The 72,089-nt window shown below is 35.7% G+C and overlaps 3 protein-coding genes across 3 annotated transcripts; all 3 read left to right on the top strand.

Moving 5' to 3' along the window:
* Positions 1-19,961: 19,961 nt before the first annotated feature.
* LOC117636141 (coiled-coil domain-containing protein R3HCC1L-like) lies at positions 19,962-25,694 on the top strand. Its single transcript, XM_034370621.1, has 6 exons — positions 19,962-20,275; positions 21,536-21,628; positions 21,737-21,979; positions 22,319-22,480; positions 23,578-23,667; positions 25,241-25,694. Exons 2-6 carry the CDS (start codon positions 21,541-21,543, stop codon positions 25,435-25,437), a joined length of 780 nt encoding a protein of 259 aa, XP_034226512.1. The 5' UTR covers positions 19,962-20,275; positions 21,536-21,540; the 3' UTR covers positions 25,438-25,694.
* Positions 25,695-27,241: 1,547 nt separating this feature from the next.
* On the top strand, positions 27,242-31,247 carry LOC117634474 (phosphatidylinositol 4-phosphate 5-kinase 5-like). The gene is made up of 8 exons (XM_034368607.1): positions 27,242-28,725; positions 29,011-29,178; positions 29,346-29,511; positions 29,609-29,728; positions 29,853-30,046; positions 30,162-30,292; positions 30,391-30,463; positions 30,627-31,247. Exons 1-8 carry the CDS (start codon positions 27,530-27,532, stop codon positions 30,916-30,918), a joined length of 2,340 nt encoding a protein of 779 aa, XP_034224498.1. The 5' UTR covers positions 27,242-27,529; the 3' UTR covers positions 30,919-31,247.
* Positions 31,248-38,234: 6,987 nt separating this feature from the next.
* LOC117633614 (ferredoxin-dependent glutamate synthase, chloroplastic) lies at positions 38,235-62,033 on the top strand. Its single transcript, XM_034367274.1, has 33 exons — positions 38,235-38,852; positions 40,457-40,769; positions 42,291-42,733; positions 42,837-42,968; positions 44,152-44,250; positions 45,000-45,070; positions 46,400-46,496; positions 47,481-47,573; positions 48,313-48,458; positions 49,332-49,491; positions 50,942-51,052; positions 51,190-51,405; positions 51,806-51,963; positions 52,422-52,551; positions 53,010-53,068; positions 53,256-53,361; positions 53,842-53,938; positions 54,221-54,336; positions 54,484-54,681; positions 54,806-54,916; positions 55,193-55,432; positions 55,525-55,623; positions 56,338-56,433; positions 56,538-56,735; positions 57,053-57,127; positions 57,325-57,453; positions 57,543-57,641; positions 59,070-59,212; positions 59,314-59,407; positions 59,797-60,035; positions 60,133-60,211; positions 61,113-61,196; positions 61,312-62,033. Exons 1-33 carry the CDS (start codon positions 38,574-38,576, stop codon positions 61,474-61,476), a joined length of 4,875 nt encoding a protein of 1,624 aa, XP_034223165.1. The 5' UTR covers positions 38,235-38,573; the 3' UTR covers positions 61,477-62,033.
* Positions 62,034-72,089: the final 10,056 nt, after the last annotated feature.

Raw genomic sequence — 72,089 nt, 5'->3', positions numbered from 1 at the left:
GTTCGCTTCTCAGGGAAATCTGAAGATCAGATGTGCTGGAATGAAGAAATCTGAAAATCAAAGAAATTTAAAATGAAGGAAATTAATGTTCTGGAATATGTAAATTTTCTTTTTTGGATGACAGATTTAAAAAAAATAAGAAGTATAAAAACAACGACTGTTTTTGTATTACTGTTGACGTTTTTCGTCGTCTTAAGTAAGACTAAGACGACGTAATATATTTGTTGAGCGACGTTGATTTGTTTTTTAAACGTCGTTAGGTATAATATAACCGTCGTTGAAAATTGTCTCTCTGATTGCAAATTTGCAACGACGTTAGGTATAATATTTGTAGATACACAAAAGCACACACATCATCAACTTCCAAAAAATTGTCTCTCTGATTGCAAATCTGTGTCATCTGTTAAGATTATGATGTGGAACAGAGTTCCATCTGGTAAGATTTCGTAACCCTTGGGATCTCAGAAAAATCTGGTTATGTCGGCGGTTTTCTATATAAACCGTCGTGGTTATTTCAATTCTTGTCATTAAGTAGATCTACCGGACGTAGGATAAGAAAATCAAAGAAAAAAATTGTTAACAAAAATTCTTATTAAGGCGACGGTTTAAATTAAATGTACGACGTATAAAATGAATAAATACGACGTTAAATTTTATTGTACGATTTAATGATAACGTCGTAGAACTATACGATAATGACGTCGATATATTTATATTCTCCGTCGTTGTAAATTAATTTAATACGGTGATATTTTGTATTTTAAAGCCGTGGATTTGTTTGTAATTATACGGCGTCTTATACGAAAACCTCGTCGTGTTATTTTATGAGTAAAAACGGCGGCTTTTATTGAAAACGTCGTCTTTACTTTCTACGTCGGTCGATTCATAACTTCTGCCGTTCTTTGTTGGCTTTGATTTTACACTGCGGAAATCTGTTTCAAATAGACGTCGGTTGTTTAATTAGGTACGTCGTTATTTTTGAACAGCCATTTGAATCTTCATTTTTGGTTGTCTAAGGTGGTATAACACGACGGTGTTTTTAGAACCGTCGTCTTTTTAAAAACCACGACGGTTTTCAATTAGACCGTCGTTGTTTTCTGGTCGTTTTTTTCACTTTTTGTAGTAGTGTATGGAAATATTGTTTGACATGTGGATAAAACTTTCATACAAGATATCTCGGTTGATCGCGTTCAGTGTACTCATTCTCTAATGAGCACCCATACAATCCTACGACGAGGAACCTTTTAGGGTATGAGCTGGAGAGTAAAGGTCTCCTAGATCTAACTTCTTTATATCACTTTCCTTAGCTTATAGCTCATGGACTAGTCGTTCAGATGACTAACTATTAGTGAGACTTTTATCAAACGACACTATTAACCTTGTGATTTAACTTCAATAGTTAGTTAACTAAAATACCCATAAAAGTTTCATCTCTTAATTAGCTTTTAGAGCATATTTCCAACAGCTAGAGTCTCTTATCTCCTTGTAATAGGCATTCATCACCAATGCCCAACGTGTCAGCTTTGATTCTTGATGTAAGCATGCATTTCCCATACTGCTTATGAATACTGAAGTGCAATGTATTATGTTGCAAGCTTCTTTTTGGTTGGAACAAATATTTAGTAAGAGAGGATGGGTTAACGATACACTAGGTCTTTAACATGGGTTGGTTTGAGCTAGTCCGATCTTGAAGGCGGAGGAGGGGTTAGTTGAAGCCCTACTTAGTCTTGAGCTTTATTGGCCCAAAGAGCTTAACAGGCCGGGCTTAGCCTACCTATCTTAAATATGACTAAATTTTTTTCAGCTAATGGGTCATGGCTATATGATCTTATCTTATCAAACAAGCCACTATTATGATACTTTTCGCTTCAATTTTTAACTTAAAAATAAATTTATTTATCATGATAATCGAACCAAAGATCAGCTAGTAAATTAAATTAAATGTCAATTGAACCATAGGGATGTTTATGTCATTGAATGAACTAAATTAAGTAAATATAAAACAAAAAGAGCACCCAAAATTTTACTAATGATGCATTTCATTTGTTACTTTCCCAATATTTTAGAATCTTAATATAGTTAAACTTTTTTTAACCCACACATTATTAAAGACAATAACATTAACTTCAAATTTTGGATTAAAATGGAAACTAAATTAAAGTAGACTACTTTGTCATAAAAATTAAAGTTAAATTAAATCTAATTATATTGAAATTAATTACACAACTACTTGAATATCAGGCCTGATTGAGCTGCCCAAGGATTTACAAATCATACCCCAAATCCTACTCTTTCACTACAAGAAAAATAGGCTAATGTGACAAAAAAAAAAAACTTCCTCACATTTGGCAAAATTTCCTCGCGGTTACATTAAAGTGACCATATTCTGGAGTCACAAGGGTCGTCACATTAGGCCCTTCACCCGATGTCAAATGTGACAACTATAAGTCAGTGTCACATATAGTACACTGTGACGATGTATGAATTTGTCACTGTTTACAATATGTGACTTCTTGTGTTTTGTCACATTGTTGCTTTTGTGACATGTAACAATAGGTCACCTAATTCATTTTTTGATGACTGGCAAGTGCTCACATGGTATCTAATACGACAACAGACAAGTTGTCACAACGTTCAATTTGTGATGCTTTATAAATTGTCACTTTATTTAAAATATGACATATAACAAATTGTCATATTGTATAATTTGTTATGCCTAAAAAACTCATCACAATTGATAATACGTGTGAATGATTTCATAACAGTGATCCAAATAAATATAATACTCTGCATCAAGAATACAGAAGCTTCATATTATAGATGAATAATATCCAAAATAGCATATCCAAGTTAATCGTATATCCAAGGTTCTAAACACGCTTAATATCCAAAATAACATAATGTAAACTAGTAAATCTCATCCTAGGTTGTTGCCGACGGCATCAAAGTTGCACGCAACATTAACATCAACTGTGCATTATCCAGCCCACCATTGTTGGATGCCTCCAGAGCTGCCACCAAATTAGCCCTTAAATTTGAATAATCTTCTTGCACACCTTGTATATTTGTGGCAAGCATCTGTACTTTATCTTGTAACTTGCTAAGCTCAGAATTAGAAGCTCCAGAAAAACCAGTGGTTGAGATATTGGCTTCCATTCGAGGAAAAGCACCAACACCATGAACTGTCCTACCTTTTACTCCAAGTACATCACCCATAATCTTGAACTCAGCCTCAATTGGAACTTCTATTGAATTAGCCTCAATATCCTCATCAGCCTCCTCAATCATCTTGGACCTCAGTTCGTCTCGCATTTTTTTCATTTTTTTCTATAGACAAACCAACAAGTTAGACTTGCATATGACATATGAGATGCCATTGATAACTGTATGTAAGAAGAACTAATCAACTAGCTCCCATCTAAAAAGCAATATTACATAGTACATAGTGTTTTCTAAATATGTAAGGGGATCCACGACTTCTATCAATTTGGGTTCAATAATATTTACTAACATAAATCATTATTGACTTACATGCTTTTCTTGGGCATCCTCACTAATCCAATTATGCTCTTTGTCTTTATATAGTCTTTCCCAATTATCAATGAATGATAAAGGCTTCCCCTCCTATAAATCAGAAATAATAAAAAATAGATTAAAATCAATTGGAAAATATTTAAAGTAGCTATGTAATTTTATATTACTTTAACAGCTTGTTGAGCATGCTGGACAAATGAGCATGCACCTCCCCTGTGGTTTGTTTTGTTCGACTTCTCCTGTAATAAAAAATACATGAATTAACTATTACAATAACAAATACACTATTACTCAAAAAATAAAAAATAAAATAATAAAACAATTATGGAATACATACCACAAATGTAGGTTCAGTGTACATTCTATCACAAAGCCAATGCCAATGCTCCACAGGTCGCTTATTCCATAGACTATCTGGAGGCAAGGTGGCCATTCCCCGTGCTTGAGTAGTGGCAACCTTCTTGTAGTGATCATGCAGCCTATTCTTAAAAACAATATATGCTCTAGCCATCTTAGCTTCCACAAATTCACTAACCATCGATTGGGTCAAGTCCACATCAAATAATGCCTAACATACACACATACAAAATATTAGCATAGTGCGACAATGGGATAACAAAAATCAAATTTATACCAACATTAAACTAACCAATAAATTGACAATTTGTTTCTTCTTATCGTCATCTGGGACTTTTTCCCACAGCTTATGGCATACGGGTGCATGAGTTCTAATGCTAGTTCCAATCTCATTCGTAAGCAATGTATGAACTATCTTGTTGATAGGGGCCTTCAACTTCGGGTCAAAGGCAACAGTTAGTGGTTTCCCATCATTGGCTTCGATGAGCTCCTGGAGGCGTTTCCCATAAGATCTTCCTCGTCGCTTCGCCTCTTCAAACCCAAAATAAAAAACAGAACATCAGTATAAAATAAAACAAACCATCCAGCCTGTTGGTGCGCAGTTACATAAGTTGACATTGTACAGATAAAAGCATCTTTGCATTTAAAAAAAATATAGAAGTTGAATTTAGTCTATAAGCACGCAACGCAAGCACTGGTTAAATATTTTGGTTTATCAAATGAAAGCATGGTTTTCCTTTGAAGATGACCACACCACAGACAAAATGCCCTTTCTTAATACAAACACCAAATTAATTAAAGAATAATCATTAAGTTTGAAGCATTCATGTGAATCATATATATATATATATATATATATATATATATATATTCTATAGCATCAGCTTTATGGAGGCTGACTTCAAATTTCAACTCAACCCAAAAAGTAATAATAATATTCAAACATGATCATCACACAATTTTGAGACCCATGAAGTGTATAGTGGATCACAATGGGGCCTATGCATTGCGAATAGATTCCGGATCTATAGTAATAACATATTAGAGTGGTTCTTTTTATGTGGTTATAGAAATATAACCACATTTTTATTTATGCGATAAACAGAGGATGGATTTTAGATAAATACATATTAGAGTGGTGTTGCTCTGTTTACACTTGAAAATTTTACTGCATCACCATTTATTCACAAATCTAAAACTATAAAAACCTTAAAAATGGATGAGTAGATGTTGGATGAGAAGGTGTTGGAAGACTAGGAGCTGGATGAGTAGGTTCTGGATGAGAAGGTGCTGGATGAGTAGGTGCACATTGCTTCCCTTTCTTCAATTACTTCCCCCGCTGTTGTTGAGGATTCATCTACATTTTAATGAAAACACAAAAATAATCAATGTAACTTAAGGATAATTCATCTACATTAGTGCAAAACACTGTTTACAAAAAATTAAACACAGTTGCTTGTGTCTTTGTTCGAAGTTTTGAGAACTCTCTCTCAGTAACATTTGCTGGTGCTCACTCAAAAACATAAAATTAAAAGTCACAATTTTTTCAAGTTCTATATATGTAAGGGAATGAGATTTCATATAACATACTATTTGAAGGAATCAATCTCATCTCAATTGTCCAAGATATACCAAAAAGCTGCTCTCATCTTTTCCTCTGACCATTCAATCAATACATGACTACCTATTGGACGTAATTTTTGAGCAAAAACTAAAAGCTTCCCCTTAGGTTCACCCCCATCATTGTGTCTTTCTGTTCGATTAAGGGCAGTTTCAACACCACTGAGATACATTGAACAAAATGTTGAAGATTCTTTTGCAATGTATGCCTCACTAATAAAACCCTCAGGTCAACCTTTATTGCGTACATATTTCTTGTATGTTCCCAACACCTAGGAATTATTTAAAGATCAGTCACTTGCTAATAATATTAAAAAGCATGAATCATAAAAATTTAAATACATTACCTCTCTATAGGACGGTATGCTACGGGTCCGGCAAGTTTGGCTTCTCGAGGTATGTGGACAGCTAAGTGAACCATGATATCAAAGAATGTGGGTGGAAAAATTCTCTCTAGCTTGTATAGTGTGAGCACAATATTTTTTTCCAGCTTCTCTAGTTCGGCTACAATCAACATTTTTGCACATATTTGTTGGAAGAAATATGATAATTCTACACGTGGGGAAGATATAGATTTCTTCAAGTATTTTCTAACTCCCACCGATAGAAGATGTTGCAAAAACACATGGTAGTCATGGCTCTTCAACCCCGATAGCTTTCCATCATTTAAATTCACATTTCTTGATATATTGGCTGCATAACCATCAGGAAATTTAACTGATTTTAAAAATTGGCAGAAAGCTTTACGATCATGTGGTTTTAGTGCATATTCCGAGGGAGGCTTATCAAACTTGCTCCCATTCTCCTTCAACCACAACTCTTTTCTAAATTTCATGTCTTTCAAATCCAACCTTGCCTTGTAGTGTCTTTCGATTTCTTATCTATACTGAATAATGTCCCAATGATGCTATCACAAATGTTCTTCTCTATATGCATAACGTCCAAGTTATGTCCAATTTTTAAATGGGGCCAATAATCTAATAGAAAAAAATACTTTTTTTGGTCCAATTTAATTCCTCATCATTCCGCTTCCTCTTTCTCTCCTTATTATCAGGATGCTTACCAGGTTTGCAGGGCCTAATGAAATCAAACTACTCTAGAATATCTTCCCCAGAAAATTCTCTTGGAGGAGGTCTCATCTCTTGATGGCCATCAAAATCAGCTTTGTTTTTGAGCCATGAATGTTGCATGGGTAAGTAGCGGCGATGCCCAATATAACCAATCTTACTCCGTAACCTACAGTATTTAGTATCCATATTACATACCGGACATGCTAAAAAACCCTTGGTGCTCCAACCGGATAAGTTTCCATAAGCTGGGAAGTCGTTAATTGTCCAAATCACAGTTGCTCGTAGATTAAACATAGACTTAGGCATATAATCATAAGTCTGAACACCATGTTCCCACAATTCCTTAAGCTCATCAATCATTGGAAGCAAATAGACATCAATATCTCTGCCTGGAGCTTGTGGACCAGGAATTAACAAAGTCATCATTGAGAATGTCTACTTCATGCACTTCCATGGTGGCAAATTATAAGGTACAGCTATGACAGGCCACGTACTATAAGTCGTGGTCATATTTCCAAAAGGATTAAATCCATCCGTTGCCAGGCCTCATCTGACATTTCGTGGGTCTTTAGCAAAGTTTGGGTACATTTTATCAAAATCTTTCCATGCAATAGAGTCTGTTGGATGCACCATTTGTTCACTATCATCAACCCTCTTATCTTTGTGCCACCTCATATCAGTCGCTGTGTTTCTTGACATAAACAATCTCTATAACCTAGGCTTCAATGGAAAGTAACGTAATACTCTTTTAGGAATCTTCTTTCCTTTTTCAGAAGTACTATCCTTATACCTTGGCTCATTGCACTCTGGGCATTTATCCTTCCATTCATACTCCTTACAGAACAATACGCAGTCATACTTACAAGCATGTTGTTGAGGCCAAAAAAATCCACGGTTTGGCCCAAATAAATTCTCGGCCCAATGCGATACCTTATCGAGAAGAAACCCGATTTGGGCAGGCGAAAGTTCATCATATGCGCTTGCACACATGCCACGCCACTCTACAAACTTAAGTGGGGCCAAGCCACTCAAATGCCCTAGGCTTGCTTGAGTGGGTTGTAATAAATCAACATAAGGCCCATTGATGGGCCGAGAAATAGAAGTCTCGGGTTGCTTGGGAGCCTCGGGACTCAAGCCCATTTCTTAGGCCTAAACATATGGGTGAGCACAAAAGAAGAAATAGCCCATTAGCTTAACCAAATTAGCCCAATACCTCAACAAAAATAGTCTAACACTTGTTGAGGTTAGCCCATTTATTTTGACAAACCAACCCATTATCTTAGAAGGCCCATACAATTAGAAATGAGAAGCATCAAAAGCATCAGCCCCTTGCTAAAAAAACAAAAGCCACAAATGGAGCAAGATGTCCACATATGCAGAGCTGCTCGAAGGCTCCAGCACATGGGAATGAACAATTTCCAAGCACAAAACACCTGAAGAACCAAGGGATATTAACATGCAAGTTGCTAGGAAGAGAAGCACTCTTCGAACCAGCATACATACCCCAATTCCTTCCCCTATCAGACCTGACCATGGAAAAAGGAAGGAAAGAAAGAAAGGAGATGGCTGGGAATGGAAGTCTCCCACTGAAACAGCTGCGGGAAAGGGGCCTTGAGCTCCTAAAAATCTATGATTTTGTGCAAATAAGCAGAGGAAATTTCACCAAGATAGGAAAAGTCAAGGGAGGAGATGAGAAAGGAAGGGAAAAGCTTGGCCAAAAACGGTAGAAGCCATTAGGGTTTCTTGGGAAGTGATGGTTTCCAACGGCTATAAAATGAGGCCTCTTCTACCCAACCAAGGACAACCCACACCTAGAGAGCAAAATTCCTCTCTTGCCTACAAAACCCAGCAATTTCGTGCACTATTCACCCTTCTTCTCTATTTTCCTCTTCTGGCATACCACTTTCAGAATCTATCAAGCTGCCGGAAGAACATTGTTCTTCCTTTACCTCTTCTCAGCCAAATCTTCTTGCAAACCTCTTCTTCCTCACCTTAACACTCCATTTTCTCCCTAGAAAGCCATATTTTCCTCTTTGGTGCTAAACTCATGCTGATTTTGCTTCCATGCCATAAGCCTCTCATGCCAAGCAAGAAAATTTATCTGTAAGCATCAAGAAATCATCTGTAAGTTGCTATTGTTTTAGTTGGTGAAGGTAACCAAAACGCTTTCTAAGGATTTACTGCCCTTTTGAAGCGCTTTTGGGGCTTGATTTTCGAACTTAGACAAAGGGGACAATTTCATCAATCTGCCCTTTACGGCAGCCCAGCCCATTTGTAGCTGCCGGAAGAAAAAAGCCCCTACGCATGTATGTTTTTATAACCTAAGCCCAAACCTTTCAACATCTTCTTGCATGCATAGGATGTTTCTGAAATATTATTGGGTTTGGGATATGTCTTCCTCATGAATCCTAATAACTTATCAATTGATTTGTTGGTCCAACCTCTATCAACTTTGTACTAAATCAATTCCACAACAACCTTCAAAATTGTATATTCAGTGCAACCCGAGTATAGTTCACGTTGAGCTTCACTCAATAACCTCTCATAGTTATCCTTATCCATACTCATACCATCAATATTACTATTGTTTTTGCCATCTACAGTATCTCCTCCCTCCATTGCAATCTCTCCATCCTCTCTTATTTCCTGAACATTCCCTATAAAATATGTCATTCATTATATTAAATATTTCATCATTGCCTTGAAGGTTAGGCTCAATAGTTGGAGAACTCGGAGCTAGAACTTCTTCTCCATGATATATCCGTCTGTCATAAGTAACATCCATCTCATACCGCAACAAATGGAAGTGAACCATATCAATAGGGTGCCAAAATGAATTATGGCAATGCCTACATGGACATAATATCTCACCACTGGCATTCACATAGTGTCTTGCAATATCAATGAAGGATTCAATCCCTTTCTTGTAATTTGGATCGTTTCCTCGATCATGACATTTGGCAATCCACTGCCTATCCATCTAAAACTTGTATTTATAACCACTATATATAAGAAAATACAGACATAAACTAAAATAAGAAAAGTTAATGACTATGAGAAATGGCAACGGTCACCTCTCTGCAAATTATTTCTAATAAATCTGCTCCCAGCAAAAAAGCAATAGACCTGCCAAAAGAAGAGGCAAACACTAGTAATTAGATAATAAACATGTTCCAAATTAATTATGTAGGAACAAATCTTTTAAACAGCTAGCATGATGAGTTGTCATGTTTTTTATGATATCCAAAAAGGCTTGGCTCATAATTGATCTTTTAGGTAGCCAACGATAGAAAGTATATTAATCCCATGTCTTATATTCTTCTATAATTGTCTCAGCAAGCAGACAAAAAGTAGTAAAGTTAATAAATAATAAATAAAAGGAAAAGTAACAATACAACTTCCTATTACATCCCAATCTCCCCCTCAGCAAGCACAACTCCAATTAGAATTCTAAGAACGAGACTTTTGAAAAGTAAACACCGATTCATATTCCTATTTTTGAAAAGCAAAGAAAATAACTCAAATTAACAACAGTACATAAAAATCCAATAAATCAAATTATGCCTGAAGAGATTTCTTTAACATCAAATTTCACAAATAAACCAATCAACAATCACAGGATGATTCTATGAATCCTAAATCTTAGACATGAAAAAATTCACCAAAACACTCAACTTACCCAAACTGAAGCAAAGAGATAAAAAAAATCACAAGTTAAAATTACAAATATGATACCTGTATTATGATTAAGAAGACAGAGATATTATGGTGCCTTGAGGAATTAGGAATGAAAGCGCTTTGGTCAAAGTGGTAGTTGTCACTGGAGCAATAATGGTCGTCGGAGAAGTTACCGTCGTCGGAAAAGTAGCCGAAGATGAAATCATATCGATCGGCGGCCGCTGATTTGAGAAACGCAGATGGCTATGAGTTTTGGTAACAGAGCGAATAAACAGAGTGAGATGAATGAATAGTTGTAATTTTGATTAATATTTTATGTGAATAAGTGACGCCAGGTCCTAACATGTGCGAATATGTGATGACAACTAAACCCTAAAATATAATTTTTATTTTAGCGCAGGAAACTTTTCCGCCCATTCCTTTTTATTTTTTATTTTTTTGGATAGATATTCCCACACTAAAAATTTGTGATGCCCTAAAATATTATATGTGACCCCCCAAGCCTCACAAATAACTGGTGGTCTCTCCCGCCCAAAACTGCCAGACTATTTATGAGGGATTTGGCCTTCCTCCAAAATTGCAGATGTCTTCGTTGTCTTATGAGTGATGACTTGATAAATTCGTCACAAATACCTATTATATGTGACGAATTTACAAGCCTTTCTTTTTATTTGGTCACATTAGCCTTTTTTTCTTGTAGTGTTTACATAATGGGCCGGGCTGATATTGTCCATAATGCTGAACGAGGGTAGCCCATATCCAAAAAATATATGGTCGGGTTTGAACTATCACACTTGTGACATTTTTACTTACCTTGGACTGAATGTGTTTGATAGAAAAATGTAAAAGTGCTTATAAATCACAAGGGTGCACTTCATTTATGGGAAATGGGGCTTGAGAATGGACAATCATTTGATTTCCCATGTTGAATAGGTCAAAGTATATGAAATGGTTTCCTAATACATGCCACCTTACCATGAGAAACCAAGGTTAGCATTATTCAATATATTTTTTTCATAACTAATTCCTTCCTATTAACAATTTAGAATTACAATTTTATTTCAACAATAAGGAAGGTTGATATTTTTTTTAATTTTATTTATTCCATATTTCTAACATGGTATAATTGAAAAAGTAAACTAAAAATAAACTAAAGATGAGAAAATGAGAAAATGGTTTATTTATTCCATATTTCCATATTCCATTGTTGAGCCAATTCTTAACAACTAAAATGAGTTATTAAAAATAGCAACTTTAATTCTCGCAAGCAGAGGCGGATCCACTAAGGCGCAAGGAGGTGCAGCTGCACCTTCCTTCGTCGAAAAAACCATTGTAGGTGCTTCAAATTGCCCATTTGCTGAACTGGTGTACAGATTACCTTATTTCCATTTTTACCTTATTTCCATTTTCAACATTTAAGTAAATGTCTTTGTCCTTTTACTTTAATTTATTTTTATATTACTCCATTTACTTAAGTTTACAATGTAAATAAGGAAGTACCCCCCCATTTGGATTCAAATAAAAATACTAGAAAATCAAATTCCTACCAAATCAAAATATGAAAAATCGGTTTTAGTGCAAAATACGATTTATGCTAAAAATGATGGCTCATTAAGTCAATATATACTTCATACTAAAATCCCATAAAATCAAGTTTTCTTATTTGATGTGTAAGGAATAAAAGCCGCCAAAAATTATCTTGAGAAAATGATTATTTTGAAAAACCATTTTTCATACTTAATCAATTTTGCACCTCCGCTAAAAAATTTCTGAGTCCGCCACTGCTCGCAAGTGCACGAACCATTTATAGTATAGCTTATATAAATACGAGGTCGATCCCACGGAGAATGGTAACTTGGTTCCAAGTTAAATTACTTAGAATGCTAGAAAAACATAGAACACAGAAACTGACTAACTAGCTAAAGGCAAGGTCGAATTCAACAATGCCTCTTGCTAATTACTCAAGGTCTAGGACAGAATCCTAGCACCACACACGCACTCGAAATGGGGGGTTTTGTTGTTGAAAGGAAAAGAAGAAAGTGAAATGAAAGTGCTCGAAAGTAAACACTGGCAGCAATCAACAAGTTGTGAAACAATGATTGAGAAGTGTTAGAGCCTTGGAATCCACCACTAGTTTTCCTATCCAAATTATGAATGCATAGAAATTGACTCAAACTTCATCAACAATAGATTATCGCATACAAGCCTATGGTATCTAGGTGCAGGATGCATGATTCTCCTAAGGCATGTGATTATGCATGGTATCTACACAACACGCGATCTCTAATATGCAACCTAAGCATGGTATCTACTTAGAATAAAGCATATAAGAGTCATTAAGCTCCTTGAGAACATGATAATCACACAAGTCCTAGAACATGGTATATGTCCTAGTCAACCTATGGTTATTAACCCCTTGAATGATTCTTAGGCCATTCATGTGTTGCTTGTGAAAGGAGAGTAGAATTGGTGAATCTAAACCCTTCCCAACCTGTGCTAGATGCATAAAATCCTAGTTAGCTACTCCAAGAAAACATACATCAAGCACATAATAAACTGGAGATTAACAACTTGATAACAAAAGCAAGGAAATCAATTAACTATAAAATCATCCATAACATTGAATATTCATGACTAGGGCTTCATCCTAAGCCCTAACTAAATGGATTAGTTAGACATAACTATGAATACAGAAAATAAGAAATACATAGATAGGATAAAGAGAGGAGAAGAACTAGATGATGGCAGCAAGGAAGTTCCCAGGACAGCTCCAAGCTCCCTTGACAGCTCCAAGCTCTCTTCTCTCTTTTTGGTGAATCTAAATGTGTGTATGAGAGTATGAATGAAGTGAATGTGTGTATGAGAGTAATGGATGAAGTGAATGTGTGTGTCTGACCCCTCTTGAATGAGTGTGCAACTCTCTATTTATAGAGTGCAATTTCGTCCTCCCCTTTGGCTGGTGAAGCACACCTCTCTTAGCTGCTCCCAACTGCTCCAGCTGCCCATACTTGCCAACTGCTCCAACTGACATACTTGCCAACTGCTCCAGCTGCAATATACATGCTTTGGCATGGTTTCTTTATGGAAAACTTGACTTTTGTTCATCCTTCTGAGTTCCTGAGCTGATTTGACTCTTATGTGTGGCTGCCCATGTCTAGCACATGGCTCTAGGGATGTAGCCACATTAAATGTGATGGCAGCTAACATGACATTTCTATGAACTTGTTTAAGTCATTGACGTGCTGAGGGCTCCAGATTTATCCAATTAGGCTGAAATTTGGATATGTTATAATAGACACCCATTGGAACAACTTCTATCAAGGATGTCTCCTCATCCAACCTGTGTAAGTTGCTGAAATGAGGCCTGCAAGATGACCTACGAAACTGGACTGACAAGGAGTGTGGCTCAAATTGGCTTTGTCTTTAAGCTCATGTTCCTCTTGTGCCACTTAGCCCTTAACATGCATAATTGTATCAAATGTCATCCCCTTGCTATCTTAACCTACAAAACACACAAACATAGGTAAGAGACTCAAAATAAAGAGAAGCTAAACAAAATTACTAAGCAAAGAAGGCATGCAAATGTGTGAAATGATGACCTTATCATCCATATTTCCACTCCTACACAAACTAAAAATGAGAAAATGACCAATGGAGTCTAGCCTAGTGGAAAATGGTCTTGACTTGCAAATAAGAGGTGACAGGACCCGATCCATATTCCGCTTTGGAATTCGAGTCGGATCCTGTGCGTGTCCGACACTTGGCGAATGTCGGGCACAAATGACCTATTTGCCCTTCTAATTACAACTTATTTTCAATTTACCTTGACTCCTACCGAAAATTCGGCAGAGTCTCCCCTGTAATTTGTTCAATCCCAAATTTACACATGTCAAAACAAGCATGTATATTTATACAACCAACTGCCAGTACTTAAATATACATGCCAACAGTTCAGTTCTCAATCTAGGGCAACATATCAGAGCAATTACTAAGAGTTTACAGATGAGTTAATCCTTTTACAAAACAAAACTTCTATAACGAAGGAAAGGCGCGGAAGATGGAAAAATGGCCAGGTGGTGGATTTCTGTGCACGTCTACAGCCTGGGGGCGCAAAACATTCAAAAAAATGTGAGTGGACAAAAATAAAGGTATAGAAAAATAGCATATGAATATACTAACCCCCACTGTAAAAAAAAACGGTTATGTAAAACTGAATATTTAATCTTCATTTGAAGTATACTAAAATCAATGCATTCACATATTTATATAAGTATATGCTAATCATAACCAAGGTCCATAAAATTCTCTTAACAACATTGAAATCAATTTAAAACTATCACCTAGGTGTACCCCCTTTAATTCCGTCAATTCCTGATATCCGTCAATTCCCCTGGCAGGTCTCGGTAACACAAAGTCAACCCGAGCCGCAAACTGGCAGGATTCAGGGGACCGTAGTCAGCCTGATTAGCATTCCTGACTCTCACGGTCGGGGCTTCCCCGAAACTCGTGAGGCAAATGTCAAGTGCACTGACAAAACTGAAAGCAAACTGGATGTCCGTGGACATAGTCATATCCAAAGGCAACATATACTGAAGGCAACCTGTTTCTGTAACTGGGTACCCAAGGTGGCTTAAGAAAATATAAGATTTCTGAAAGGTCTGATGAAAAACTGAATTTTTGATTAAATCTAGAACTCTGCTGCCATTTTATCTGATATAAATCTCAAACTCTACTTTCCATAACTTTTAGCATTTTAACTAGGCAACATATAAATAAAGATATTTAACTTCAACAAAACATGCTAGGAAAACCACAATCAATAAAACTTATTTAAGATCAAATAATGGAATTTATTTGCATAAAATCACTTATAAAATAAAAGTCCACTCACTCTTGGTCCGAGCTAGCTAGACCTCCTGAAGGTCCCTCCGGCAGGTCTGCCTGGCCCCGGGTGCCTGGTTAAACCACCATGAATATTTAATTAATAAAAATGCTCGGTATAAGTATTTAATTAAAACCTTGACCCCCGGCTCCTAGAAGTGCGTGCACTAACTTTAAAGTCCTTCTTAAGCCCACTTAAGCATTTCAGATGTTTAGAACTGTCTGAAAAGACCCAAGACTCACTAAGTAATAAACTTCCATATGGGTCAATACGGAACCTCGTGGGGTCCACGACCTCCAATTACCAATCCGAGAGTTCCTCTAAGTTCCTCAAATTTAAGTAACCATGTCATGCAAGTCTGGTCTGAATCGGACGATCGGATTGACCACGATTATGTAATCGCATAATTTCTAAACCCTAGCCCTAGGGTTCGCGATTTCGGAGTATCCGGGACTCCGATTCACAATCCGTCGAATCCTACACGATTCTGAAATTATCTAAAGTAACATATCTGAAATTGATTACGATCCAACGGTTCAACAGTATTGAACCCGGAAATCGCACAATATGAAAAATCCGTTCGAGGCTCAAATGGTATCCAAATTGAGACCCGAGAATTCCTACGCGCTCGTGACAACCTAAGGATCGCATCAAGATACAGTGCCACTGCACTACCCTCGCTCACGCGCCGGCAACGTTGGGTGTTTAAAGCTATTACGCATCGCCGAAAAATCTCAAAACCACGGCTCCAAACTCCTACCCTAGGTATAACACCATATTTGGAACCACTTTTGTTCTTGGACCTACCCCAAAAACTGACCGGAAGTGGCCGAACACGGAGGTCGAAAACCGGCCAAATTTTCAAGTTCGAAAATCCAATAGCTAACTGAGAACCGATTAATTCCTACCCAACAGGCAGCTAGAACAGCTCGAGAGGTTCAAAATCCATACCTGGCTCGACGGAAACGGTAGCCGGATGAGGGAGATCGACGGCTGTGAAGATCGGATGACACCGACCGCTTCTTCTCCAATTTTAGGAGAAACCGTGGCGGCTGGAGGCTGGAGCTGGCTGGGGCAGGAAGAGGACGACGTCCCGGTCATTTTGGTACTGGCCCCGTCCACAGCCGTGGCCGGTGGCAGGAGTTTCGAAAGGAAGAAGAGGGACGACGCGGAGAGAGGGGTCGCGGGAGGGAAGGAGAGAGAGAGAGAGAGAGAGAGAGAGAGAGAGAGAGAGAGAGAAATCTGATTTTTATAAAATCCCATTTTGAAAAATTTACGATTGTGCCACTGAGTTTCTTTTGACCATAACTCTCTCGTTACAACTCCGATTCGGGCCCACTACGTGTCTATGAACTCATTTTACCGTGCTCTACGCAATGGTGTCTGTAGAATTGTCAAATTCCTTTCCGGTCAAAAAGTCTAACTTTTCATTAATAAATTATTCCAAGGGCAAAATTATCTTTCCTCATAATAAATTACTAATTAAATATGAATTTTGGGTTTGGGTCATTACAAGAGGTCTCAGGTTCTAACCCCATAGCATCATTTTTCTGTGTGTGAGAGAAATCCCCCTCCTCTCTAGGTTAGACTATGGCTTGTACAATTATTTTTTTAAAAAAAAAATTCAAAAGAGAGAAAATGACATGGTAAAAAATTGGGTGTTGTTAAACGAACCCTAAAATTAACTGATTACACTTTATGATCTAAATACACTCTAATATTTAAATAAAATTTATAAAATTAACTAAGTGCACCCTATTTAACTACCAAAAAAACCCATGGCACACCCTAATACACTCTAGGGAGCTTTCATTTTAACACACTACATAGTTTACTAATTTGGAAAATAGGAATCCAATTTCACCTAATTAAGATAAAACCAAAGACCAAAAAGTAGTACCTAATTTTACAATAATGTAATTAAAAAACATCAAAATTACACACAATCTGGGCCTCATCTTTGGGCAAATCCAAAACAAAATTTAATTCCTAGGAATTAAAATCCAAACAGAACTATTTTTTGTCTGAAATACTAATTAGTAAGGATAGTTATGTCTAATACATGATTTTTCTTACACGGGTATCACACTGTTGAAGATTAGAAAGCTCAAAACTAATCTTCGAAGCTGATAAAGAATCCATGGAAATCGATCTTCTTGGCTCCACAACTCCATTATTCATTTCTTCAATTCGGATTTCATCTCTTTGTTTTCCAGTCACCTCTTTGTTTTCCATTGTTTCAATTCTAATCTCACAAATTTCCTCTCCCATTTCTTCACTAGATTCACCGATATTTTCTGAAATCTATACCTGGGTTTCTTCTTATGGAATTGAACTAACAACAAGATTTGGTTCTGGTGCAGGCATTGCCAAGGCTTTAACGATTGGTGCACGACACTTGGGCTAGTTGGTATGGGATCTAAGCCAAGTATCAATACAAGGAACATAAAAAGCATGATTGCATTTAGGCCAAAGTCTCAAAGTCTCATCTTCTTGAAACTCACTCAAGCACACAGGACACTACGTACCTTCAACAAAACCATTACCTTTCTTGTATTGATGTAATGTGATCGAACTGATAATTGATTGGTGGAGATTGATGGTGTTGATGTACCAGATGGGGTGGTCAAGCACATGCCCATGATCTTCATCTATACAGTCATCATGGTTTCCTCTGATAAAGGTGGTTGTTGTGGTTGTGATCTTCTTCTCTTTGAATAGTACTTTACATAGAAAACATACAAGCCAACAAGAAAAGTGGCTACAATCGAAGATGATTCGTCAGCCAAGAAGGTGTAGAAATATATAAATATTCATTAATTTACCTAATTTATGATAAATTCGTTAATACTAAGGGCCCGTTTGATAACCATTTCAGTTTTTAGTTTTTAGTTTTGAATTTTGAATTTTTAGTTTTCATTTTTCAAAAATTGAAAACTGAAACCTTTTGGTAACTAATTTCAATTTTCAAAAAAAGTGAAGTGAAAACTTAACAAAAGATGTTTGGTAACTGATTTCAATTTCAGTTAATTTTATGTGAAATTTGGAAATGGAAGTTTTTGGGGTCCAATTGTGAATTTGAGATCACATAATGAAAGTGCATGTTATAAAGAGTTCATACTATTTTTCGGTGAATTTTTAATTAGGATGATTTTTGGGTGAATTTTGGAGATGGAGTTCTTGAGGCTTGGATTAGGTACATGGCCAGACGCAAGAATCGAACGACCGGGTCCAAGTTGGGAGGTCTCAAAAACCCAAAATTTGATAACTGGAGTGCATTTCATGTGTCCTTACGTAAAATTAATGAATGAAATATGAGCACCCAAAAAAAACTAAAACTAAAACTAAAAACTAAAAACACATTCAAGTTGTTTTTAAAAATAAGGGTGATTTTGAAAACTATATTTCACTTTTTTGAAAACTGAAAACGAAATATGTTACCAAACATGTGTTTCAATTTTCAGTTTTCAAAAAAGTGAAAATGAAATGGTATCAAACAACCTCTAGGTTGTGTTTGAATGAGGTATTTTGAAGTGATTGGACATCAAAATGATGGGATTTTGAAATGAAGGCACTTCAAAATGATGGGATTTTGAAATGAGGGGATTTCAAGTGATGGGATTATCAAAGTTACTTGTTTGGTTCATTATTGAGTTGGTGGGATTTCATTGGGTAATTTTTTTTCTTTTTTTTTATAAATATGCTTTTTTTTTTTTGGTTTAGCTAAAAAATCTGAACTTTGTGCACAACTAAATAAATAATAAAAATCTGAATAATCTAAAAAGATAAATAATAAATAATACATGTTAGATCTATGATGGGCCCCACAACTATTTCTTCTCTTCTTCTCTACCTCTGGCAAGGATGGAACCACGCTATGGCTAGAGTGGCTTCTAACCTAGTGCAAAGTTTGGGAAAAAAGAAATTTAATGCTAATTTTCAGGCACTACAACTCATTTTACAAAAATTAGCCAATCCATCCAAGTAAAAATTAGCATGTCCCATCCAAACAGACCTTCGTTTAGCTTCAAGTTTTCTCCTATCAGAAAATAAATGGAATTATATTTAGATCTTTACCTATATAGAAATAATAGCCCACCCCTTAAAAAATTTTGGTTCGGGCCTTAATGTCTGGTTCATATGGCTTTTCAAATCCTCAAATGCAATCTTTTCCCAACTACATAACTCAACCCATCTCCGTCTCCCACTTCTCCTCGTCCTCACCGTCTGATCAAACTCCGGCATAGACCAACCCATAATCTCAGACGATGCAGAGGTCAGATCCAATGGTGACAGCATAGTCGATGGCAATGATTTTAGTGCGAGGTGGAAGGCCATGATTTGCTGGAGGTCGAGCATCTCGCCGAATCCATAAAAATCAAGACGATCTGGAGCCTTCAAAACCAATCTACGACCTGAAGAGAGAGGGAGAGGGAGGTTTGCTATGTCAGGGAAGGGGAGAGAGAGAGAGAGAGAGAGAGAGAGAGAGAGAGAGAGAGACTGTGGGGTTCCAATTTCCTTTCCAAAATCCCGTGGCATTTCATAAATTCCATTTTAAAACTTGCCAAACGGGGTAATTGAAGATTAGGATTTGAAAGTAGGGTTTTTCGCTTATGTATTATTTATCTTTTCAAATTATCAGATTTTTATTATTTATTTAGTAGTGAGTACAGTTCAGATTTTTTAGCTAAACAGCCCAAAAAAAAAAACAAAAAAAAAAAGCATATTTAAAAAAAAAAAATTACCCAATGAAATCCCACCAACTCAATAATTAACCAAACAAATAACTTTGTTAATCCCATTACTTGAAATCCCATCATTTTGAGATTCACTTAACAGCACACATAAAATTTCAATGCCTAAAGCGTATCTATAGTTGCGTCTCTAACAAGCACTTCCAATTGATAATTGCGGTCGGAAAACCACTGGAACTCTGCAACTTACTCGTTCTCTATAGCTGCTCTTTCTGTCGTTCCGCTACCGTCGACTTCTATCTTCCTTTCCCTCTCCAGCGTCTCTCTCTCTCTCTCTCTCTCTCTCTTCGACCATACCAAAACTCCCCAAATCCCTTCTTCAGTGATACATTCAAACCCTAAACACCGTCATTCAGTCTCAAGCGAAACCATCTGCACAGGTAATATTGTTTTCAATTTTCTCAAATTTTTAGTTTCTCTTCGAATTTCAGACTACATTCATTTGATTTTAGTCCCATTTTTGGGTTGATCTTTCTGGTCGCCCTCAGGTTAAAAAATTGTGGGTTTTTTTTTTCATTTTTCTTGGGGTGTGATTTATGAAATTTTGATTGATTCTTGTTTCATTTTTTTTGTTTTATCAGTCTGCATGTTAATTTTCTATTTCTTGTAGGTTGCATTTGTGTTTTTTCGTCTGTGTGAGCATCCTTCTCTGCAAAAAGATAGAATTTTCTTTTAATTATTCTCTTCAATCTTCTTAGTTACTTTTAGGTTTCTGTTACTTTCTTGTTCAATTTTACTTGTGTTGGGTTTTATTTCTGATATGGTTATTAATTTTGATTTGTCTGATTACGTTTCTTAATTGCTGTTTAAATTTTTCCTTTAAATCCGTAGTACAGAGAACTATTTTGTGCTGGTGGCTGTAGCCCATGACAGAGCTTTTATCTAAATGTCAACTGGTTAATAAATCTCGATTTCTTTGGGTTATGACGTTTGGCTTCTATTAATCGCTTCAAATTTCTTCATTTTGTGCTGGTGATTGTAAAGAATGCAATTGCTTTGATCAAGAATCAAGCGGAATCAAAGACAATTTTCTGTTGATGGATAAGCTTTTGCACACAAAACAATATATGTGTGTAGGTTTCTGCCTGTCATCTGTATTAAGCATAGAATAAGAGCTGTTATCTTCAATGTATTATGCATCAGTAATGAAACATGGATGCAAATGAAGGATACTTAAATGAGCTCTGCTTATTGAACTTTATTGCAAGAATTGAATTCTTTTCAGGAGATTTATGCATAGGATATTTGAAGGTTTTGTATTACATTATATACAGACTCATGCGTACTTATCATGCACCAAATATTTGAAGGGAAGATTTCATCCAATCAACGTTCTATGATTATTATTATTATTATTATTATTATTATTATTTGCATTTATACAATTACTCTACCAGATCAGTGATGATATGAAGCTTATTGCTGCATTTGGGCTTTCAATTATTGTATCCTGAACTCTGTGTTATGTGCGTTACTTGGTCTACTATTAGTGAAAGAAACTAAGCCTCTGTCTCATGTTTATAAAACTTATCACTACCATAACGAATGTGCACATGAGTACAATTGTTAGCAATAAATGGAGATGGTGAAATTTGCACTTAGATGATTTAGTAATATTATTTTATTCATTCTCATGGCAGGAGACATGAGTGATTTCTCAAGGGAAGCAACTGATCTGACAAGAGATGGTGAGACACAGCTGCCGCTGCAGGCGGACATGTCAATAGAAGAAGGCCAGTTTTATATCAGTAGCTAGCTTTGCTTATGATTGTGGTGCATATTGCTTCCTCCTATTTCCAAGTTATTATAGCATAATTATGACATACTTGTTATAACTACAGATTGGGAAGCTATTGCAGACCGTGAACCTGATGAATTACTCTCCTCACAAGTCTTGCCTGAAGTATCAAAACTCTCTTTGGAAGATACCAAAGGTCAAACCCCTAAGCGACGTGGAAGAGGAACATTTTCATATAAGAAAGATGAACTTTACAGTGATCAAATACCTGATAAGTTAATTATTGATACGCGAGAGGATGAAGATGTGTGCCATAATTTAGAGGGAGATCCAAAAATAAGAAATTGTAAGTTTTATCTTTTCCATGTTTGAAGTTCGATGCTGTCAATATGCTTGGTTTGTATAGTCATATATAGATTCTCTATATGGTAAAACGTACTTGGATGTTTCTTGGCTTTCAAACTGTTAATGCTTTTGACCCAGAAAAGAAAATGGTGATTCCATACAAAAGTCTGCACATTGGCTGAACATGAAATAACTTCTCAATTAAATTAGTTTGTTAGAAGATCTTGCTATTTTTTATTTTTAAGCATTGTCAAATAGCATCTAGATGTTTCCAGTCTTTAGGTTTGAATTTTATCTCAGGCAGTATACGGGATGTAAGGATTTGTTGTTGTGAATTCAGCAAAATTTGGTACACAACATGTTCTTGTTCTGGCTGACTTTCCACCAAGTACCACGACAATAGAGTTGGAGAAGCTTTTTCAGGACTTTGGAGATCGTGGAGTTGTTATTCGCTGGGTCAATGATACGGTTGCACTAGCAGTTTTCCAAACACCATCAATTGGTAACATATTTACTCAGTTTTTAAACCTACTCATTTTGGAATTTATGAGATTAATTAAATTTAGATAACTTTTTCCAAATTACATGCCATTTGACATGTCGTTATTCATGACTGCTCATGCCCTATTAGGATGATATATCATGACTGCCCAAAGACAGTTGTAGATTGTACTTAATGGACAACCAATCACTTTGTTTTGTTGTTTTTGGCTAAGTAAGAACCTATAACCCCTAGATTTAGGCAGAGTGTTTACCATTTGAGTGGCATGGCTGTGTGTGTGGTTTGATTCCACCTTGGCCATCTCTGTATTTTATTGTTTATTGCAAAAAAAAATTGTTTCCTTTTCAAAAATAAATTAAAAATTATTTTTTATTATATTTATATAATATATAATATTTTTATTTTCTTTGAATATAAAAAAAATAATTTATGAATTTGTTGACACCACTTGCAGTCAGTCATGCACGTGGTAAAATATACCATGGCACAGGTCTAAAATCCTTCAAAAAATGCTCAAGACGTTCCTTACTGTTGGAAATTTGAGCTACAGGGTGATATAGAGTTGTAAAATGCAATTACTAAACTGTTAGAATCATTTTTCAAAGTGGGGCATTGAGGGGAAGTATTCTATGTCTTGCAAGCCGAGATGTAAGTATATAGATAATTATTATAACTATAAGTAAGTATATAGAAAATTAGCAGTGTATCTATATCTATATAAGGGGAGAAGGCCAAAATGGTGAAACTATCAAAATAAACTAAAAAGTTTAAAATAAAGTTAGAAAATTAGGAAGAAAAAAAGACGCCAGTTAATTACTCCTCAGTTTGTCATTGTTTTGGCTTTGTTGTTCTTACCTTTTTTGAGAACGAGATGATGGCTTCATGGATGAAGATTATGGATGGAGCAATAGATGTTTGTCATTTTGTTCCTAGTAGGTTGCTGTAGACTGGGAGTTCCTTTTATTGATTAGCAGTAGAGCTGCCTTTCAAGCCTTAGTTTCTGATCTATTTAATCGTAATTGTGATTCATTGTGTTGATTTGAGTTTCCGCTTCATAATCATTTTAATCAATTGACGATCTGTAATATTTGATGCAGCACTTGAAGCTCGTAATTGCATTCGATGTGCAATGAAAGTGGAAGTGCTTGATGAGAATGATACCCTTTTGAGCTCAATTTCACCCAAAGGTAAAATAAGAAACATGTATTTTTTACCTTGTACTCTTCAATATTCTCATGCAACATACAGCCACAGAGCCCAATAGCGTTGGTTCTCCACATCTGGAAATGCTGTTTGCCTAGTCATACAGAAATTAAATAGGAGAGATTCAAATATGTTCTTCCTCCATCTCTATGAACTAGTGTTGAAAATTTTGTACAATTAGTCGAAGTATTTTACCCTATAATATCAATTTCACCCAAAGGTAAAATAAGCAAATAAGTTTTTCCTCCACTTTGGTTGCTTGACATGACCTGAAAGGCTTAGTGCATTTTAGGTCACATGAGTGGTACAAGACGGTTTACCCAAATTGTTACATATTTTTGCTGTGACTGAGGAGTATGGCTTTGTGAAATTTTGCAAGGCGTGAGAATATGAGGAGCAGTAGTTTGGGTACCTTACTTCATCTACGTATTGTAGTCATGTAGATAATCAAGAATTGAACAGTGGGTGCTCACAAGTAGCTAATAAGAGAGGAGGTTGCTAATGAAATGTCTGCTGTTTAAGAAACAATCTCCTTCAACAGTTTAGACCCAGTTTCATCTAATCTTTCTTGTGTGAACTAAGAAATTTTAAAAATTAGAGCATGAATGAGATCATCAGTACATAAACAGACTCAAAAGGCTACAAAGGTTGACGAAGTGCTCTAGGGCAGTATGGACTGAGGAAAATAGAAGAATTTGAAAGAGACAAAGAGGAGGAGAAGGATACTAGGAGAAAGAACAATAGGGAGGAAGATAGGGTTTCACTTTGTAATATCAACTCACTGTTCAAGTCTGGTCCATTAGGTTCAATAAGTTTTATTTGTATAATAGGCAGCACAAATCCAATGTGGAAATAGAGACACCAATGAAACGTTAATAATAATAGGAAAATATACCCTACAAGTAGTAGAAATCCCTATTAAATTTTGCAAGTTCTAGAAATGATATAATTCCAAAAATGAAATATTAAAATATCTCAATATAATCTCCATCCCTAGCCTCTAGGTACTGCCCATTAAAGCTCGACTAATACTCTTTAACTATGAAAGGGGTCTGTCTAGGTTAGCATTCTAATGTGGAGGATCCATGAATAACTGGAACCAAAGAGCATATTTCCACTGCCAAAAGAAAAGAAAGATTAGAAAAAATATAGACATAAATGAAGTGTGCAATAAATTAATTCAAATGTCCATCGCTCTGGTACCCATTATTACATAGTAATGGTGCAACTACAATAAGAGAGAGGAGGAAGGAGGAAGAATAGCAATGATGATAAAAACAGAGTTTTAGTTTTTTTATATTGACGAGGTAGGTAGATATATCCTTCTATTTTGAATTTGCTACTAATTAGGGATCCAAGTTTAAATTGAGTGACCTTCCACAGTACTAGGTAGCATCATCCCCTGAAGTCATCATATCCTTCCTCAGCAGTTTGAAGTTCTTTGTACTCCTCTATGCTTAGTTTCTATTGTGAAAATCTAAATGACATGAATGAAAATTTGTCTGTAATGGCTGCCAGATGATATACTCATACTTTCATTGTATTATTCATTGTTAGATCTGGAACCACCTCGGCAAAGGCCACAGACATCAGTAAGAACTGCCCAGAGGCTCATTGCGCATGGAATGGGACTGAAACTGCCTTCCACAGCCTTTGGGTCCGTGGATTTGAAGAAACAGGAAGATGATCGAAAAAGCCGCATAGTCATGAGGCAAAAGTTGAAAGATGATGCTTGGGGTACAGATGAAAACTAAGATTTTTTCATTATGGTAATTGCCTATTCCATTTCTTTCCTCCCTCAGTATATGACTCTAAAGGTCTCTGTATTTGGCCTTTTAAGCACATATGATCAATTTCAATCCTAGAAAAATGTGAGTTGCTTGGTTTGCCTTGAGCGACTAAATAGATATTTATTAGGTACATAGGGTTTAGGATGCTTGGTGGACTTAACGTGAGTATAGCATCTCAACCATTGGATCTAATATAGATGGATGAAAATGGGTAGCGTGCATCTCTACTATTTATAGGTTCACATTTAGCAAATGGTCTTTTGTCAAATAATTGGATAAGTTGTATTACTATATCGCCATTTAGAACATAATGTAGACTCATCTAAATGTTTGGTTGTAATTAGCAGTTTAATAACATTCTATAGTAAGAGAAAATGATCCCTAATTTGCACGTCTAGTAGAATTTGTGTTGCACTTGCTTTAAAAAAAAAAAGGTAAATGTTTTATTTCTAGAGTTTTTCGCGCAACTACATGCCCTTTCTTGTATTTACTTAATTATTTGTTCAGTTATTCCAAAAAAATAATAATAATGAAAATGTTAATTTCAACGAATTTATCCTACCACCAAATAAATGAATTTATCCATATAAGTTTCTAAAATTACAATGACCAAAAAAATTGTCAGATTAATTTAAGCAATTTAAGATTTTTTATCATGGCCTGAGTCCACATTTCTGTCACAATATTTGTTCTTCTGCCTAGGCGAAATGAAGGTGAAAACGTTCATGTTTTCTTTCAACTAACGTGAATGACATGTAAATTTAGGCAACATTGAAAATGGTACCCATAATGTTGGGATAACTTAATCCAGCTACTCCGACCCACTAACCCTGAATCCGAGACCTGTGTTCGGGGACCCTGTTGATCGAGGTGGATCCAGAACTCTAGCACCCTAATCCTTGACGCCATTGACCTCGGCGCGAGGTGCCTAGCATCTGGGACCCGAAAATTCGAGTTGGGGATACCAAAACCAAACACAAAACAACATTACGTAATTAATCTAACTTTTAAATCTTATGTTACGCCAATTCCTTAACAACCATCCAATTCAGTATCTTGCACACTAAGGCCACGTAGGCAGCCATTAGAGCAACAAGAAAAGGGGACATTTGTATGAAGTTGGATTAAAGCGATGATTACTGAAAGCATTAAGATGCTAAACTAGATTTCTCTTTCCCTTTAATTTCCCAGATATTTGTCAAGGGAAAACTCCGAGAGAATGCCACAATGGAAACCATCACATTGACCCTGCCAGTGTCTCCAATTTTGTTATGGCTCTTAGAGCTTGTAGGAAATGAACGAGACTCTCTCTGAACCACAAAGCAACAACAAACTTAGGAAAAGAAGTTGCATGCAACCACAAACCAACAAGCACTAACAAAATCAACTTTTTTTTGTTTTGTTTTGTTCTTTTCATATATAAAAGGAAAATAATAAAACCAAAGGTGTGTAATGTTAATGTATTTTCGACAAAATTAGAGGCAACAACATAATCTGATATTTTGGTTTTGTGGAAACAACATAATCTGATAGGAAAAAAGAAATATATAACAACATAAGCATTTTTGTGTTGACAAACAAACATAACTACATAACCATTTAGATGCATTTTAGCAGCCATGTTGCCCAAATTACTTACTTCCCTTGCGATAACCCCGCCGGATTTTAGTGTTGGTTTTAGGGGAAATAAGTTCACCACTTGTCAAGATTTTGAAACTCAGACAGACACTTCTTGATCTGGTTCAGAAAGAAAAGGCACCTCTTTTGTTTCAATCGCTCTTTTCGCTTTCTTCACAAAAACAAAGAATATCATCACAAAAAAATTAAAAATTAAAAATTCTTTGAATGAAACATTCAAAATTTCCTTGTTTTTCATCATTAGTTCTTGCTGCATTGTCGATTTGATTCATTTTCTTCATGATCTGGGCATTGATTCATGTTTTCTCTTGTACAAGAATGATTTGATTTTGGTTGTTGTTCATTTTGCAAAATTTCATTGTAGAAAGATTGTATATATGCATATGGAAACGTGAAAATATAAAGAGTTGGTGCAGCGATGAGCAAAGAAAGCAGTAGCAGTGTGTATAAGGCATGGGAGGCTACGGTGCGCAAAACGCAGGCTGCAAGGAAGCGTGCCAATAGCATTTTTGGAATTTCAGTGGACCATGCAGACGAGGATGATCATGATCATAGCAGCGACGAAAGTGATTGTGGCCCTGAAGAAATGATATATAATGCAGATAGGATTCTTCCCAATGGAGACTACTACACCGGTTTTTGGTGCGAAAATTTCCCTCATGGCCAAGGCAAGTACTTGTGGACCGACGGGTGTATGTACGTTGGAGAGTGGTTTAAAGGCAAAACCATGGGGAAAGGCAGGTTCAGTTGGCCTTCCGGGGCAACATATGAGGGCGAATTTAAAAGTGGGTACATGGATGGAAATGGCACATACACAGGGACAAATGGTGACACTTACAAGGGACAATGGGTTATGAATTTGAAACATGGACACGGTACTAAGCATTATTCAAATGGGGATTGGTATGAAGGCGAATGGAGACGCGGGTTGCAAGAAGGTCATGGGAGGTATCAATGGAAGGATGGGGATAATTATACTGGGGAATGGAAGAATGGAGTGATTTGTGGAAAGGGGTCATTTATTTGGAGTAATGGGAATAGGTATGATGGAAATTGGGAAGATTCGGTGCCTAAAGGGAATGGGACTTTCAGATGGCCTGATGGGAGTCTTTATGTAGGGAATTGGAGTAAGGATCCAAGTGAGCAAAATGGGACTTATTATCCATCCCAGTCATCTCCAGATGCCAATCTTGAATGGAACCCTCAAGATGTATACAATGTTGACTTGAAGGATTGTAAAATATGTCCCGGGGAGAAGGTTTCGATTTTGCCATCGCAGAAGAAGCTTGCGGTGTGGAGATCAGCAAAGGGTGAAAGTGTTAAGCCAAGAAGAATGTCGGTGGACGGAAGGGTAAGTGTAGGGTTGGATAGACCATTTGATAGGCTGCAAATGTGGGATGGTGGTGATCATGATCCACCTTGTAATGCTGGTGATCATAGGCCTTCTACTGTGGGGGAAGAATTGGTTGAAGATTTGATGGGTTTACATGTGGAAGATGGGAGTCAAAGGGGACTGGCAATGAAGGTATCTAAGACGGCTAGGAGACAAGGGGAAACAATCAGCAAGGGGCACAAAAATTATGAACTCATGCTCAATTTGCAGCTAGGAATCAGGTTTTGATAAACTATTAACTGGGATTTTATTCCTTTTTCCTTTTACTTTTCATTTCACCTATTTATTTTCTTTCGCATATTATCTTGGTTAAACTTTTTCTATGATACAATCATTATATCCATCTTCACACAACAAAAATATGTAGTATTGTTTCCTTCTTTTTATATTATTATTTATGAATCAAAGATCATTACAGCAGTGTAATTTGTTTGACGCTGTGATGGATTTGATTCCTGTAGTGTTATGCCAGTCATTTGATGTATGTGGAATAATTCCATGCACAGGCATTCTGTTGGAAGACCAGGTCCATCTGGATCCCTTGACCTGAAGCCTTCGGCTTTCGACCCCAGGGAAAAATATTGGACAAGATTTCCTCCAGAAGGCTCCAAATATACTCCACCACACCAGTCCTGTGAATTTAAATGGAAGGATTACTGCCCTTTAGTCTTCAGGTCTGCCCTTGTATAAAGAGCATGCACATAGCTTGTTGTTGCTTGTTTCTTTAACATTTAGACAAAGAACAGGATATGTTAAATTGGACTCGATCGTCACTTGATGCACATTGTTAGTTCATTTTCTAACAGCTTACTGATTACCATGTGAAATTTGTTCTCTTCAGGACTCTTAGGAAGTTGTTCAAGGTCGATGCAGCTGACTACATGTTATCAATCTGTGGCAATGATGCTCTTCGGGAACTCTCTTCTCCTGGTAAAAGTGGCAGCTTCTTTTACTTGACCAATGACGACCGCTATATGATCAAAACTATGAAGAAGGCAGAAGTAAAAGTGAGCTCTATTTCTACTCCCCTCATATATTTTCTGTTACAAATCAACATTGGTTCTAACTAAGTACTTGGCTAATTTGTGTTTCATGATGAACTAGGTGCTTATGAGGATGCTTTCGGCCTATTATAACCATGTTCGGGCATATGAGAACACTCTAGTGACTAAATTTTATGGTCTGCACTGTGTAAAACTAACTGGCCAACCTATTCAAAAGAAGGTATTTGTCCACCTGTAACTAGTTTGAATTTATGTGTCTGTCATTCGGAGAAAGATGGCCATTAATGTTAATATATCCTACAAATAGATTAAGCATTCAATTGTATGATTATTTTATGATCCAGGTGCGGTTCATCATTATGGGGAACCTTTTCTGTTCTGAATACACGATTCATAGGCGTTTTGACTTGAAGGGGTCTTCCCTTGGTCGAACAACAGATAAGCCTTTGACAGAGATTGATGAAATGACTATCCTTAAAGACCTTGATCTTAACTTTATATTCCGGCTTCAGAAGTCATGGTTTCAAGACTTTTGCAGGTGAATTGCTCTTCTTTTCTTTTGCTTTCCATTCTTTTGTTTTCTTGTCAACTCAATGAAACATTAATTCCTTTTCTTTTCTTTTTTTTTTCCTGTTGTTGGCCTTGTTTTGCAGGCAAATTGATAGAGATTGTGAGTTTCTTGAACAGGAGAGAATAATGGATTATAGTCTGCTGGTTGGACTTCATTTCAGAAATACATCAGCTGCCGGGGATCTGATTCCTTCTGGAGCCCTCACTCCTACTGGTTATTGATTTTTATGTGCTCTCTTTTGTTTTTCTTCTCCACTTTGGATTAACAATGTGCTCACCATACAAGATGCTGCTATGTTTTCTTTCTCACAGCTGAAAATGAGAGCGATGGAACCCCCCGGCTTTCAAGAGCAGACATGGATCAGCTTCTTTTAGACCCATCGAGGTGAAATCTGTCTCAAATTAAATCATTACTTGCTGCTTAAGTAATTTCAACATGTTATTCCAAGTAATCTGGTTTTATCTTTTATGTGATTATAACAAAGCTAGAGGCTGAAAATGATAAATTTAACTGGAAATTTTGTTTTGAAAATATATTGCTATTGCAGGTGGGCTAGTATTAAACTGGGGCTGAATATGCCAGCAAGAGTTGAAAAGACAGAGAGAAAAAGTGATTGTGAGTTTCAGCTTGTGGGTGACCCAACAGGGGAGTTTTATGAAGTGATAATGTTCTTTGGGATCATAGACATACTTCAAGACTATGACATTAGCAAGAAGCTGGAGCATGCATACAAATCCATCCAATATGACCCAACTTCGATCTCAGCTGTTGATCCAAGACAATATTCAAGGCGCTTTCGTGATTTCATATATAAAGTATTTGCTGAAGAGACTTCTTGAAACCAATTTCTTGTTTCTTCAGCCATGTAGATTATATTGTGTGCACAAACTTCCATCCCTTGGAGAAAGCTTCTGTCCTTTGCAATTTTTTTTTTTGACCATATATTAATTATACATACAAGGGCCATAGGTAGATGTATTAAATATTTCCTTTAAATTATAGAAGATGCTGTGAGCAGGAGCAGCAGTAGTGCATTGTAAATTGTATCAGAATGTAAAATTTTCTGATCAATCTATTCCCTTTGTTTCTTTCTTTGAACCTGAGAGACAGAGAGGTTTCTGGGACTTGTAGCCTCTGTATTGTATCCAATTGTATACAGGAAAAATGAAATGGGATTTTGATGTTGGTTATTTCTGAACAATACCCCAGTTTATCACATCAGTTGAGTTCTTCTAACTCCCCCCAATTGTGACTTCAACCAATTTCTCACAAGCATTTTCTTTCTTTTTGAACATTTCATGTCACCACCACCAAGCAAAACACACACACATATATATATATATATATATATATATATATATTGGTGAATAAGATTCTGCTATTGTAGCAAAGCTTAAAATCAGTGGCCAAGTATCACGCAATTTGGCGCAAATTAGTGGGCAAAACGTTAATTAAGATATATTTATTATGATTGAAGGATCCTAAAGAGGATTGTGACATGATATTGCTGGAAGTGGGATACGAACACAGGACCTCAGATGCAGGAAATTGCTCTTAATCACTTGAGCTACAAGTCCCTTGCAAAGAATGTGATATGTTCACTTAGAGGAAGTCAAGAATTGAGAAGAGAATGAATGGGTATGAGATCAATCTAATTCTTGGTTTTCACTTGTGAAGACCATACTTTTAAGTAAGGTAATTGAAAATCTAAAGAAACTTTATGCATCCCCACTTTGTCACGTTCATATGAATATGAAAAAAATGACAACCAAGTTTCTTAATCCATTTTAAGTTACATTATCTTATGAGAATACTATCAAAAGCAGACACATCAAGAATGAGAGAAAGCTTTCGTTGTTTCCTATTCTATATTGAGGAAATAAAATCAATGATGGGAGTGCATTTTACAAAACCAATGATCTAATTCAATACCACATTCATAATACAATAAATAACCCAACATATTAACATTTGATGTTATATTCATATTTGGATTGGTGCACTAGGTGCGGTCATATTTAATGAGTCATTGGGTTATTGAGGTTTGATAAGAGTTTAAATTAGGTTGTACTTTGTGGCTCAAAATCTTGTGAATTAATGAAAGTTTTGAAGCCAATTAAAGGGGTCCTAATTTCTTTCTTTTGTGTGAACTGTTGCTTGATGGGCCTAGAGTGGTAGTCAAGCCAAGCCTCGGTGGTGTAAAGACGATTTGACCTAGTCCTATATAAGCTTAAGAACTTTCTCTCATCAGATACATTCTCTAACCCTAATCTCATCATAAGGAGAGAACTGAAATAGTTTCTGAGATAGGAGAATCCTTAAGCCGTTTGTGCCTTGCTTGCTTTGCTATTGTCGTTCAATGAGTTCTGAGGCCATGTACTCTAGAAAGATGGCGTGAGGTATGAGTTCTATATATTTTAGTTTTGTGTGAAAGATCTTAGACAATATAGAATCTAACATTTGATTCAAAACATATTCGTAATATCATAACAATCACATAACTCATTCGCATTTGAATCAAAAAACCAATTGAGATCACCTAAACGTTTGACCCATTCACATAACGCACCGAGTTGCAACCAAAAGATAGGCTATTTGTTCAAGAGAACGTTGGAGTTGCGCTCGTTGAGTCGTTCCCCGGAAAAATGGGCCAAATAAACTTACTTTTTCAAACAAACAGGATATTTATTCATGCAAACGCAAGGAGTGCGTTCGTAGAGTAAAGTTGCCCGTTCCTCAGGAAAATAGACCCCACTAACTTTTTTTTCAAACAAACGCACTATTTTTTCACGCGAACGCAAAGGTTGCGTTCGTTAAGTATGTTGCGTTCATTTGATAAAATTAAATGTTGGTATGTTCGGGAAGAAAAAATAAGAGTTCATGAGAAAGAAGAAGACATGATTTTTTATTTTTTATGTTGTTTTGTTTTGTTTTGAGTTGAAGAAATTATTATTATTATTTTTTAAAGAAAAAGCGTATGGGTGTGATATATACTATTGTTAATTTAATTAGATCTTTCCCCTTATATTTTTCACGTGCTTCTTTTTTAAAACTATTTAAAATTTTGTTCTTAAAATTTTTCACGTAAGCCGTGTACAAAGGGATATGCACTAGAAAACAACTCCACTAAATAAATTTTTGTGTCAATTTGTTGCACGTTGGAGTATATATACAGTTGTTATAATATTAATATAAATTATGTAAAATAAAAAAATTTAGGGGGTCCTCAAAAATCAAGGGCCCTGTGCATTGGCGCCACTTGCACTATTTCAAGGCCGCCCTTTCCTACTAGTTGGGTTAATCTTAACTATCTCATATATGGGAAGATAGTAGGGAGCTCAAGAGAGACCTATGTGCACCATGTTCAAACATGGCTTACAAACTGCACTGGTTACGTGACTTGGTATGACTATTGTATGAATCTAGATGGTTGTTCCTCATTGTTTGAACCTCATTGGAGCTCTTCATTTATGTAGATGGACACTTATCTAAATTGTAATCCAATGTTAAAACAAACTATGGATTTATGCATAGTTTATTCATTCTAATCAACATTTTATTTTCAAACTTTTCATTAACACGCATTACATATCACTTATATTTCATCATATGTATATCTTATTATTAGTAAATTTTGAGTTTTATTTGTTCAATACATTCATTGATAATGTACATAACATTTATGAAAGTTTTATACCAAAATTATGTGTTTCAATGCCTATATCTGTCTTCTTCTTTTTTCGATACCTAAGACGATAACAATATATCCCCCAAAATATCCGTAAATTGAAGGCCCAATATTATTTGCATGGCTGATATTTTAATCCTTGGCCTTACCTCTGTGAGGTGAAGAAATTGGATTCAGGTCTCGAGTAAATAGCTTAGATTTACAGTATGGCTCTCAATTGCAATGTTAAACCCTACATTAGTTATATCCATTTTATTTTTTTGGTCTAAATATAATATAGATAGTCTAATTATTCTTTTCTATGGGTATCTATACATTATTGTATAATATTTTAATTTATTTTAGTCAAATATAATATTTTAATGAGTATATAGTATATGTAACAATTAAAAAAGAGAACCAGTTTTTTTTGCCAAGAAAAATGGAGAACCAATTAATCGGTCACTTATTTTGAGCGATAGGATTATTAGTGATACTTATGGATGGTATGTTGATATTTAAGGGGTTTTTTTAATTAATTTAAATTATATGCTTATTAGGCTTTAGGGTCTCAGTTATGAAGTGTAATAGCGATTTCTTATACTTATTCGACTTTAGGATGTAAGTTACAAATTCAATTGCGATATGAGTAATGTGTAATTGAACGTAATTTGTGTCGTTAGCATTTGTATTGACAACCATGCAATTTCCAAATAGTGGAAGGAATTTCAAAGAGACTACGCCTTTGTCGATGTTTCAGTTGTTAATGCATGTCTTAGAATTGTTGTGCAATTGCACATCCATTGTAAATAATTGCATATAAAATTTCAAGACATACTATGAACTTACATGTAATTACTCATAATAATTGGATAATTGTAAAAAGACCATGCAATTGCACGTACCATGACGCAAAAACGCAAAAATAGCTAACCCATCCCTCCTTCCCTTCCCGACACCTCTCCCCCTCCCCCTCCCTCCTCTCTCTCTCTCTCTCTCTCTCTCTCTCTCTCTCTCTCTCTCTCTCTCTCTCTTCCCGTCTAAAAGAAACACAAACATCAAAAATCAATCAAACCAAGACATCAAGAATCAAACACAGCTCCATCAAACCCAAACATGAAAAATCAATTAAACCCAAAAATCAATCAAACCCATCCCAGCTTCTCCATTTTTCACATATTTCGCAGGAGAAGGAAGTTTTCATCAGTTCATGACTGCAACTTTGTGTGCATCTGCTCCATTTGGATTTAGTAGAAGGGCAGCAACTAGAGATTTAGTACAAGCCATAATAAATAATAGTTGAAGTTTAATGAATCAAAGGTGAATCAGATTTGGGGAAATAGAAGAAATCAAATAAATTTGGGATTTCTAAGAAGAGGTTCTCAAGATTTAAGCATATGAATAAGAGAAATCAGTCATGATACTATGTTAGAATTGAGCCAAACAGAAAGAAAATGAACTAGAGAGAAGGGTAGGTGAGGTATTAGGAAGAAGAAGAAGGGGAAAGAGTGTCGTGAAGGAGGCGCGTCAATTTTTCCCCTTGCTTTTACCTGTTAACCAACACAACCGTTTTCCCTTGTTTTAAAAACACCCCCATATGAGTGGCTGTACCGGTACAGCTGATGTACTACAGAAGGAGTCCTTTTTGATATGGTCTGACAAACAAAACGGCTACTTTTTATGTGTGGTGCCCTATTTTTTTTTTTTTCATACTCTTTCTTTACTTTTTGAGGTATGATCCCGCGCCTCAAGTCAATACCCACAAATTTTGTTTACGTTTCTCATTTCTCTCTCTTCTCCCTATTTTCTCACTCTCTCTTTCTTTCTGGTTTCTCTTCTTTCTGGCTGATTCTTTCTTCCTTTCCTTTCTGTAATTCCTTTCATTTCTCTTCTCTCATGTATCTCATTTATTATTTTTTTCCTCTTTTCTTTCTCACTGATTATTTCTTCCTCTCTTTCTCTTTTTTTTTTTCCCTTTTTTTTTCGTTTTTTAATTTCTTTGTTTCATATTTCTCTCTCTCTCTCTCCCCTATCTCCCCTATCTCTTTGTTTCACATCAGATATTAAATCAAAGCATATGGAATTCAATATGAGTCCACTTTTTAATGTTGTTAATTTCGTTTTGCATATAAATATGGTTGTGCGATGCAATTTTTTTGTGTTTGAGTGCGAGACTGTTGATTGTTTGGATTTATTATTTTGAGTTTTGAGTTTTTGTTTCAATCATGTGATTTTCGTTAGAATTTAGTTTAACACAGGTATATGCTGTTCGCTTGGATTTACAATTTTAATTTTTGAGTTTTCTGCTTCAGTTCTTTGATTTTCGTCGGAGTTTTGTTTAATATCGAATGGCATTATGATGTGTTTTAAATTTTTGATTTATTACTTTATTTGATTGTGTACCACTTAATCTTGAATAGAAAGGTAATAAACTTGAAAACAAAAGCTCCTAAACACTACAATTGTAGTAAAAAGCTGAGAAAGTAATAAAATTTGAAAGAATAAGCATATAGTTGCATAAGAATATAAGATTTGTGTGCTCCCAATGCAAAGCTATTATGAAATAAAATGTAAAAGACCAGTAGACAATGGCAAAATATGGACAACCGAAGTTGAATATAATGTGGATATACATCCAGTGGCGGACTCAGAAATTTTTTAGCGGAGGTGCAAAATTGATTAAGTATGAAAAATGGTTTTTCAGAATAATCATTTTCTCAAGATAATTTTTGGCGGCTTTTATTCCTACACATCAAATAAGAAAACTTGATTTTATGGGATTTTAGTATGAAGATATATTGACTTAATAAGCCATCATTTTTAGCCTAAATCGTATTTTGCACTAAAACCGATTTTTCATATTTTGATTTGGTAGGAATTTGATTTTCTAGTATTTTTATTTGAATCCAAAACCAACGTTTGGTAATACTGTCTTTATATGATAATCATCGTTGTATTATTCGAAATGTAACTTTTATATTTTAGATAGGTCAAGTATTTACTCTCTCGTTTGCATTTATAGATTTAAGAGTTTAAGAGTTTTTAATAAAAAGTAGTCAAAATTTACTCCCATTACTTCACAAATAAAGTATCGCCAATCCATCAACACATCCATGGTCCCCCACACCAAGCTTTGTCGCAGCAACATGACTTTCCCAGTTCACACAAAGATTTTTACAAACCAACACTCAATAAGTTTTTGCAGCAAAGCTTATTAGATTGACTTTGCAATCCACCCAATTTCCAAGGATTATAAAATACCCAATGTTTATCTATATTTCCCCAGAAAATATGAGTATTTATTTCTCCATGTCTCCAAAAGTTAATTCCTTAACCACGTAGTCGAGGGCAGCTAAACCCATCATAGTTTTTTCTCCTTCTGCCGCAAGTTTGGAACAAAGTTTTTCTTTTTAGAAAGTGGGTTTTAGCCTTAAAGGCATTTGAGTCCTTTTATGTGAGTTTTCCGTTACTTCTGAAAGTTTTTATAAAAACTGATATTTATGAAAAAAGATTTTTGTAGAAATGTCACCTGAACTTATACCTCAATTTCAATTTGCCACCTTAAAGAAAAATTTAAGAAAAGTGTCATCTTAATTTTTCAAAATCCATGATTTGTCGTATGACTTTAACATCATCCAATTTTCCATCTAATTTTAAGGGTATTGTAGTCTTTACATTTTCAAGAGTATTTTAAAAATGGAAAAATCATTATAAAAAAATTGCATATCTTTTAAACAATAACGAGGTTGGATTTTGAGAAGGAAGCTTAAATAGTTTTAAATCAGGTATCTGAAATTTTTTGACATGCTCAATGAACATCCAAAAAAAATTTATACATGCTCACAGAGAGAGAGAGAGAGAGAGAGAGAGAGGTCCTGTGCGATGCGTTTTGGGGGGAGTGAGGTTGGGGAGAGAGGTCTCTTTTTTCTCTTTTTTTTTTCTTTGAAAATGAAAAGACTAAAATACCCTTAAAAATGAATGGAAGATTGGATTATGTTAAAGTCGACAAATCACGGATTTTGCAAAATTAAAGTGACATTGCTCTTAAAATTTTCTTTAAGATGACAAATTAAAATTGATGTATAAGTTTAAGTGACATTTATACAAAAATCCCTTATAAAAATGGGACGTAAATTTTGACTATTTTTTATTTATAAAAACTCTTTGTTTAACCATATAGTACTTCACCCATAGGGAAGTCTGGCGGGCCATGTCTGGGTTTTGACCCTTACCCGTTTGAGAGATGACCCAATCAGCTATCTGTCGCACAAGCATATGCAATTAAACCTACAACTCATCCTCGATGCCGCATATGACCAAGCAAGTCCAAATTCATTTGTCTTTTTTTTTTTCTTTCTCACTTGATAATTAATTATTATTGTTTTTCATAACAAAACGAACTGACCACTGAAAAAACAAGAAAAAATGAGAGCCCTTTTCTGATCTCTCCCACGTAGTGGGATTTGGGAGCACCCAAAGGGCAAAGAGACGAAGGGCGAGGACGCAGCGTAAGACGGGTGCACCGAGGCGCAGGAGATAGAGGCTGCGGATGGGGGGGAGGCCCAGTTAACAAAATGAACGAAAGAAAATCGAACGTAGACGAAGTAGACGCCAGAGGTGAGGTGAGGTGAGGTGAGACGCGGGTGGTTGGTTTTGGTTCTCCGAGCCTCTCTCTTCTCCTTTTATCTTCAACTCTCATCCACACCACACCACACCACACCACGTTTCTCATTCTCCACGAACTCCTCTCTCACTCACTCTTTCACTCTCCTCCTTCCCTCCCTCTCTCTTTCTCTGTACCTTCTTTCTTCTTCTTCGTTTTCAATAATGGCTTTGCAGTCATTGGCTCCGATTCCTCAGCTAGTTCACTGCTCCAATAATGGCCGCTTGCCCGCCCAGCCTCTTCGGAACGGGCTCTTCGTCGTCGATTTCGTCGGGCCCTGTAAATCGAAGCGGACCCGCAGGAAATTCGGAACGTCCGAGCATCGGTCCTTCCCTCAATTCGTTTCCAGGAGCTACCCGGTCAAAGCTGTTCTTGACCTTGGACGTAGCGATGCTGCTTTGGATCAATCAGCTGCTTCTCCTTCTTCGGATTTGAAGCCAAAGGTATGCTTTCAGACTTTGATAGGAGGAGGTGTTTGGTTCCGATCCTAACAAACCGTTTTCCCGGGAAAATAGAAAATGGGATTTAAGAACAGAGTCAAACGTGTTCCTTGTGTTTGTTTTCATTGCCCTTGTTTGGTGTTTGCGAGCTTCTTTTATTTGATATGCAGTTGTTCTTCAAGGTCTTAAGGCACTGTTTGTTTGGGCTTTTGGAAGTATCTATTTTTCATTGCTTTGAAGCGTTAAAGTTTTGCTGACTTTTGCTAAACGCAAGATGAATGATATCAGTTACAAATAGTGAACTAATGTAGTAAAAGAAATGCTCAGGGATGTTTCCTAAGTACCACGCTATAATTCATGTCTGCTAGTTGGATATGCTTGTCAAATGGTGCTTGTTTATAACTGAAGGCAGTATTGTGATTATTTGAGTCAATATCCACTGACTACATCAACCGTATTAATAAAAGAGACAATTAGCATAGGCATGTCCTGGTATGCTACCCAGTGGCATGTCATATTAATCAAATAGCATAGACATGTATGGAATGTCTGTATATATGTTTTGTGCTTACAGGTGTCCTTCCTTTGTCAAACATTGTGATGACATACCTGGAGGAGATTTTGTGCTTCCTAGATTTATCTATACTAGAGTAAAATTTAAGGTGTCAAATTAATTACAAACATGATGATAATAAGAAAGATCAAAATAGAATTTCTCACTAAACTGTCCTCTTAAGCAATATCTTCGTCTTATCATAAAATAAGTAAAAACTTCTGTCTGCTTTTCATTTCAATATGCAAGATATGATGCAGTCTACTTTTGACAATCTTCATTACAGAAAATTCTTGCTGGAACACATACATATGAGATAATATGCTACCAAATTACAGGTTGCCTCCTTACCTAATATAGTCGATAAGTAATATAGAAGAGTTTAGGAGTTCTTTCCAGAGTTCAAGTTTTGGTGTTTTCCATTGATTAATTCTTAAAAATAGTTTTTAGTACTTTGACGAAACATATGTGTGGTTTACCTGTATATTTTTTTGGGTGAAATATACAAAAATGAGGATTGATATCTGATTTCTAATACACAATAGGGTGGTTATTTAGTTTCTATGCATGAATATGTGTTAATTGAAACTCTACAGCTGTAATATGAAATATTAATTCTAAAAGTAAACCATATATAAAGTTTGCAGGATACTACCCACTAATATGCCAGAATTTTAGTCGTCCTAAGGTTGTAGTTGTCTCAATTTATGTACTGTATAAGAGTTTTATATGAGTAGAATTTGTGAAAGAGACAATTATCCCATAGTTGGTGTGTCAAGGGAATTTTGAAATCTTGGGTTGGGAGGGAGGGGGAGGCATGACCCCCTTCAGCCTGAACTATGTTCCACCAGTGGTTGTGCGGGATAGCTGTCAATCCTTTCCATTGACTTGAGGACCAAGCAAGAGAGAGACTTATTACATGAAAATTTGTTAGAAACTTTGACCCTCTGTTCTCTTCCATTTTCTTTCTTTTCTGGCGCAGTAGTTGTTTATGCATTTGGAATGAGTTATTGCAAGCACTTATTTCTAGAAAATCGAATTCCATGCTCAACAGGTTGCAGACTTGCATGATATTATAGCAGAAAGGGGAGCTTGTGGAGTTGGATTCATTGCCAATTTGGAAAACAAAGCATCCCATGGGATTATTGAGGATGCTCTAACAGCTCTTGGCTGCATGGAACATCGAGGGGGCTGTGGAGCAGATAATGACTCTGGTGATGGTTCAGGATTGATGAGTTCAATCCCATGGGATCTATTTGACAATTGGGCTAACAAGCAAGGGATTTCTTCCTTTGACAAGTTGCACACTGGTGTTGGAATGGTTTTCCTCCCAAAAGATGACGACCTTATGAAAGAAGCCAAAAAAGGTATTTTTTTATAATCCTTGAATTAAGTGGGTCACAATAATTTATTTCTGTTTTCACTGATAGAATATGTGCATAATTCTTGAATTTTGGTTAAGGTCTGCATGAGTTATGTTTAAAGCAAGTCAACCCTCCTCCTCACCCATCAAGATGATTTTTTTAATCTTATTTTCGGTCTGAAGATGGTTTAGGTATTATCTCTTAAATTCTCTGGCAAAGGTATCCAGAGAGAAGCTAAAAATTTATTCCTATTCAAAAGAAGATCATATCTCTTCTTGTAAAAAGTCTATGTTTTTTTTTCTTCAACCAAACAATCCACAAAAGAACCAAAATCAAGCACCGCAATGAGTGGTTGTCTTTTTGTTGCCCTCTAAATGCAATAACCTTTCTACCGACAAGGACAAGCCCCATACCAGTCCAGACATATCTAATAACTTGGCCTAAATTTGCCATGTAAAATTGCAATGCGAGAAAACATTAACATCACCCTCTCCCTCCATTCTACACAAAGCGGAACAATGTTGAGATTAACATACATAAGGGCTTGTTTGAATCATATCACAAGTATTTAGCTTTGCATGAACCACCACCCGGGTAAGGACTTGTATTTTAGTGGGTACTACACCAACCTTATACATTCAATAACTTGTCCTCCATATTATTATTGTTAGTCTTTTGCAATCCTATTTTTCTATACTAGCTAACGAGTTTGGACAGTCTATTTGCTTCAAAGCTAGCTAATCCAGTCATTTGGTCAGTATTTTGTGTCTGGTTTCTGCCCTCACATTGAATAAGCATGACTCGTGATCAGGGATCTTTCCAGATTCCTTAGATGCTGCAGAAGAGACTGAAACAAACTATTGTGCTGATCTTCAAGAAATGGAGTAAGAAATGAAGGCACTGTGTCAACCTGAAAAGAGTCCACTCTAAAACCACCAATAGTTTGGCTATCAAGGTTTCCTTGAGGGTTGATGAAATGTTTTCAGAACCTTTGAAACTTATAGAGTGCAGATGTATTCTCTAGGTTGTGTAAGGTGTAATGGTTAGGTCACATCTCATGATTTCAAAGGCCATTTGAGGTTTTTATTTTCACATACCTCAGTTTAAAATAAAAAAATTGATTTGATTAGATTTAAAGCTTTTTTGTTTCTCAATGTAAGTTTCTTGATGAACTGACCAATATTGATTTATGAATAAATAGCAGCAAAATAGTAGATGGGAGATAAGAAAAGGGTCCTCATTCCTTCTTATAATTTATTTGTAGCAATGAATAATCTTTGTCGATTACTAGAAGAAATATAGATTTATATGATCGAGTTCTTATTTCTTTCAACAATAATACGAATTCAATTTTGAAGCATACGTACTTATCTCTATCTCTATCTAGCTTTTCTACATGCATCTCTCAACCATCTGTCTATTTATCTATCAGTTTCTGTCAGTTCTGTTTGCCATAATTTCTGAGTTAAGTTCAGTCCGTTAATATAATCTGTTGTTTGACTGTAAATTCTGTTTTCTTTGTAGTTGTTGTGAATATTTTTAGACAAGAGGGTCTTGAAGTGCTTGGATGGAGACCTGTTCCTGTGAATGCTTCTGTAGTTGGTTACTATGCAAAAGAAACAATGCCCAACATACAACAGGTATTCGTCAAAGTTGTTAAAGAGGAAAATGTTGAGGACATTGAACGAGAACTGTACATATGCCGGAAGTTAATTGAGAAAGCAGCAAGCTCAGAAAGTTGGGGAAATGAGCTTTATTTCTGTTCTTTGTCCAATCAAACAATAGTTTACAAGGGAATGCTCCGCTCAGAAATTCTTGGTTTATTTTATTCTGACCTCCAAAGTGACCTGTATAAATCCCCTTTTGCCATCTATCATCGGAGGTATAGCACAAATACCACTCCCAGATGGCCCCTTGCACAACCAATGAGATTACTTGGTCACAATGGAGAGATTAATACCATACAGGTTTTCATTTTTTTTTCTTTTTTTGAAAAGTTTTCTAGATAATTTCTAAATTGGTTGTATGAGTTACAGTTTCATTTTAAGTTGACACCACATTTATGTTCAGGGAAACTTGAACTGGATGCAATCTCGTGAAGCCTCATTGAAATCACCTGTATGGAATGGTCGTGAAAATGAAATTCGGCCATACGGCAATCCCAAGGCATCTGACTCTGCAAATCTTGATAGTGCAGCTGAAGTATGGAATTAACATATGTAGCTCTTATTTATAATTTTATAGAGAGTTCTGTTTTGATGACCCACAGGAAATAAATAAATAAAACATAAAACTAACCTATCTCCAAGTGGGTTTTGTAAAATCGGTTCTCTCTCTCTCTTCAAGTGGGTCCAATATTTTGATGATATTGCAGCATGTCTTCACAAAACTGAAGTAGAGCCAATCACACTTTACTTATAGCTTTCTGGATGCTTATTTCTGGGCATCACTTGCTTTGAGGATAAAACCAATTTATCGTGTTCAGTTCAGAGAAATTTTTTGCATTATGAGTATGATGTTTCAGTGCAATATCTTTTAGCCTAATTGTATTTTCATCATATTTTGTTTAATATCGAAAGTTATAATTAGGTGCTATTCAAAAATAATTAGGTGCTATTTGTTTCCACATCATTATAGATATGGAAAGGGTTGCCATGCCTGAAGCCTTTTCACTTTTGTTGTTAAATTCTGACGTTCATGTCTTTATTTATTAAGTACACTGACAATCTGTCAATTCCTATGGATCCTCCACATTTTTGGCTCTTAATAAATGGTCTATTGTCTCAAAACTAACGAAATATAAAGTCATTGGGAAACTCTTTGATTTATTCTCCAAATTGATATTTCTTTGATCCTCTCCTTTACTGTTTCAATGGCATTCCAAAATGTATTTAGGTTATTAAAATAGTTGACCTATAATACATGCTGCCATGTTACCAAGGAAGGTTATAGTACAATAAATATCTTCCGAAATTTAATAGCAAGTAAAACAGTTTGTGGACGCGTGTTGCTTTATTAATTTTTTTTTTCCTGTATATTTTTGTGAAATAAAAAGCTGATTTCACTTCTGAACTATCCACATAACTTTATGCTAATCTGTCTGTTCCTGATTAGTATCTGCTTGAGCTTGGTTTCGAAGCTGATTCATGATGAGTTGTTCATCTTCATTTCTGTGTTTTGAGTGATGTGCCTGTTTTCATGATAGTTGGTCTACATTTATATGCTGCCCTTATACTTCTTCCAAACTTTCGAGTTTTTGATTTTTGGAACACACATTCTTTCATGGTTGACTAGAACTTGTTATGCTTCTATTTTATTTTGAATAATTATTTTCCCCTCTAGTTGACTTGTTGCCTTTCATCCTCTCTTCTTTATGTGCGCTTAGTTCTTACTGAGAAGTGGCCGCAGTGCTGAGGAGGCTCTAATGATTCTTGTCCCAGAGGGATACAAAAATCACCCAACTTTGTCGATAAAATATCCTGAGGTAATCTTAGTTGATATCTCAACTTTTGGTTTAAAGCATGAATATGCATGTGGTTGCATTATAGTTTGCCTTTCTTTTCTTACATATGTTTTGTGGCTCATTTTTTATATATAGATTTAATCTGGTTCGTGTCCATTTGTTTAACCTTTTCGGTGAATCCATAATTAAACGAAGCCTTAGATTCCGAATGGGGCTTAGATTCATTAATCCGTTTCAACCATCCTCTTGTTCTTTACGTCTTAAAGTGTGTTTAATTTTAAAAAATTTTGTTTCTCAATGCCTCAATCCACACACTCTCACCTGTCTTTACTTTAGAAAGCCTTCGTGTTGATTTAATTGCTAGTTGAAACGTTGAACTTAGTCTTGGCACTTTCTACCCTTTAAATTCTGCGAAGTGATATAGTCATATTACAAGCTTGCCATTTGTCAACTTGTTTCTTTGGCAGGTTGTTGTTGTTTGTTGTTTGTTGTTTGGCTCCGTGTGCCTTTAGTTATTTTGCAAGGGTATTTTAGGCTTCTCTGTTTTATTTGTTTATCCTGTAGATATGGCATACCAAAGAATTTGAGAATCCAGAAACAGGAAAAACTCTATCTTTCTCTCTAATGTCTGGATTTTCTTAATCTATCATTTTCCACTACTCTTGTAGTCTGAGCTAAACAGATTCCATCCTGAACCAAATTGGTAAATCCATAAGTTATCCCACATTTTGGTTATGCTATATTTATACTTGATTTGTTTCTTTTTTTAGGTGGTTGATTTTTATGACTATTACAAGGGTCAGATGGAGCCTTGGGATGGACCTGCTTTACTGTTATTCAGGTAAAGCTTCCGAAGTCAATGCATACGATATTAAAGAACAAGTAGATGCCTTGTTAGGGTCTGCATAACTAAAAGCATATGAAAACGTGAAGGTAAAGAGTGCATTGATTAAATGAGGCATTGTCTCATTTGTTTTGTTTAGTGAAAAGCTATTTCATTGTGCAGCCTAAGAACAATATAACAGTATCCATGTTTTTAGTTTTCCATATGGATAGGTACTGCTTCAAAGAGTGTTTCGTTTCTTTAATTGTATGAGATTTTTTATTAAATACCTCTAGATTTGCAGCTAGTGGCAAATGATCCAATTTGATTTTGATGTGCATGGCGAGAGCTTTAGGGTATCAGAGATTGGCTAGGAGACACATGGTCTTTTAGTTTTAGTGTTGGTTTGAGAATTATATTCTATTCTCACCAGAATGAAAATATGGGCCTATATTTCGGGATTTTTTCTTTTGAGAGCACGGACACTGAAAATATCGTTGAAAGTGTATCCTTCCACAATTGCGTCTAAATTTCTGTCTTGGTGGAAATTGAGGATTTCTACCTCTTTCCCTAGAAATACATGAGTTTCCACTAACACCAGAATTCCAGCGGAACTTTTTTTAGATGTGCAAATTCCACCAACAGCTTGATTTGAAGGAAGCAGCTAACTCTGCTGCTAAAGCTGCATGAGCTATTTCTTGTCTGTCCTGAGTTATGACATGGGCAGCAGCTATCTCATATATTTATAAAGATTTGTTACTTCTTGTTTGTCCTGAGTTACATGGGCAGCAGCTACATCTCATATATTTATCAAGATTTATTGATTATGCTATTTTATGAATTTCACATGTTTAACTCGTTCATTATTCTGCCATAGCTCAAACTTTTGTTCAATATTTTCATGCTCATAAGAAAACTTCCACTGTTTTCATAATTTTTACAGATATTTTCATTGAAAATTTCATAAAATCCAGAAGATTATTGATGTTTATGTGAATCTGGATACTGGATCAATTTTGCATGGACACCTATACTTTCATCCTTGGGTAGTAGACTACCAAAATTGAGGTGTGAAAATAGGTCTTTTCTTTGTTTCCCTAAAAGGTTTGAAAAAACTAGTTTGTGATGAAATTTTATCATGTGTAAAGTAGTATACTTGTGTGACAAATATATGGCTCTGGATCAATGATGTTAACACATCATATTGCTTTGTGATATTTGTACAGTAGTATAGTTTTGTGACCTGAAAATTGTTCTTTGCTGAGTCATGTTTGCATTTTGAATAGTATCCTTTTTTAATGTGCAATTATTCTTTCTGATTGTTGCTTTCTAACTTATATGGTACAGTGATGGAAAAACAGTTGGGGCCTGTCTTGATCGCAATGGACTTCGCCCGGCTAGGTATTGGCGGACATCTGATAATGTTGTATATGTTGCATCTGAGGTGCGCTCTGTTTCCTTTATTACTTCAAAATTCTTAATGTTTGGGAAAGCTTGAGTGCTTGGATGGATGGAGGACAACTTTGGTTCGTGCCACTGGCTCTCTGCTGATGATTGAGATAATTAATAAAGCTCTGTTTTTTGTGGGATAATAAACATAACTATTCAGTGAAAATAAAACAGTTCAAAGATAGGGTATATTCATTTTGTCTAGTTACTAATGATAGTCTAAGAGTCAGTCATTAATAGTAGTCAATCAGTGAGGGTTCAGAATCTGCAACAAGTATTAGTGATAGAATCTGCAAGAAGTATTGGTGATGTCTAGAAGTACTAAATGGTTAACTGGGAAAGAGAAAACGTTATTAATTCTGTTTGGAATACTACTTCTTAAGGAGTAGATGGATCTTATAACGTATGAAATATGAGAGTCCAGCACGTGGCCTGTTGTATTTAGTTCTGTAGTAATTTTGCAATACTTTTCAGTGTGCTTACCCTCAATCGGTGTCCTATGTGCTTCAGTGTCTTTGTGAGTGCTGGCAATTCTTTTGGTGGTTTGGTCTGAAAGAAACAGTTTCATCTTTTAGAGTAAAGATAGAGAGGCGGTGGATTTCTTTTGTGACAAGATAGATTCTGGGTCTTGCTTGGGGTGTCAGTCACTTCCTAATTCAAAGACTGTCCTTTTTTCAGTGAACATGGATTGGGATGCCACTATCTCTTAGGATGTTGTGTGTGTGTGTGTGTGTGTGTGTGTGTTTTTTTTTTGTTTTTTTGTTTTTTTTTTTTGTTTTATATTTTATATTTTTTAATTTTGCTTGTTTGCTTGGCCAGACTGTCCTTTCTATGTAATCACTATTATGAAAATTATACAGTGATGAGTTATTAACGTCTTATCTTCATAATGTGTTTGATGTGATTAAACATTTGAAGCTGTTGACTCTGGTTTACGATCAATGTAGTAAAAGATATTTGGTGTGCTTATCTTGTTCAGGTTGGTGTTCTACCTGTGGATGATTCAAAAATTACAATGAAAGGCCGTCTAGGTCCTGGAATGATGATAGCTGCTGATTTAATAAGTGGTCAGGTTTGTGGAGCACTTAGTTTTTTTCTTTTTCTTTTCTGTTGCTTTGTCTCTGTATAAGATTACTGCTTTGGATTTGTTTGTGATGAACATTTAGTCCCAACAATGGTAGTAACACTGGATTTATTGACAGGCCAAGTTTGTACAACATTCTTTTGGTTTTCCTTGGTGCTATATATAGATGGATGGTTTTGAAGTAACTATGATGATTATTGTTTTATATAGATTTTAATGTTCTTTGTTCCTGTTTGTGTACTTCCTTTGTTTATTCGTTAATAAAATTGTTTATCTTCAACCAAAAAAGAAAAGAAAAGATTATTGTTTTTTTTCTGAGTAGTTTTCCCTTTATTACCTAGAAGTTTACTGAGTTTTAGCACTTAGTACCTAAAGTTTTTTACTTTGCACTCTCGTACCCAAACTTATGTTTAACAACAGATTCACCCTCCGTCAGTTTTTGTGTCGAGGTTTGTTAACTGATGATGGTGCAGTAAGAAAAATGAAATTATTACTGGCTTTCGTACGTAATGTTTCTTTATGGTCATGGTTTAACCTGAGCATTTCATATTGTTTGATCATGAGAGTACATAGGTTGATGTATGCGTTTCTTGTTCTTTTTTCTTTTCAAATCAGGCATATTTTCATCAAAATTTGACCCTTCTTTTTATTTTTCAGCTGTGCTACCCATTATCTAGGTTTTCTTGCCTTAAAGCTTATTTTAAATCTTAAGCATTTCAAATTGCAGGTTTATGAGAACACAGAAGTTAAAAAGCGAGTGGCCTTGTCACATCCATATGGAAAGTGGGTCCAGGAAAACATGCGATCCTTGAAAGCTGTGAACTTCCTTTCAGGCACTGTTGCAGAAAATGATGCAATCCTAAGGCAGCAACAGTGAGTTATCTATTTCACTGGCTATTCGTAAATGCAAAGATAGGGTAGCAATCTCATATAAGTTCTTATCAGTATTATAGTCATGATTTTCTGCTGCACCCACATGATTGATGTTCCTACTTAATTTCTGTGATATGCATACTATTTTGCTGATATATAGCAAAAGTAATATTCAGTTTTTGATTGTTGTGGTATAAGATATCATGTGCTGTGGTTTTAGCATACCAATGTGCTCTCATAAAAAATACTGTTAGATATTATCTCTTCCACGGTGTACATTTTTTATTGTTCCACAAGTAGAAAATCTCCCTGGGTGTGGGGTTTCTCTTCCTGTAATTGTCAAAGCCAAATAAATGTAGCAGTAAACATACTTACTCTTTTGGTTTCTTTCTTCTTCCCAAGGAAAAGTTGCTTTTCTGATCACACCTTTTGTTGAGGTTTGGAACTGTTTTGTTTTCTCTTTGGCATCTTATTGCATTGTAAGCTGCAGAGCAAGTATTTAGCCAGAGGTATTTCCATTTAAAAAGTAATACCAAAGGGTATATAAAATGTAACAATTAAAGTCTGATAAATTTGTCGAATTGAATATTTGTGCAAAAACCTCAAAGCAAATGTATGGCTTTGATTTCTATGAACTGTAGAGATAGAAACTAAGTGGATGGTACTGAATTAATGACAATGAAATGGATAAGTTGATTTCTATCTAAAGTATCGTATTGGTGTCTCAGGCTGACTGCATTACTTGATTTAGTCCGTCTATTTTATTGACGTTTCCAGTCTTTTTGTGATGGCCACGGTTTTACTTTGAGTATGGTTATTACATAAGTACTTTCTTGAATGTGGCTTATTTATTGTAAACTTCTATCGGAGCAGGGCATTTGGCTACTCCAGTGAGGATGTCCAAATGGTTATTGAGACTATGGCTTCACAAGGGAAGGAGCCAACATTTTGCATGGGAGATGATATCCCATTGGCAATATTATCTCAGAGGCCACATATGCTTTATGACTATTTCAAGCAACGGTTTGCACAGGTCCGTTACTTACAGTTTTTATTGAACTTGTGAGTGGATGCCTAGATTACCTATACTATAACAATTTCCGTTGAAATATGAGGAGCCCTTATTATTTTATATGCCAAAATTAGATGATTGATCTACCAAACATTTGAGTTTCTCTTTGATTATATTCTTTTAAATAGAGTATTAAGAGAGTAGAACAGGATCAGTTATCCACTGCTGTATGGGTTGTATATGCATAATTGTTAAAATGACTCTTGGTCTCTTTACATCAGTATGGATGCACTTATCAGCACCAAAGAATAATTGCCGTTTTGTCGGCTCCAATACCCAAATAATTTTTCGCCAGCAAGCAATAGCAATTCCATGGCCAAATCCCCACCAGTTCAAACAAATGCAACATAACCCAGATTGTGTTATGAAGGTCCAATTCAAAAGATAATATATATTTTTTCCGTCAATGCAAGAGGACATATGATTAGCAATTTCCCGTGCCCCTTTGCACAAAACACACTGTTGTGGAGATAAACAAGTATAGGGTCTTCTCTTTTGGATCATGTCAGAAGTATTTGTTTTCGCATGAACAGCCAACGAACTAAATTTGCTGTCTTGAGGGTATTTTGTCCGAAATCATGTGGACGGAAACAACATGAAACAGTACAATGATTGAGAATCATTAATATTGTTGCACTTTATCGATAATTGATCTTCTTGTTCCTCATGAAGATAGATTACAACATGACACAGGGCCTAGTCTCATTTCAACTAGGGTGAAGCTCTTATTTTTAGTCGTATTTCCATAAGGGTAGAAGTTCTTATGTTTTTATTTTGTATTTTTTGAAATGTCTCTTAAAAATAAGGTTCTACCCTAGTGGAACTGAAACTGAGCCTTTTGTCATGTTGTCATATATCTGCATAAGGAACTTCATTAGTTCACACTGGAAATGTTGTCCTAAAAGATGTTAAGGAATCAAGTCTCAACCACATCATACAATTATTCTTAATGTTATGGTCTGTATGTTCTTTCTGTAAATCTATTGATGTTAATGTAAAATGTGGCTTTTGTTAAATTCTGGCCAGCTATATGGGCTTCTGTCACTTCAGATTTCAAAGACTATTCTTACTCCACTATTTTGAGGGATATGGCTGCTGCTGTGACGTGAAGTGTTTTTTTTGCGACTTGTTCTCTTTGGGTCTTTTTGGTGTAGCAGTCTCTGTGTAGTTTGGCTGGTGTCTTTGTTTTTTTTTTTCAGTCTGTTTTTCTGTTGTTGCTCGTTTGTCTTGTGGATGCCTTATCCACTTGTGCGTTCCTCTTTATTTTCTTTCAATAAATTTCATTTCTTTTAAAAATAAATGTAAAATTTGGCTTTTTATTTTATAGCTTATTTATTTTTGTAAGTAAGATTTTTATTATGTTAATATCATATTGGTTTTGCCCATTGGTTATTCATTTTCTTCTTTGCAGGTTACAAATCCAGCCATTGATCCTCTTAGAGAAGGTTTGGTTATGTCTCTTGAAGTCAACATTGGAAAAAGACAAAATATTTTGGAGGTTGGACCTGAAAATGCATCGCAGGTTTGTTAGCATGTACCACTCTGCCTCAGATATATGTGATGGCAACTATAATGTCGTTGAAATGAAGATTATGTATTAGTTTTTTCTCTTTTAATATAGATCTTATGAATTAAAATTTGTATAATTTTCTGGACCAGGTTATCTTGTCCAGTCCTGTGCTGAATGAAGGGGAACTTGACTTGCTGCTAAAGGATGCTCAGTTGAAACCCCAAGTTTTACCTACATTTTTTGATATCCATAAAGGGGTTGATGGTTCCTTGGAAAAGACACTATATAGGCTTTGTGAAGCTGCTGATGAAGCTGTTCAAAATGGATGCCAATTGCTTGTGCTCTCTGATCGGTCTGATGAGCTGGTAAGGATTCAATTGAGCTTCTCTCTATTCATGCAAAACTAGTTTTTCTTTGTTCAACCATTTTTGAACTTGATGTAAGATCGGCCTGTACAATGAGAATAAGTTGAGTCATTTTCTTACTGTTATTCTTTTATTTTCTACGTAGCACTTTGCTCGGTTCTTTTTTAGCTTGTAGGGTTTAACACCTTGCTGTAATTTGGAAGTCTTGCTTTGAATGTCAAAACCAATGGTATGAATTGCTCTATTGTCTAAAACGTGGTAATCAATGCTAAAGATTTTATGACTCATTCTTTGCTACTTTATTTCCATTTGTTTTATCAGATTAGCCTTGTTCTCGTAGATGATAGAAGTTTTAACAATTCAGTGATGCCTTTTCCGTTTTTTCTCCTCTGTACTTCAGGAAGCAACTCGCCCTGCAATTCCAATCCTTCTCGCTGTTGGTGCTGTTCATCAGCATCTTATTCAAAATGGCTTGCGAATGTCAGCTTCTATCATAGTGGATACTGCTCAGTGCTTTAGCACACATCAGTTTGCCTGCTTGATTGGATATGGTGCAAGGTCAATTCTCCATTATTTTTCAAAGAATCCTTGGGTGTTTTTCTACTTTTCTTTGTTGCTGCTTTATGTTAAGAAGCATATAATAGTAATTGCCATTAAAGTTGTGTACTTTTATTATGTGTGTAGTGTAGAAACATTTTCTTCATCTTAGGTTCACCACCTGGTACTTTACCATATTATTCAATCTATATTACATCTTGACTATAAGAAAAGCTTGTACCAGAAAACCAAAACAGATTATAATGCATCATTTACAAATGCTGGGAGTTTTCCGATTACCTGTATGATTGACTTCCATATTTGAAACAACATATTAAAATGTTATACTATGCATTTTAAGGGTCCCCATATTCATTTGTTATGTTCATTGCATGAATTTCACAAAATGTACCTACTTCCTAACAATGTTTTATTTGTTTCAGAATGCATAACATTATATTTTTAATTGGTCTTTGCAGTGCTGTGTGCCCATACTTGGCATTGGAGACGTGTCGGCAATGGCGTCTGAGTACTAAAACAGTAAATTTAATGCGGAATGGGAAGATGCCCACTGTAACGATTGAACAAGCTCAAAAGAATTTCTGCAAGGTCAGTACAATAGTGCAACTGTATAAGAAGTAAAATTTCTGTTTACATTTTTAATTCAAGTGAAGGCATTCTTTGTATAGTTTGATTTATTTACTTTTGGTAATTTGATTCCTGTTTTTAATGGATTATTATGTATGCAATAACTTTTGCAACCCATATGTTGGGAAAATTGGTTAAATCTTGAAAGTAGCTTCTTTTCTTTTGTATGTTTTTCCTTGGAGTGGTGGTGTAATACTTGCTAAGCATTATCCAACAACTGAGCAAGAGCAAATAAGTAGTTTTGTATTATGGATCTCCTGGTTGAAAATGTAATTAATAAAATGAGCCATGATTCTTTTTGGTTCTCGGAACTTGCGTTTGTCAATACTATTTAATAATGATGGACATGGTTTACCACTCGTCCACTGCACACATTGAATACATAATACTGGGAAACTGATTATTTCTAACTATTTCAGGCTGTGAAGGCTGGTCTTCTTAAAATTCTTTCCAAAATGGGCATCTCGTTGCTTTCAAGGTACAAATCCTGATTCATTTTCTTTTAAATTTTAAATTTATATTTGTTTGTATCTTTCTTTCTAAGCTATGAATTCTGATTTAATATTCATGCTTTGTTAACTCATTTTTATCTTTAGTAAATTTTTTTGCCCCTCACTTTATCCGGTTAATTGACATATCCTTTTTACCTCTTTCCCCGGACATAGTTATTGCGGTGCACAGATATTTGAGATTTATGGATTAGGGAAGGAGGTTGTTGATCTTGCATTTTGTGGGAGTATATCAAGTGTTGGTGGATTAACTTTTGATGAGGTAAGAATCATGGAAAACTTGAAAATTATGGTTGCAGATTGAACAGCGGGACCATCATCATGCATATACATATTATGTATATCTTAACATATATATGTAGTGTATATATTTTCAACGATCCAAACCATCATCATGCATATAAAAATAGATGGTTCAGTTAAATGTAGTTTAATAAATTATGTTATATATATTTAATTCAAATCGCACGTTTTGACTCGTCTCCATGTTTATAGTTTAGGTCTGGTAATTGAGAATATGATGCAAGAAAAACAGAAAGAGCAACGGTGTTGTGAAAATGTATAATTTTAAACACTGCTACTGTCGGTATGCACACAGGTTGCATATACTAATAATATTGTGCAGCCAATCTTAGGTTGTTAGGAGACTCATAACTATATTGTGTTTAAAATATCACGCTCTCCTGACTCACATATCCAGTGAATTTATTTTTTGGTTATTTTAATTGTTTTTCTTTCACAGCTTGCAAGGGAGACTTTGTCTTTCTGGGTGAAGGCTTTCTCTGAGGATACGGCTAAAAGACTTGAAAATTTTGGATTTATACAATTCAGACCAGGAGGTAACTGTTATTATCAAACATTTATCTTCAGGGACTGGTGACCTTACCTCACTGCAGTGTCCAGACTTCTATAAATAAATCAACTGTAAAATTTGGGTAACAATAATACCAGCCGGAAGCAAATCTATATGCTGGCATTAGTTGTGTAAAATGAAAACTATTTCAAACTCAGCCAAAGTATATGTTTGATCAAATTATTTCGTACCTGATGTCATTGCTTGATCAAATTATTTTCTTCCTCAAAAGTTCTTAATAAACCCTTGTTTGTTTCTTTGTTATAAGGTGAGTATCATGGAAACAACCCAGAGATGTCAAAATTGCTCCACAAAGCTATTCGCCAAAAAAATGAAAATGCTTTTTCAGTTTATCAGCAGCATTTAGCTAACCGGCCTGTGAATGTGAGTGCTCAAGTCATTTATTTCTTTCTCCTGTTTATTTTCCAATTATTCATGATAGATTTTATAAGAAAATTTCAGAATTGGATTAAAAATTTCGGAATTGGATTATCTTTGATTTTGACCTTTACCTTGTTAATTCAACCTTAGGTGCTTCGCGATCTCGTTGAGTTCAAAAGTGATCGTGCTCCAATTCCTGTGGGAAAGGTTGAACCTGCTGTATCCATTGTTCAACGGTTCTGCACTGGTGGGATGTCACTTGGAGCTATTTCAAGAGAAACTCACGAGGCTATAGCCATTGCAATGAATAGAATAGGTGGAAAGTCAAATTCTGGAGAAGGTGGCGAGGTAAAGCTTTTACCTCCAACTTTTTTATGTGCATATACAGTTATCTTTTAATGCATTATTTCATCAGTTAGTGTTTCAATGATGATTATATTCATAAAATTTAGATTGTGTAACCATTCTTCAGGATCCTATTCGTTGGAAACCACTTACAGATGTCGTTGATGGGTACTCTCCGACCCTTCCACATCTCAAAGGTCTTCAAAATGGAGATACTGCTACAAGTGCCATCAAGCAGGTAACAACAACAACGTTGAACATTTTCTTTAATTTAACATGGACTCCCCAATGCATATTTATAAGGAATCCGTTGTGGCACTAGCTGCAAACAGCTTTTACTACCTTGTTTCAGTAGTAATAGTATATACGAAAATATTTGAGAAGTGAAGTTGAAAGTAGCCTTCTTTCAATCTTTAAGTATTAGGGTGTCCTTTGTCTATATAATGATAACTAAAATGGATTTGATTATGCATTTCCTATAACCAATATATCACAAAAATCTTTGATACTTCAGGTGGCTTCAGGACGTTTTGGTGTCACTCCAACCTTCTTGGTCAATGCCGATCAGCTGGAAATCAAAATTGCACAAGGTGCGAAGCCTGGGGAAGGTGGCCAATTGCCTGGTAAAAAAGTTAGTGCATATATTGCAAGGTTGAGAAATTCTAAACCTGGGGTTCCACTCATATCTCCACCTCCACACCATGACATTTATTCCATAGAGGATCTTGCACAATTGATCTATGATCTTCACCAGGTGATTATTTGATGCAAATTTGTTATGCTAATTTCTTACTGAAATATCACAAGATTGCTGATAAAAGATACCAATGTCCACTGAATGAATAGGTGAACCCAAAAGCTAAGGTGTCAGTAAAGCTTGTGGCAGAAGCTGGAATTGGCACTGTTGCTTCTGGTGTTGCAAAGGGTAACGCTGATGTCATACAGGTACTCATCCTAAACCTTGAATGGGCACTGGATGATTATGTTAATCATTTTTGTCTTATTTTTAAAATATACATCTCTTATGTACTGGGTAGGATGCTCATTTTGATGGTCTAGCTTCTGTGTCTCTTTATGTTGCTGTCAACATCATGAATTTAAGTTTCTTTGGGTAACAGTGAAGAGAATACTTTTAGCCATCATTTATCATTTTCTTTCCTAAATGTTATCCACTTTGCTTCTTGGAATGAAAGGAAAAAAAGAAAAATCCTACATCTGCATTTTCTGCTGTCTAGTAAGTTGAAAGCAGTTTATTAAGTTGTAATGTAATACCCATATATGTTACAAAAAAGAAACAATGAGTCCTCTGCTACACTGATATCCCAAAAAACGAACTGCTCCCTGTATTTATATCAAATTATAAAAAAAAAATGCCTCTCATGAGATGTCTTTTCTTTATTTTTATTGGCTAAGTTATAGCAAACATTGTTTTAGGGCATTTATGGTTTTTATCACCAAATGCATCCGGGTTCACGTTTAAAACTTTATTAATATTATTTTATTATAACTTATCTTTCATACTAGTTTACTTGTTTTCGAAGTGCTTGCATAGTTGCAGTATCAGTGTGATAGGAAAGCAACTGTCAGAAGTTGTGACTAATATCTCTATTATTTGTTTCTCATTTTTCTGAGACAAAAACCTCTTTTTATAATATGCAGATATCAGGCCATGATGGTGGAACTGGAGCCAGTCCTATAAGTTCCATCAAGCATGCTGGTGGTCCCTGGGAACTAGGACTCACAGAAACACACCAGGTAATTCAATGAAACTTAAGAACTAGATAGGGTGACTTCTTCTTTTGATTTGATGTCTTTGAATATGCTTTAAGTGTTATTTGGTATTTGAAATTTTTTGACAGACACTCCTTTCAAATGGACTTAGAGAACGAGTCATTTTAAGAGTTGACGGCGGCTTTAAAAGTGGAGTTGATGTCCTAATGGCTGCAGCAATGGGGGCCGATGAATATGGATTTGGTTCTGTGGCAATGATTGCTACGGGATGTGTTATGGCACGCATTTGCCATACAAATAATTGTCCAGTTGGCGTAGCCAGTCAGGTATCAGAGACTGATTTTCTTATATTTTATTATGAGTAATGATACACTTAAGAATCTTATGGACTTGGGCTACTCCATGACATGGAACGACATGTGGCTTGCCATTTGGTTTCCTGCTACATGTGATATAAGCATGGGGTGGGTGTGAGCGATAAACATGTCAAGCAACATCAATAGCCACGTTCTGAAAAATTAATTTAAAGAATTGTCAGGGGAGTATGTTTAGCATTTTCCATTTTTTTATTGTTTCATCTTTTTTCTTTCTAATGGAAACTGGGGTTGCATTATTTCGTTCCCTTTTTTAAATTTATCTTTAGAGAGAAGAACTGCGTGCTCGATTTCCTGGAGTTCCTGGTGATCTTGTCAACTTTTTCTTATATGTTGCTGAGGAGGTAACCTTCCGTCTGTTTTGTTTTTTTGTTTTTAATTTTCATATATGAACAGGATTCGTGCTTAAATTTCTCATCTGCCGTTTTATTTTTGGTTTATTTGTGTACAATTGTACTTTTGACAAATCCATACGGGTCATTCTGTCAAGGTTGATCTTCCTATATGATATTGTTTCTTTCTTGATTATTGTTTTCCCCAGGTAAGAGGTATGTTGGCACAGTTGGGATATGAGAAGTTAGACGATATAATTGGGAGGACAGATTTACTTAGGCCGCGAGATATATCTCTAGTGAAAACACAACATCTTGATCTCAGTTATCTTCTCTCAGTACGTATTTGAATAATACATTTTGTTTCTTGCCCCTGCATTTAATATTCTTGACATGATTTTTTTCTTATAACTTCCTTTGATTCCAGAACGTTGGATTACCAAAATGGAGCAGTACCATGATCAGGAATCAAGATGTTCACACTAATGGACCTGTTCTAGATGATATTTTACTGGCAGATCCAGAGGTAACACTTGGACTGATGCTTGCTTGTTTAGCTAAATAAACGCTGTTTGTACTTTCTGATAACTCTCTAGCTTCAGATTCTCTAAACCAACAGCTTTATGGGAATCCAGATAGGAAGATGGGATTTTACTATAGGTTTGATCTGCATGTTTGAAGTACTTAATGTTCCATTGTACTAGTAAGTGAAGGAAAAGAGATTTATTGTCTATTGTGACATAGCTAATGATCACAGGGAATCTAATTGTGTCGCATGTATTTCTATTTTTTTTTTCTTCGTTATGGTTATGTATATAAGCTTTAAAATGTTGACACTCGTGTAATTATTTCCTGTTTGTTGGTTTACATTTTACTTACATAACCCATATCTTTGAAATGCCAATTTTCAGAAATTGAAAAACCCTCAATTTATTAAATAACCTAAATGATACATAAAAAGCTTAATATATTTTGCAAATGTTCAAAGCTTTTGTAGGTGTAAAAAGCTGTTGCTTCACATGTGTTCTTTAAAATAGCTGCACCCGAAGCTGCTTTTTATAGTTTGCCAGTTTTTTTGGTGGAAAATGGTACACCATGACATCATTTGGATGCTTCACCAGCATATACAATTTTCAGCAGCTGCAATACTGATATTCTACCGAAATATTTGGTATCAGACATTTCAGGGAAACTGAGCCAAAAAACCTTAAAACCTTCAGTTACCATAAAAGTTTTTCTTCCTGAAATTTCGGTGGCAGGTTGAAATATAATCCAAACTATTGGCAGATATTTTGGTATTCAGCCAATATTTTCATCACCAGATGTATCTGATGACATTTGTTGATGCTGGCTGCGTATTTTTGTTTTGTTGATTTTCTATGAACTTATCAAACATTTTCGAATTTGGGTGTTTGATGTATGTTGGTTGTGGATGAGAGTCTTGAAGATATGTTTGTAGGACATGTACATATTCACGATAGGTTACAGATAAAAAGACTTACTTTAGAGTTAGAATCCTACAGTTTTGGGAGGATGGATAATGGAGAGAACTGTTTTTTCCATTAGTTTGTGATTTTAAAGTGGGAAATGCTGTTGTTGCTACTATATCTTTGGCTGTTGAATCCAAAATTTTCTGAATTTAATGATTTTATGAAATTTGGTTTTAATTTGATACTAGAAGATGTCTTGTTGTTAAGCATTAGGTATTATATATTACAATGAAGAAACAAGAGTAGCTATTTTGTGTTAGTGATAGTTAACAGTTAGCAACCAATTCCTTCCTTTGAAATTGTTCAAACATGCATGTATGGAAAGAAAAGCAAGAAAATAGATACTGGCTTCTAAAAGAAAAACTATCTTGACGATCAAGAAAATGAATATAAAAGAGAGCTCAGAGTCATGCATTTTCCTGCTGCTGCGAAAACTTGAGGAAATATTATTTGTATTTGTACAGATATCAGATGCAATTGAGAATGAAAAGGTGGTCTATAAGACCATAAAGATATACAATGTTGACCGTGCAGTTTGTGGGCGTATAGCGGGAGTGGTTGCCAAAAAGTATGGTGACACTGGTTTTGCTGGGCAGCTGAACATAACGTAAGATGGAGCATGGTCATGTCATATATAGATATATTCTCAGGTCTGGTCAGCATATATTTTTGGGATGAAAGCTAATGAGTTTTCTCCATTGTATTCAGCTTTACAGGGAGTGCTGGACAGTCATTTGGGTGCTTCTTGACACCTGGGATGAACATTCGGCTTGTTGGAGAGGCAAACGATTATGTCGGAAAGGTATCTTTCATTCAATGCAATCTTCAAGATCTCAAAGGTTCAAGTAAACTAGAGACTTGGCTTAACTTTATTTAAGTTCGTTAGTTGAATATTCTCCACTGTTATGAGTCTGTCAAGTAGAGGAGTTGCTTGTTAACTATGATGTTAGCTTAATGGTTGTCATTGAAAGTGATTATCATGTTCAAGTGGTGCATTTTGTTGCAGGAATCATGTTTTCATTTGGGTTTTATAATGTTAAAACTAAAATTGGGTTATATCAAGTTTGGCTAATTTGATTTGCCAACTCTACTGTCCAACTATTTTCTCTAGTCTAAATTTTGAGCAGTTACTGAATACTTTAATCAGTTTTACTCATGAGAGTCTGATATTGGAAAAATCATTTCTGCAAGAGTATTTCTGGCGGCGAGTTGGTTGTGACTCCAGTTGAGAATACTGGGTTTTGCCCTGAGGATGCAACTATTGTAGGGAATACCTGCTTGTATGGAGCCACTGGGGGTCAAATCTTCATTAGAGGGAAAGCTGGGGAACGATTTGCTGTAAGAAACTCACTTGCGCAAGCAGTGGTTGAAGGCACTGGAGACCACTGTTGTGAATACATGACTGGCGGTTGTGTAGTTATACTTGGAAAGTGAGTAGCATCTCTTTACATAGCTTATTTATTGTGACATGAAAATACGAATTATATAGAGTTAATGTTCAAGCTACTTCTGTTTGATTTCTGACAGAGTGGGTAGAAATGTTGCTGCTGGAATGACTGGAGGTTTGGCATACATTCTTGATGAGGACGATACTTTCATCCCGAAGGTTTGTGGTATTTGCCTTTTCTTTTCAGTTTTGTTGGCTGTCCTCCTTGGACATTATATTCTTTATCACTATATGATATCTAATAAATTAATCAATAAAAAGCATCCATATGGTTTACAAATATTATCTTGGCCTTTATTGCACGGTGGTAAATTTTTCTTCGTAAGTTTGGAGACCTTTTTATATCTATCTTCATAGCATTGCATGGCTTTGGTAATCCATTTTATCACTTGTTCCCAACTAAATTATTGGTTTAAGTCCGTCAAAATGTGTGAAGCTCAAAAACCACCTCTTTTGTTTTCGCATGCTTTTATGATTACAACAATTGTCTATAGTCATCATTGATCATAATTATAGCACTTGAATAATTCGTGTACATGTCTTTTTAATTAGCAGGTAATATTTGGGGCGCCTTAGGAAAGAATGTCCTGTTTTATAGACATGAGTAATAGAAAGGGGCAAAGGACCCACTAGTGTAGTAATTTGGAGTATTTACTCTCTCAGGCAAGGTCCTGGGTTCGAGTTCTAGCATCCGTGTAGTGTATGTGAGTTTAGTATGCTATCGCCCCTCTCAATAGGAAAGGTTCTCAAAAAGTAATAGAAAGGGAAAGCTAGTAATAAAAACTTGCATATGGTGAATTTTCATGCAATATAAACAGTAATTTATTGCGTTAGATTATGGTGGTGATTCTCTTTTTCTGCAAATGTATCGATTGAAGGGGGTGGCACATCCACTTTCATTACTTGAAACAGAGCACTAAAGTAATTCTTGACTCTTAACATTTTGACTACATATCTTCGTAACAATTGCAACAGCATTTTTACAACTATTATTGTTGATTTCTTTCCATTTCTGCACACATACTTCAGCTTGGATAATTTATTGTAAACCAATGAACAGGTAAATAGGGAGATTGTGAAAATCCAAAGAGTGAATGCTCCTGTGGGGCAGATGCAGCTGAAGAGCCTTATTGAAGCCCATGTTGTAAGTGCATGAATCAAAGATCAAACAGTATGAAAATGTATTATTATAATGTCCATGTGACAATTCCAATACTCAAAAAATAAGATTCAAAATTCACTAATTTTTTTGGTTAAAGGAAAAAACTGGAAGCAGCAAGGGCTCTGCGATCCTGAAGGAGTGGGACAAATATTTACCACTGTTTTACCAGCTGGTTCCACCTAGTGAAGAAGACACTCCAGAGGCATGTGCAGACTATGAGCAAACAGCTGCTGTCGATGTGACTTTGCAGTCCACTGCATAGACTAATATTGGTACTGTACAATGAAACCCAACATGAAGGACCCAGAAGTTTCCAACTTACCTTGTATAGATCGTAGAGAAACGTGACTGTTATACTGGAAAACTCAGTACTAATATATGGGATTTCGAAGGGCCTGGGGACCATTGCGGACAAGAAGCTACAAGTAGAAGAACATCACTGCCTGGAGCTAAGAATCTGATCATAGCATTCTTCCACTAGTGCAGATGTACAGTGAGTGCTTGAGGTAGAAATTGTAAATTCAAGCTTGTTCATATAGTTCTAGTCCTATCAAAACTGCTGCTGTTGAGACTGCAAGCCAGTTCAGAGCTCTTCACTGTTGTGAAATCTTTGGTGACAGTACATTTGCTTGCCATTCTAGTTCCGTTAGCTCCTAATGAAATGAAAATCACCTTTGAGCTTTTATTCAGATTACCAAATTTCATATTATCTTTACCCGTTGCATTTTATTTTGTTGCAGTTTACAAATGTGAATCCATGTATTTTTGGGATTTGAAAAGTTGCCACCGAATGAAACCAATTTTCCACTTGTTTTTTAATCCTGCCGTTGTATTGATAAAATTTAAAAGTACTCCTGCGAAACACTTGGATTCTCATTGTTCCACAGATTATTCTGCCTACTATGTCTTAAACATCAGCATTCCTTTTTTCTTTTTTATTTGTTATACAAGCGATATTGGGGGAGGGGGGAATTGAACTTTGGACCTCGGATGTAGGGGTAAATGCTCTTAACCACTCGAGCCACAAGCCCTTGCACATCACCATTCCTTGAGAGTTTGAAATATGTATAAATAAACAAGGGAATGATGTTTAAACCTGCCTCTAGTTACTCTATGAAGAAATTGCTTCCCCTTACAGTTTTAGGCAGTCTTTTTTAAAAAAGAAAAAAAAATCTTTTAGTTCTATTAAAGGGGTGGGGGACGAATCAAATTAATGACTTAAATTCTTCTTTCTATATTTTCTTTAATAAATTGATATTGGGGCAAGGGAGGTTTGAACTCAAGATATCGAGTGTAGAAGTACACGGACTTACAACAAGATCCAACAAAGAAAGAGAAAATGAAGTTGATAACATTTCAAAATGGTCATATGAAAATTAGATTTAGGTTCATTAGAAATTTTTAATGTAAAAGAAAGAATGGATTAGAATTCAACCGGACAAGATAAGAGAGACGACGATAATCGGTCTAGTTTGGTTGGGCATAACTTGGTCAAGTTTAGGTTAGAACTTCAATCCAATGAATGCTAACAAAATTCATAGAATTTCCATTGCCATTCTTCCTTGTATGGTAAGGTAACTGCAGTTTAGCCTCCCTACTAGGACTGCAGTTCGAAGCAGGCAAAGTGCAGAGGCCATTGTTATGGTCAAGGATGATCAAATTTGAATAGACTAAATTAAAACAACGTGTTCAAAATAGGTTGCTCATCAATTTACGACAGGTAGGTAGGGAGGTAGGTAGGCATGGCAGGTGGCTAGAGAAGCTGCCTGGGGACTTCCTTAACTGCAAGAAACTTCCTTAATTTACGACAAAAAATGAAAAATAAAATGGGAAGTTTCTTCTTAGTCAAGTTAATTAGCAGACAAATTTTCTCAGTGTTATTTCTTAGTGTTTATGCATTGTACTTGAACTGTACATGTTTTCTATGTCATGTTAATTGCGTGCTAAAATGGTTTACTGACCACAATTGCATTTTCCATATGCTTTGATTTAATTAAATGAGGTGGAGAATATTGCTAACTGATCCATCAGAAAAGTCGATTTCCCAACCCTAGAACTCTGGGGTCTACTTCAAATTGGCAACCAATCATGTAAGACCCTACAAAATCACCATACGCAAACTTACGAAAAATGTAGTACACAGTGATGTCCCACTTGACATCAATATGATATCCATGTAAGCAAAAGTAAAGATCCATTGAATTTCACTCAAAAAATATAGCGGTTAATTTGACAGTCTGCTAAACGGAGTGGCTAATAATGTCACAATTTACAAATTTAAAGTTAGCTTTTGAAAAATTTTGAAAGATAGTGACCGACTGTTAAATCTCACAAATCACAAAGATACAAAATATATACAACCCAACCCGACATAACAACTTGCATGGTTAGGACAAATCGCATTCTCCCACTCCCTGGCTGAATTCTAAAAGACACATTCATCCACCATCACTTGAATTGTGCCAGGAATTGTTTACCTATTCTTTCAACAGTATTAGGCCCCGTTTTTGTATCAGATTCGTAGAATCGGCGCCTTTATATATATATATATATATATATATATATATATATGAGAGAGAGAGAGAGAGAGAGAGAGAGAGAGAGAGAGAGAGAGCCAGTTGAACCTGCCCCATTGTTGAGAGCTTAACTTGTCCTTGTACGAAAAGCAGGGTTTGCTGGTGTGCCTATTGGACCAAAAGGCTGCCCTGCCTACTTAGACATAATATAATGGCGATGGGTTTTGAATTGAACTAGTTATAATAATGGATGGTTGATGTGCAGAAGGCCAAGTTGAGATATTATCAAAGCAAGAGTTCTTCAAATTCTTCTGTCTCCTTCATTTGTTTTCCCCCAACTTGAAGCCAATATAAATTTTTATAGATTTCCCCAACTTGGTGGCATACTAGGTATTATATCCTAACAAAATATCATATCCTCACAAATACTTTTTAATTTTTTATTCGTCAAGCATGAAAATGTTGAAAATTATTATAATAACAAATCTTCATAAAGGAAAAGGATGTAATTTAGTGGATTTACTTTTAGGTAGCCTACTATTGATTGAGCAATTTTCGCTGGGTGAAATTCTTTTCTTGAAAGTAAATATATGTTTAAAATAAATAAGATAGTCAATGACATGAATTGCCATATAATATGCCTTGTGTGGGTAACAAAGAGTTGGTAAATAAGGTGGTGCATGTAGCGTTATTGATAGACGCAAGGACGGAACTAGGAATTTTTCAACAAGTGGACTAACTAAAGTTATTGGCTTAAAATCTAATGATAATTTTTCTTGTACTTTATAGTTTTTCTAGAAATAAAATATATATTAAAGCATATAAACCACACTAGTTCATAGCTCCATTGACTAATTTCCAATAAGCTTTAACATAAATAAATACAAGGGAAATGCACCCAAAAACACACATAGTATCAAAATGAAAATATATTCAACAACAAAATTAAAATTGTACATATTCAAGTTGTGCCTTATGATTCTTGAGAGAATTGAAATCTTTTGTTATTGTTTATGAATCAATATTGTCAACAAATTCTTTTTCAGTGTGGACAATAATAGAAACTGCTATAAACTCATTCTTCATATGAATCGCACCACGCCCACCTTTTGGACTACCTAATTGAAAAAGGTGTCGTTAAAATGAATATTGACTAAAACAAATTAAGAAAACAATGGGAAGAAATAGAAAAAGATAGAGAGTTAAGGTCATGAGTGTTTACTAAGGGATTTCTTAATTGAGCAAGCAAATTAATCTAAAATCACATTAAAATACATTTATTATATTTTAATTTTCAAAAAAGGCTACCTAGGCTAGAGCCCATAGTAGCCCTTAACTTGGTTCCACCAATGGATAGACGGAAATATTTTTGCTTATCACTTTAATTCAATGTGTATGTTTAAAACCCTTCTTAATACTTGACATGTGTCCATAGACATAACCATTATTAACTTTTTCACTTTAATTAGTATAACTATGGTTATATTTATAATTACATGTCAAATGTTGAAAAAAATAATAAACATACATCTTAAATTTAAGTGATGAACAAAAATACTCCTGAACATACCCATAATATCTATTTAGAAAGATCATTGTTTTGTTTTTGGTAATTTGTTGACACTTCAAAAATTTTGATCGCCTATATTTTTGATATATAATATTGTCAAAATAACACACAACCACCAAAACCAGAAGCAAAAAAACATGAGGTTTTGATAATCCACAGAGAAATATACAATATTATTATATGTTGCCCATGGTTTAAACTTTAAAGTTAAACTTTCTTTTTGTCTAAACTCCCAAAATAAGCAAAATGAGTCCACGTGGATGCATGCATGTCGGCTTGAATTAAGCACAACGAGGAAAAGAAATCTCTCTCTCTCTCTCTCTCTCTCTCTCTCCTTGTTCTTTTCTGTTCTCATCAGTGTCTTCCTCGTGCTCTTCCCCCCTCGGTGCTGGCGTTAACTCTTTCCCCTTTGACTCCTTTTTATTTTTTATGTTTTTTTGTTTCTCAATTTTTTGTTAATTTATTATTTAATAAAAATATCTGCCTCTTCATTTTTATAAATAATTTATTAGGTCATTAGGCAGATAGATTTTCTAGTTTCCCAACATAGGACGCGTTTGGTTTCAAGGGCTAGATTCTCGGTGTTTGGGTTAGTACCATCCCCCCTTCTCTTTACCTCTTGCTTTATTTTATGCATACTTAACTACCTAATATGGCAATTTTGCTGTGTTTTTTGGTATTAAAATAAGACTGCACCCCAAACCTACTAGTGGGTTCCCACCTTCCAATCCTTCAAAATGGAAAAATCTTGCATACAAAGGATGTACACATCTTAAAAAAGCAATGTGACTTTTTTTATTTTTTATGAGCGAAGTTTAGGAGAAGATTGACTACTCTCATCACTAGCATCAGGACATATTCATAAGAGCAGAAAGAACTTATGCATAACACTCAACTATCAGCCATCACGGGTATGGATTTATGTAGGAAATTACAGATTGTGCACCAATAAGGATTGCTGATTAGCAGAACTGAACACTGATAGAGCTACACACAATACAGAGACCTTACCAACGGAACCGACCCTCATTGTTAAAATAGCAATGTGACCTTGTACATCTCAAATCTCAGCAATTTGAATGTGAATGTTTATAATGAATAGGATATTATGATATTATGATGTATACGCCTATTGTATATGATAAATCTTGTACAATAAAACAGTATCACTATATATATATATATATAACGAGTTTCTCATAAAAACAATATAGACAAATATCTCACAATCTCTCACCAATGTCACTAAATGATATATAATACAAATCTCTCACAATAACAATGTGAGCATTTGATATCACAAATCTGTCACAATAATAATGTGACTATATCACGTCAATATCAGGGTCGCTCTCTCATTCACGAGTGGAGAGCCTTGACGGCTAGAGTTAGGGTTTCTCTAGTTTTCTTTACTCATTCTCTGCGCCATCTCTCTCAGTCTTCTCTGATTGTCTTTCTGGGTTCTTCTTGGTGTATTGGGTACGGCTTTTTTTTTTTGCTCTTTTGTTCTCCTTGGGGTAGCTGCACCGGCTTCCTTTCTGGGTTCACAAGGAGATAGTCGCTGGTGAGGGTTCTCCATCTTAACGCTAAGGAGGTGACCATCGCCTTTTCTACTCAAGGGGATGACAAGTATGCGGCACGAAGAGAGTATAAAAGAAGCATACGAAAAACTGGTGTTAGGCATCTGATTGTTAACGGCATGGCTTTTTCTGTTAAGCGTAGTTTTTGTATCAAGGATTTTGTTGATAAGGTAGAGGAGACCACCCTCGAGGGATCTCCAAGGTCTCCGTAGTAATTCTCCTATGGAACATTCGTGAGCTTTGCAATCGATGAATGTTCCTACTATGAAGATCTTTCTTTGAAAATTTCTTCAGGCTAAGAGGCCAATCTTGGTCTCCCTTGCTTGTCAACTGGAGTTCTGGATCAAGAAAATTGGAGGTGTCGGTTGGTGTTTGGCTAGATCTATTATGATTTTCACAATGCGTTTTTGACTCTGTATGAAGAGCTATGATGTTTTTTTTAGATCATAGAAGGTTTTCTTTGATAGTACCTATGTAGTTATGAGATATGTTTCAATGGTTTTGCAGTTTGGTAATTGGCTGAATCTATTTCGATACCCATAGTACATTTTTGACTATGTACGAAGAACTATGATGTTTTCTCTAGATCATATCATAGGAGGACTTCTTTGACAGTACCTATATAGTGATAGGATGTTTTTTTTTAAGGGTTTTGTGGTTGGGTTTTAGGTTTGTCTATTTCGTATAAGTTGTTTGACTCTTATATTTAGTCAATAGCATGAGTGGTACTCTTCCTTACTTCGGGGTTCTGTTTTCTCTTGAAAGATTTTAACGAGGCCACCGTTAACATGCTAATTCTTACCATACAATGTTCCTTTCGGTTTAATGAAATACAATATTTTCTCAACAACAAAAAAAAAACAAACAAACAAACAAACAATGTGACTATATGATATCCAAGATATATACGACAAATCTGTCACAATAACAATATGACATACCATATGATATCTATAAGATATATACAACAAATCTCTCACAATAATAACGTTACCCTGTATACAAACAGTCTTTCACAATAATAGCATGACCGTATGGTGCATGGTACAATACATCGAAGCTCTCGCAATTGTATCCAACGAATCTCGACAAAATTGATAATAAGTTAAATGAACATGACCAGGGACTATTGTATATTTTGGGTAATTTTGTACTGCCAGAATCATGACTAGTCTCTGCGCCATTATGAGTAATTCCCAACAACAGAAGTTCAGTGCCAGATCACCATGGAAATGGATCTGCTATATTTCCTTTTTTTTTATATTTATAATCCAAGTACAAAAAAATAAAATTTGATGCTCCTTCTCGATTTTCCCACAAATTAAAATAAAGACAGAGAAAAAAAAAAAGAAAAAAAAGAAACCGATATATATATATATATATATATATATATCAAAAGGAAACCTCTATATTACTTCCATTGATTCTACATGTCCTTCATTGATCTTCATAATCAAGATCTAAGACCAAAAGGAGAGAAAGAACAAGACCTACCAAAAAAAGAAAAAAAAAAAAAAATACAGACAGACAGAGTAGAGGAGGAGCTACCCTATTTTTCTTTTTAGGGTTGTTATATTTTTTATCAGACGATGGGAGGGAGGTGATCAATGTCGGGCAACTGCACCACGGAGGGCGAGAGGGCCATGAAAAAGAGGAGGAGGAGAATGAGAACGGGAACCAAAAGCAGAGCTAATGGCGGAGGCGGCAGCGGCGGCAGCACCAGCGGCAGCACCAGAAGGGTCACTGCGAACACCACCATTAACATCCCTGAAACCGCACTGAAAAACTGGACCATGCAACAACGAAACCCTAAAAATTCTCTCTGTGATCCGGAGGCTGCTTTCTGTAGGTTGATATGACTAATCTTCCCCCACCCTCATCTCTTTCAGCATTTTGCCTTCTGTTTTTTTCCGCGCCTCTTTCGTTCTTCTTTTCTGCTCTTGGAAGGAGGTGGTAGTTGGTGTGAATGTCAAAGCTGGTAGAAAGCTTTTTATATGTAGAAGGAGAGATTGTGAGTGTTGTGGGTCCCACGAGGCGAGTGAGGAAAGTTGTGTTACGCGTCTGGATGAGTGTAACAAACAGCCAGGTCTTTGGGATTAGCTTAATCTTTTGACGTTATTTACACTAACGCCACTGCACTAACACCCACCCTAAAATGACAATGTAAACATCAGATATTAAATTGCAGTCGTGTAAATAACACATACGTTTAGGGTTTAAATTGGTAGGGGATGGAAAGTTCAGAAGGGTAGAATGGTAAATTAGGTTGGATAGATATGGAGGGGAGGGGAGGTTACCGGTCAGCCTGAGGAGGGGAGAAGATGTCCTCATTCAACCAACCGCAACGCACCGTACGTGCACGCATCATATTTATTCTGGGTTAGGAGAGTAATGAGTAATCAGCGTTGGCTATTAATGCCCATCCAGGCCTACTTTTGTAATTGCCCTAATTGGTCGGTTTTATTTTTGTTTTTTGTTTTTTGTTTTTGCTTTTATTTTCATTTCTATTGTAATAGACACGTGTTGTTGAGATATTGAGAAAAGAAAAATAAAAAAAAACGTTTCAACAACATTGAAGAGAATTTCGTTTGAATTTATTATTGTGTAATCACTTCTTCGAGAAGTTTTCATTTTATATTATTATTATTATTATTTTAAACCTCACACCTATAAGTCCATTGGGCTTAATCCTACCCAAGGTATTGAACTTAAGTGGTTAAGGTGTGGACAATCAATGCATGATTTGGACAGATAGTAGTCATTTAGGACCCGTTAGTACAACAAGGTTATTTCCTTATTTCTCGATTAAAACGACAATTGGTAAGGTTGTGCAGTTGGATCGCAAATACCGGAAACCGTTGGTTTTTAACCAATATTTCCGGTCAATGCCCGGTTGCTATTGGACGACCCAGCCAAAATGTTGCGGGTGTCAATGCGGTTGCAGGATATCAAATCTGTGGGCAACCACATCTGACTGAGATATATGTAATTAAAAAAACTCCCTTATATAAGTCTCGTCCTCGTAGTGCCATTGCTCATGCAATCACATTTTTAATGAACACCTCTGCAAAATCGTTGATCCTCAACTTTCGAATCATAAGAATCCCAAGATGATGATTAAATTGAATTTCAAATAACCTTTGATTTCGGCCCACCTGGAATTTGAGACCTGCTTGATTTAACTTGGTCATACTGGGTGCACATGAAAGTGTTACGTTTGTAGCAAAAAAACATATTCTAGTTTCCTCTGAGTCTTCCCTTAAATCTAACTTTTGAAATTGCATCCTGCAGTTGTAAGTTCTTATAAGATCAACAAAATGATGTCTTTCTCTGCCAGGAAAAAGTTCTTCAATCGCCTTCAATTCTTCTTCGGTCTTCTCGTCATATTTTTTGAAATTGAGTAATAGGTACGAGAGGGAAATTATTGAAGCTTATCAGTAGATTCAAAACAATGTTTGAAAGAGATCCTCGAGAATGAAGAGTGGTAGCTGATTTTCAAGCATCCACAGGTCAGACAATAGATCACGGACCCTCCATGGTTTAATGCATATGTAGTCTTCTTCACTTTGGAACCGTCGGAAACTCAACTTCACCAAGAGCTCAATAATGAAGGCAGCATCCACTAGAACCATTTCTACAAACTGATTGTTGGTAAAGGCAATGGCTTCTTCATAAGAACTTTTCAGTTTTGTTCTTGTTTCTTTACTTTCTCTAGATAATCCTCCACGCTTAGCTAGCTTCTTTCTACAAAATCTCGTAGGTACCTCTTTTTGTGAACCTTCATGGCCTTTAAATGTTCCTTTCCATGGTGAAGTGGGTCTATAAAGACTACGTGAGGTGTGAAGAATTTATCATCTGAAATTTATAGATATACTGAGAAGAAGGCGAGGAAGACAAGCTATTCATGCCAGTTAGGCCCAGTAGGTTAAGAGTCGGCCCTTTTGATAAACGGGCTAATGCGAGCCTACCCATTAAGGAAAATCATCAATCCCGGTCCAAGCCGATTGAATTCATTGTGTTTTCTTACAGTTTCAGAAATAGATTAATGGGTTCATGGATTAAGTGGACAACGGTGATGGTAGTAGATCAAGTTGACAACAGTGGACCAAATGAACAGTGATGATGGTGTCAGACATGGCGATAAAATCTGGAGCAAGATGAAGGCGAGAAGGCATTGAAGGAGAGGAGGGGTGTGTCGGTCTGATGCAAAGAGGAGTGAAAACCCTTTGATTTTTTGATTTTTGATTTTTAAGGTTTAATAGGCCTTAACAGTGTTAAGGCTCTATTAATTTCAAGACAGATGTTACTAAATTAGAGAGGGAATATAAAGGAGACATGCATTTTGGGGACAGAGAATCTAGACTCATCAACTTTGGCCTCATAAAACATAGAACCACTAAGAGCACTTTCACCGTTGAGGGGGAGCCTTGGCAAGAGGGGACCCAAGCAACCAAAGGCAACTCCACCGCAAGAGTTCCAGCTTGGGCAAATAGTGAGTCCCAACAACTTGGGCAAGCCCACAGGCAAGTTTAGCCTGAGTTGTTGCCTGGACAAAATGACACAATGTTGACGTCATAATGACGTTAGCAACTAAAAAAAAATTGAAAAAAACAAAAAATTCAATTATTTATTTATTTATAAATACCTAGCCATATTCTTTATTTCTCACACCAAAAACTCTATACAAATTCATCTCCTCATATCTCATGTGAATACTAATTGCCCTTGCCCTAACCGCCCATAGGGGTGGAAACAAAATTGCAAGGGCTGTCATTATTCATGTGAATATTAGCAACCCTTACTTCGCCATTGCATTACCTTTACTCATAGGGGTAGAAGTGCTCTAAGGAATGTTAGTATTAAAAACATAGACGCCAAACTTAAAAATATATACTCAATTACGAAGAACGACTCTTGTGTTTGGGCAAATAATATTAAAACTCTCTCTCTCTCTCTACTCAAATTTGAAATCTTAGGCAAGTTAATGTGATTCATAAAAAATAAAACAATCCAAACCTTCATTTTGATAAATAAAATAAAATAAAATCTGTTTCAAGGGAAGAAAATCTTACTTCATCAAATTCAATGTATTAAAAGGAAAAAACTCAATGTAAGAGATTTGACACAGGATCAAGAATACTAAAAAAAAAAGGGACAAAAAAATTTCAAGATGTTACAACTCCCTCGTTCAACCTTGGAGTAGTGGATT

Source organism: Prunus dulcis, chromosome 7, assembly GCF_902201215.1.
Source record: "Prunus dulcis chromosome 7, ALMONDv2, whole genome shotgun sequence".
NCBI classification, from domain to species: domain Eukaryota; kingdom Viridiplantae; phylum Streptophyta; class Magnoliopsida; order Rosales; family Rosaceae; genus Prunus; species Prunus dulcis.
This window is presented reverse-complemented; position numbering and strand designations above follow the sequence as displayed.

What these genes read in the sequence shown, in the direction of transcription:
- LOC117636141 (XM_034370621.1), top strand. Translation starts at nt 21,541, where the DNA reads ATGAGTGATTTCTCAAGGGAAGCAACTGATCTGACAAGAGATGGTGAG. An exon ending in GGACATGTCAATAGAAGAAG is followed by an intron (nt 21,629 to 21,736) that starts GCCAGTTTTATA and finishes TTATAACTACAG; the next exon opens with ATTGGGAAGCTATTGCAGAC. An exon ending in AGATCCAAAAATAAGAAATT is followed by an intron (nt 21,980 to 22,318) that starts GTAAGTTTTATC and finishes TTGTGAATTCAG; the next exon opens with CAAAATTTGGTACACAACAT.
- LOC117634474 (XM_034368607.1), top strand. Translation starts at nt 27,530, where the DNA reads ATGAGCAAAGAAAGCAGTAGCAGTGTGTATAAGGCATGGGAGGCTACG. An exon ending in AATTTGCAGCTAGGAATCAG is followed by an intron (nt 28,726 to 29,010) that starts GTTTTGATAAAC and finishes TTCCATGCACAG; the next exon opens with GCATTCTGTTGGAAGACCAG. An exon ending in TGGTTTCAAGACTTTTGCAG is followed by an intron (nt 30,047 to 30,161) that starts GTGAATTGCTCT and finishes CTTGTTTTGCAG; the next exon opens with GCAAATTGATAGAGATTGTG.
- LOC117633614 (XM_034367274.1), top strand. Translation starts at nt 38,574, where the DNA reads ATGGCTTTGCAGTCATTGGCTCCGATTCCTCAGCTAGTTCACTGCTCC. An exon ending in CTGATTTAATAAGTGGTCAG is followed by an intron (nt 47,574 to 48,312) that starts GTTTGTGGAGCA and finishes TTCAAATTGCAG; the next exon opens with GTTTATGAGAACACAGAAGT. An exon ending in TGATCTATGATCTTCACCAG is followed by an intron (nt 55,433 to 55,524) that starts GTGATTATTTGA and finishes CTGAATGAATAG; the next exon opens with GTGAACCCAAAAGCTAAGGT.